At 41.6% G+C, this 72,089-nt stretch overlaps 3 protein-coding genes across 5 annotated transcripts; 2 read left to right on the top strand and 1 right to left on the bottom strand.

Annotated features, from left to right (window-relative positions):
• Positions 1-7,391: 7,391 nt before the first annotated feature.
• On the top strand, positions 7,392-10,437 carry LOC310993640 (uncharacterized protein). The gene is made up of 4 exons (XM_083982054.1): positions 7,392-7,408; positions 8,003-8,056; positions 8,346-8,845; positions 9,013-10,437. The coding sequence occupies exons 2-4, from the start codon at positions 8,034-8,036 to the stop codon at positions 9,510-9,512; spliced, it is 1,023 nt and encodes a 340-aa protein (XP_083838180.1). The 5' UTR covers positions 7,392-7,408; positions 8,003-8,033; the 3' UTR covers positions 9,513-10,437.
• Positions 10,438-14,101: 3,664 nt separating this feature from the next.
• On the bottom strand, positions 14,102-21,012 carry rnmt (RNA (guanine-7-) methyltransferase). 2 transcript variants are annotated; one of them, XM_083982049.1, is made up of 11 exons: positions 20,970-21,012; positions 19,078-19,301; positions 18,858-18,987; positions 18,497-18,622; positions 17,586-17,701; positions 16,228-16,409; positions 15,908-16,072; positions 15,682-15,799; positions 14,561-14,662; positions 14,434-14,467; positions 14,102-14,305 (listed from the first exon to the last, which is right to left on the bottom strand). In XM_083982049.1, exons 2-11 carry the CDS (start codon positions 19,291-19,293, stop codon positions 14,268-14,270), a joined length of 1,227 nt encoding a protein of 408 aa, XP_083838175.1. In that variant the 5' UTR covers positions 19,294-19,301; positions 20,970-21,012; the 3' UTR covers positions 14,102-14,267. The 2 variants fall into 2 exon arrangements, with proteins under 2 accessions (XP_083838175.1, XP_083838176.1); XM_083982050.1 differs by lacking the exon at positions 20,970-21,012 and adding an exon at positions 20,684-20,701.
• Positions 21,013-41,073: 20,061 nt separating this feature from the next.
• LOC310993634 (uncharacterized protein) lies at positions 41,074-51,782 on the top strand. Of its 2 annotated transcripts, none has more exons than XM_083982045.1 (14): positions 41,074-41,171; positions 42,492-42,550; positions 43,459-43,476; positions 43,723-43,755; positions 44,263-44,298; positions 44,433-44,471; positions 44,590-44,625; positions 44,742-44,789; positions 46,794-46,823; positions 47,643-47,681; positions 47,950-48,876; positions 49,518-49,574; positions 49,740-49,789; positions 50,650-51,782. In XM_083982045.1, the coding sequence occupies exons 1-13, from the start codon at positions 41,161-41,163 to the stop codon at positions 49,748-49,750; spliced, it is 1,344 nt and encodes a 447-aa protein (XP_083838171.1). In that variant the 5' UTR covers positions 41,074-41,160; the 3' UTR covers positions 49,751-49,789; positions 50,650-51,782. The 2 variants fall into 2 exon arrangements, with proteins under 2 accessions (XP_083838171.1, XP_083838172.1); XM_083982046.1 differs by having other exon boundaries at positions 41,153-41,171; positions 43,727-43,755.
• The last annotated feature ends 20,307 nt before the right edge of the window (positions 51,783-72,089 follow it).

Genomic DNA, 72,089 nt, shown 5'->3' with positions numbered 1-72,089 from the left:
ATGTGCAAACGTCAAACGTGCATAGATGAGTACATAATGTGTGCGTGCAGGCGCTCATGCTCACGCTTCATGCCACCCCACCATGAGTCAGTGCCCCCCTTGGGCCACCCCTATCAAAAATGTCTGGACAGCCCCTGCTCTACCACGTCGCTGCCCATGTGCAGCAAGTACAAAATGAGCCTGGTGACGCCCAGTAATCTGACACCATACCCACTACGTTGCGCAATGCTCTGTCTACTGAACTCTCCAGAGTTCACTGGAGTATTAGGCTATACTTGTAGCTGCATTGCTCTCATCCATTTAAAACAATGGTGAAGTTTGTTCACCCAGAGTTGTACCCTAATAAATATGAAGTGATAAGAAGGAAAGACCACACTACACATGAAGCACTGATCACGGGTGTAACAGACTAGAGCTGCTCCATTATTTTTGAACAACATTGATATTAGTGCAAAAACACTCATGTTTGTCCTGATTAAATACTATTGACTGATAACACAAAAATACTGTGTCCCTGTTCTCAGAAGTTTTAGTTTCATGAATATTGCATACGTAGTTTTATTCCATACATATAGATTTGGCAGATTAAGTTACGAAGAATGTAGCCCTACATTATAAAATCACTTACCTTTTCTGTTGTCGAATCTCTGGTTCAGTTGAGAAGTGTGGACTGAACTCCTCTCAAATCGCCTCCTTAAATGCAGATCTGAGAGAGCCCCTCCTCCCAGCACTCATCTCATAGTCTCCTCCTCCTGTTTCCTTTCCCTTTGTTCCATTATAGATGAAATCTAATCTATTCTTGTTTTCACAGACTCATAGTTCACATTTTGTGTCATCCATTTTGAGATTGTTTCAGACACACACTATTGCAGTTATTACAGTTAATTCTGACAAAGAAAAAATAGCTTTCACCAGCTGGAAACTCTCATACTTTCACTTTCACAATTGATAGTTGGAAGTCCCCTGTTTTCCCAGAAACCACATGATCACTGCCCCCACCCCTTTAGCCCAAGCCCTCTTGCCGACCACTATAAATATCTATAGAGACATAAGGGTGAGTGTAAGCTTGTACAGTATCAGCACTGACAGGACAGTTGAGGCTCCATAAAAAGGTTAATTGTGCAAACTATCTAGGACATCTGCAGTTCATCTAATTGTGAGCATGAGGTCAGTGTAGTACAGTTCTTTGAAGTTATTTTATATTACAGTCAATTAGCATCACGGACGCGGCAGAAAAGGCGTCGAGATGGCTGTGGATCAAGCGGGGAGATCCGTGGGCTACACATGCTACTTAGACACAAGCTGGGGCTTGATCAACCCCGGCTGGGTCGCCTGGGCGAGGGTGTATGATGTTGCGAGACCCGAAACACCCAGTGAACCCAGGTTACATCACTGATGATGTGTCTAAGTTGCACCGAATGTGTATATTAGAACTAGTTGAGCTGGCCAAGCCAGTGACCTCCGGGAATAGGCCGGATGACAACCATGAAAAGTATGGTGACTGCTGGAGAGACAGCCGACAACTGGAAAGACAGTAACCGGGGCAGCGAGGGCCAGCAACCCGAACTGCAGCTCCCGCAAGGGCGCACCCACAAACAAGCTACGGAAAACCCTACTGAACTATACCCCCAGGGGTGCCCGAGAGGGGGGGAGGATGAGCACCCCAACAGGACGGACAAACAGGTATCGACCCATGCTAACGAAAAAACGACGATGAGTGCAGTCTGTTCATGTGGCAAAGTCTGCAAGAACCGGCATGGCCTGAAGATCCACCAGGCCAAAATGAAATGTTTGACGGGAAAGCAGGTGGTGCAACGCACAGGTCTAGTACCTGGTGAGACGCAGGAGGAGCAAGGCCGGGAGTCAACCCACAGTGCCCAGGCCCTCCACGCTCCACAAGCCCCATCCTATGTCAAGCATTCAGAACATCGCCGGGTCATGTGGCCTGCTGCCAACAAGGAGAGGGAGTGGCTCCAGTTTGATGAAGATTTGGATCAAGTTCTTGAAGCTACAGCAAGGGGAGATGCAGACCAGAAGTTGCGGGCAATGTCCGCGTTGATCATCAGCATTGGAGCTGAAAGGTTTGGCATAAAGGAACAACAGCAAACCAGAGGTCTAGGGGAGCCAAACAGACGGGAGGTGAAGATTAGCCAGCTTCGGAAGGAGCTTAGACTGCTTGGGCGGCAGTTTAAGCAGGCAAGGGAAGATGAGAAGGCCGGGCTGGCAGAGCTCCGCAACATCCTGAGGAAAAAACTCACCACCCTCCGTTGAGCCGAGTGGCATAGGAGGAGGGGTAGGGAGAGAGCCAGGAAGCGTGCGGCCTTCATCTCGAATCCCTTTGGCTTCACCAAGAAGATCCTCGGGCAGAAAAGAAGTGGCCACCTTGCCTGTACTGAAGACGAGGTTAACAAGTACCTCAGTGCCACCTACAGTGATAGTGCAAGAGAGGAAGAGCTTGGGCCATGCAGGACCTTGATAACTCCGCCAGAACCCACCTCTGCATTTAACACCAAGGAGCCAACTTTGAAAGAAGTTGAGGAGGTTGTCAAAGCGGCGAGAACCAGCTCAGCACCAGGACCCAGCGGAGTGCCATATGTTGTCTACAAGAGATGCCCCAAACTCTTGAAGCGACTATGGACGATCCTCAAAGTCATCTGGAGGAGGGGGAAGGTGGCACAGCAGTGGCGACATGCAGAAGGAGTCTGGATTCCGAAGGAGGAGAACTCGAGTACCATGGAGCAGTTCAGGGTCATCTCACTCCTCAGTGTTGAGGGCAAGATATTCTTTAGTATAGTTGCCCGGCGCATGACGGAGTTCCTTCTGAGTAACAACTACATTGACACCTCTGTGCAGAAAGGGGGAGTCCCAAAGGTTCCAGGATGCATCGAGCATACGGGAGTCGTCACCCAGCTGATCCGGGAGGCACGTGCAGGCAAAGGAGACCTGGCAGTCCTCTGGCTAGATCTAGCCAATGCCTACGGATCCATTCCACACAAGCTGGTGGAAACCTCGCTTGACCGACACCACGTTCCAGGAAAGATCAAGGACCTAATTCTGAACTATTACAGCTGTTTCAGTTTGAGAGTCACTGCCGGAACATCAACATCTACATTTCATCGGCTAGAGAAGGGCATTATCACTGGATGTACCATCTCCGTGATATTGTTTGCCTTGGCCATGAATATGTTGGTGAAGTCAGCAGAGGTGGAGTGCAGAGGCCCACTCACCAACTCAGGTGTGCGGCAGCCCCCCATCAGAGCATTTATGGATGACCTGACGGTGACTACAACATCAGTCCCGGGCTGTAGATGGATCCTCCAAGGCCTTGAGCGACTCATCAACTGGGCCCGGATGGACTTCAAGCCAGCCAAGTCCAGGTCCCTGGTGGTGAAGAAGGGGAAGGTTTCAGATCAGTTTCGCTTCTCACTAGGAGGCATCCAGATTCCATCTGTGGGTGAAAAGCCAGTGAAGAGCCTGGGCAAGATCTACGACGGCACCTTGAAGGACACCGGAGCGCTCCAAGCAACATCTGAGGAGTTGGGGACCTGGCTGACAGCAGTGGATAAGTCAGGCCTACCAGGCAAGTTTAAAGCTTGGATTTACCAACACGGCATCCTGCCACGTCTCCTCTGGCCGCTACTGGTCTATGATGTGCCAATGACCACCACCGAGTGCTTCGAGAGGAAGGTCAGCTGTTTCCTGCGCAGGTGGCTGGGCCTACCGCGAAGCCTCAGCAGCATCGCCTTGTACGGGAGGAACAACAAGCTAAAACTGCCATTTAGCAGTCTGACGGAGGAGTTTATGGTTACTCGAGCAAGAGAGGTGCTGCTGTACAGGGACTCCAGTGACATCAAAGTCTCCTCGGCTGGCATAGAAGTAAGAACAGGCAGGAAATGGAAGGCCCACGAGGCAGTCGACCAAGCTGAGTCCCGGTTGCGACACAGCGAGCTGGTGGGGACAGTGGCATCCGGACGGGCAGGCCTCGGGAGCAACCCAAGACCACGCTATAACAAGGCCCAGGGAAAGGAAAGACGCCAGCTGATCCAGGAGGCAGTCCGAGCAGGGGTGGAGGAAGCCCGCTGCAGTAGGACAGTGGGGATGCGGCAGCAGGGGGCGTGGACCCGATGGGACGGGGTAGCTGAACGGAAGATATCGTGGACAGAGCTATGGAGAGCTGAGCCACACCGGATTAAGTTCCTTGTTCGGTCGGTGTACGATGTCCTCCCGAGCCCATCCAACCTCTTCCGCTGGGGCTTGGCTGAGACTCCACTGTGTCCTCTCTGCCAGAAAGGTGGATCGCTGGAGCACATCCTGAGCTGTTGCTCCAGGGCGCTGGGAGATGGGCGCTACCGCTGGCGACATGACCAAGTGCTGCGGGTCATCGCAGAGGTCATCAGCACAGGGATCTCCACCAGCAAACACCAACAACCAGCAAAGCAGTCCATCACCTTTGTTAGGGCTGGGGAGAAGCCACAGCAGTGCCGGAGTCAAACAGGGGGGCTGCTGGCAACAGCTCGGGACTGGCAGCTGAAAGTCGACCTAGGGAAACAGCTGAAATTCCCGGAGAACATCGCAGTGACCACACTTAGGCCAGACATGGTCCTGGTGTCAGCAACAACAAGGCAAGTGGTCCTGCTGGAATTGACTGTTCCCTGGGAAGACCGGATGGAAGAGGCCTTTGAGAGGAAGAGAGCCAAGTACGAGGAGCTGGCAGGAGAATGTCGAAGCAGGGGATGGAGGACCCGGTGCAACCCCATCGAGGTCGGATGCAGAGGATTCGCCGGCCAGTCTCTCATCAGGGCACTCAAGATGTTGGGAGTGAAGGGACTGCAAATAAGGAAAGCCATCAAGAACATCACGGACGCGGCAGAAAAGGCGTCGAGATGGCTGTGGATCAAGCGGGGAGATCCGTGGGCTACACATGCTACTTAGACACAAGCTGGGGCTTGATCAACCCCGGCTGGGTCGCCTGGGCGAGGGTGTATGATGTTGCGAGACCCGAAACACCCAGTGAACCCAGGTTACATCACTGATGATGTGTCTAAGTTGCACCGAATGTGTATATTAGAACTAGCATCCAAGACATATTGTTTTGTTGTTGTTGTTGTTGTTGCGGGGAAGCGGCCCTAGGAAGCCCCAAGAAAAAGAAAACAGGGTACAGGAGCTGAATATCAAATATAACTTTAGTAACTGCAGAGGTGTCGGCATGTCAAGCAATAACTATTCACACAGATTTTTGTAATTATAATTGAAAACATTGAAATGATGAACAATCCAGAACACAGTGCATGGAGTGCTGCTTGGGTGTAGCAAAAAGGGTTTCCCTCAGGTGCTCTTCAGTCAGGGAGATCCAGGAAAAGCTTACAAAGAGAGAACTCATTGAAATTATGTATTTGACCTGTGACATGCACTTTCCAGGCTTTGTAATGGAAATCCTTAATACAAATCAGACCAAGAGACACATTCCCTTAGTGTTTATTCTTCAGCAGGTCATCCTCCAACATTGTTCTGTCAACTTTTCTCCTGTATAAGATGATCAAAATATTTGTTTTCATTTTGCAGAGATCAAGCATCCAGCTGTAACGGTACGTATTAGACTTTACTGTACTGAAATTTCACACTGTGTCACACGTACTAAATTAAACCATGTCTGCAGTAAATCACAGAGAATTTGATTTTGCACTTTCATTTCATCATGATCATTTCTCATTCCTTTTAATGACACATATTAAACCTCAGGTCGACTTTCAGACACTTTACACATCATAGAGGAAACATTTGGAAGCAAATAAACTGCTTTTTCTCCCTCGTTAGTCCTGGTGTCTGTGTTCTGAGGATCAGTGTTAAAGTCCAAGTGATAGGCTAAACCTAGACGCATCTAAGTCATAAAAAACATGAGTGAAGTCCAATGAGGTAAAGATTACAGAAGGTGACAAAACACCTTGAGTTTCCTTGTTGGGTACAACATGTTCGTCAACTTAGCATATGTGGCTGCAAAGGTGACATGTGTCCTACTGACCCCCTGAGAGACAGGTTTAATCAGCAGCTTCTCTGAAAGACTAGATCCAAAATCCACCGTCTTCACTCCAAGTTTGAAGTCCTTCCATCAGGCCGTAGATTCAGAGTTCACCAAGTGCTACAGGACAGAAAACTCTGACATCACACAACTGTTACCTAAGGTTTTTGATGTTTTTTAACAGTGTTTGGTTTTTGGTTTTTTTTAACTGATGTAGGCCCTATTTGGTGAATTAAGCATCACACTAATTTAACAGTGGACTCTCCTCAGATTTTTCTGTTAAGTAGTAAGCTTTCACCTTTTCCTGACCTCTACATCACAGGGGTTAAATGCTGTCATTCCGACATCTCACCATTTAGACATCCCACCACTTCGACATACCGCTATTCCGACACGTGAACGTCCCACCATTCCGACAAGGCTTTAATATAAGGAAATATGCGTTACTCAACAGGTGACTCCCTTCTTTAAGACGTGCTGATAGAGGAATACACACATGGTTGTGCGTAATTACACAGCAGAGCGCAGACAGGGACTAGTCTGCCTGTCTAGCCTCTACCGGGTCTTTTTTAGTAAACTTAACCAACTCCTTTATTCATTGCCCAAGCCCAACCAGTGCAAAATCTTTTTGGGGAAAAAAATATGCTATCAAAGGAATTGTAAAAAAGAAAAAAACACCGTCATTCCGACCATAGAAATCAAAAATTGTCTGAATGACGGGACGTTTGATAGAAAATAAAGTGTTGCCATTTAGACAATTAGAGGCCAATGTCGGACTGGTGAATGGCGGTTGCCCCCCCATCACAGGTCTGCAGGGCAACATGTGGAGTTGAGGCGTCTGGCCCAGGCTCTGATTTAACCACTGAAGAGTGGACTCTCTTCCTTCATCACTGTCTCAGAGATCCTCCTCAGTATTGAAGCAGACATGGTTCCTCCTGACTGCCAGACCTTTGATGATATCAGACAACAGATTGAGAACATGAAGCAGCAGATGGAAGAGTCAGAGGGTTTAGCCAAAACAGAGCTTCAACAGGTGGATAGGGCAACTGAGACTCTCACTGCAGAGCAGAGTCAGTTAGCAAAGCAGAAAAAAACAGAAAACTGAGGAGTTAAAGAACTTGAATACAGAGCTGTCGTCCCTCCAGTCCACTCTAAGCAGTTACAAAGAAGCTCTAGAGACAGAGGATAAAATTAGACGAACAGTCACTCAGCTGGGGTGACTGTTGATATTTCACCACTGACAGTTGAAAAAAACATTTCCCCAGAAATCACATGATCACTGCCCCCACCCCTTTAGCCCAACCCCTCCTGCACCACTGTAAATATAAGAGCCTGGTGTAAGCTTGTACAGTATCTATCAACACTGACAGGACAGCTGAGGCTCCATAAAAGGTAATTGTGCAAACTATCTAGGACATCTGCAGTCTATGTTATTGTGAGCATGAAGTCAGTGAGTGCAGTACAGTTCTTTGAAATCATTTTATATTACAGTCAATTAGCATCCAAGACATATGTTGTGTAGATGTTGTTGTTGTTGTTGTTGTTGTTGTTTGCACGGGCAAGTTACTGTAAGAAAATATCATTTTCAATCTGCCTTTAAGTGTCACACTTGTGTCGCACACACACACACACACACACACACATAGAAAAGCAACAAACGGGGTGAAGTGGGGAAGCAGCCCTGTATAGGAGGGAGGCCCCAACAAAGAGAAAACTGGGTACAGGAGCTGGATATCAAATATTACACAGAGGTCTCTGCATCACACAGATTTCTGTAATTATACTTGGAAACGTTAATATATGTATTTGACCTGTAACCTGCACTTTCCAGGCTTTGTGATGATGTCTTCGTCTGGAAATCCTTAATACAAATCAGACAGACAAACACATTCCCTTCAGTCTTTAGTGTTTATTCTTCAGCAGGTCATCCTCCAACACCGTTCTGTCAACTTTTCGCCTGTATAAGTATTTGTTTTCATTTTGCAGAGATCAAGCATCCAGCTGTAACTTTGAGATCATGGATAGTGTTGTTTATTATGGGTACGTATTAGACTTTACTGTACTGAAATTTCACACTGTCACATGTACTATATTAAACCATGCCATTGCCTGCTGTATGTCACAGAGAGTTTGGTTACACAATTCATTTTATCATGATTATTTCTCATTTCTGTTAATTAGACCTATTGAATTGAACTGGAATTTTAAGTGAATCTGGCTAATTAATCTGTTTGGTGAATTTACCATTACATTAAAATTTCGCGGTAGCCTCTCCTCAGCTCTTTCTGTTATGTAACTAAGCTTTAACCCTTTCCTGTCTACATCACAGGTCTGCAGGGCAGCAAGTGGAGCTGAGGAGTCTGTCCGAGACTCTGATTGTACCACTGAAGAGTGGACTCTCTTCCTTCATAACGGTGTCAGAGCTCCTTCTCAGTATTAAAGCAGACATGATCCTTCCTGAATCCCAGACCTTTGATGATATCAGGCGACAGATCATGAACATGAAGCAGCAGATGGAAGAGTCAGAGCGCTTGGCCAAAACAAAGCTTGAACAAGTGGATAGGGCAACTGAGACTCTCACTGTAGAGCAGAGTCAGTTAGCACAGCAGAAAAGTCAGAAGACTGAAGAGTTGAATAATTTGAATATACAGCTGTCATCACTCCAGTCCACTCTAAACAGTTACAACCAAGCTTTAGAGGCAGCCAGGAGAAACCTGCAATCAGCAGAAAACACCCTGAGTGACATGACAGCAAAGAGGGATGAAGCACAGAGGGTACGAGATGCAGGGATTGGGATCATGTTCATCCCAATTATTGGTACAATTGCTGGTAAGTGAATACACCACGTTATTAGTTATTTTTAACATAATAAAATGATCACTGTATGTATCCCACTGAATTGAAAAAGGGGACTGTATAGTTAGGCTGTAGCCTATAGTTTTCTGTCACAATATTTGTCAGAAATGTGTTTAATCATTAATCTCCTTTAATTTCAGGAGCAGTTATGGTTGGTGTTGGTCAAATAGACCTTAACCAGTACTCTGATGCTGTGGACTCAGCTCGTCGAGAAGTAGGAAACTCTGAATCCTCAGTGAACTCATATTATAACGAAGTGCAGCGCTACAATTCCTTGATCAGTCAAGCTCGTCGTGACATCTCAGCAGCTGACAATAAGATTCGTGAGACAGAAGCCAAACTTCGTGACATGTCTGAGAAGCGTAGGGTTGTTGCTGATATTCAGGATAAAATGAGACAAGCGGTCACTCAGCTGGGGCTGCTGAGCGGGGTGGGGAGCGTGGCCGAGCTGCAGACCCGACGTCTCATCCTGCTGGGGCCTGTGGTGAAGCTGATGGAGGAGATGACAACAAAACTGGTTCAGATCAGTGGGAATGAGCTGCTGTACAGGGAAGGTATACCGAGCCTGGTGGAGAACATGAAGAGAAACCAAAGAAAACTCAAAGAACTTGCTGACAGTGCCGATCATGATGAATTTTGATTACAAATCTCTCCATCTTTGCTTTGACATAGTTTGCTGTTTGTGCATCTATTAAGATGTTGACCTGACTTAAGATACCATGTAGCCTACTTTATTATTCAAGATAACATTTTATATTAACACTGATATTTGACAGTCATGTCATAGGTATTGTCAAAGCAGGTTGAGGTTCCCGGGCTCAGCCTTCAGAGGGAATTTTTTTTGATAAAGTGTCCTGTGATTTTTGCTATTTTATGATATTATGATCTAGATGACTAGTGTTAAAGACAAGGAAAGATGGTCATATGGGATTTGCAATTGTATCTAATGGTAAGATCAGGATGAGAAAGTGATGTGCTTGATAACACAGATACTTGCTGTAACTTGTTGAAGAGGGAAGCAGGAATGCCTCTCCTACTTCCCTATTCAACAAGTTACAGCAAGTATTTCATCAGTTCAGATTTCACCATATCTCTCAATACAGCAGAGAACACATCACTTTCTCATCCTCTTACCATTAGATACAAAGGTTAAGATATGAGGAACCTGTGACGTGTCCGCGAGACAGGCTGAGGCAGGTCGAGGAGAAAAGGCCACAAGGTCAGTAAAAGTGGCAGAGATTTGAGTGGGGGAAGTACCGTTGAAGAATGATGGAGAAAGAAGGAGTGTGTGTCAGGACCGGGCGCAAGAACAAAGGTGGTCAGACCCTACTCCTGCGAGGACCCCGAGAACTGGTGCAGTTGTAGAACTTAGCCATTCAACTTGGAGAAAAAAAGGGAAAGACTTGCACTCAGTGATTTGGTCTTGGGTGGTCCCCACACTCTCTGCCATCAGGGTTGGCCTAGCCTGGTGAAGAACCGCCTACTAGAGTCAGAGTTAGCTCATTCCTCAATCCTCAGCCTGAACCATCCGGCAGCCTATTCATCAGAGGCAGGGTTGATTCATAGGGAGAAATTGATTTGATAATTGTGTTGTGTGTGTGCTCTGATGCCGCTTTGTCTCTGAATTTCTGCAATAAAAATTCAACCTAAAAGACAAGAGAAATGTTATCCTCATCTTTGAGTCTGAGGGTTTAGTTCAATTATTACTGGGATGCTGTCCATGATGTAAAAAGCTAAGCATTAGCGCACACAACATCTTTAAGGCTCTTAAGGGTTATTCTAGTTTTGTGTCCACTTGAGAATAGGTAAACAGGTCCCTAGGGTTGTTTTTCCAAACCCTTAAATTGAACCTAGCCAATAACAAGATCAACAAGTGTAGCATCCCCGGCTAAATGATGGTCGGACTCTCAAACTGATGGTTCACAATGTTTTATTCCTTGGACCGTATTCAATGTAAACACACCGTAAGAGCTATGAAAAGAAGAAAACAAAATACAGTTACCTTTACTCTTACTTGAAATTACCTTTAACTGCCTTTATCTTAAACAATCATGTAAGTTGACTCTCTTTTTATCTAATAAACTTATTGTAGACTCACAGGTTTTACTCCATGAATTTAAATATATATATATATTTTAACTGCTACGATTGATGTTACAGTCATGAGGGAAAATTCACATTTTAACTGAAAGACAACCTCCCATAGAGTGCAATATAAAACAATATTTGACATGAAATTAGCATTTTTAACCGTTCGTTTTTAACCCAATAAACAGTTTTTAACCTTAGCAGACCTTATATAAAACAGACAAAATACGTCCTGTTGCATTACCAAAACAACCTACGAGTTAGCTTATAGCTTCATCTCACTTCAATACAGACCGACACGGCAGCTTGCCGATGCTAATAGTAGCTACCGCTAACCACAATACGCTTTATGCATGAAAATATCAACGGCAACCAAAACTCGAGCCGGACATAAATATAGCATGAAATGGTAACAAAACAAACCTTGTGCCCCTTATTAGCCAGGTGCTAGGGCGTTTCATGTGGGTTAGGCACACTTTGCTTGCTTTTAGCATTGAAGACACTCCTTTTGCCTTGCAGACCAGACACACTTTTCCTTCTGCCGGTAAACTCCGAAGCACCGGATGTGTACGAGGTCTCGGCGAGACGCTTTCAAAATAAAAGCACTGAATATCCGTCTGCTTAATATATAAAAAATAAAAGCCTGGCTTTAAAGAATGTTACTAAGTAAACATAAAAACACATTTATAAAAATACTATGCTCATATTAAAGCAATACTTACCGATCTGGCATTTCACTCAGCACAGCACAAACATTTGAAAATCAACAGCTCCACCTCCCTCACAAGTCCCACCCACCTCTCCCTCCAGCCGCATCTCCACGAGCCCCCTCCCTCCCTGCTGCATGCGTTGGCATGGCAACGGTAAACAGAACAGGAACGCGAGTGAAACGGGAACAACACAAACAAACACAACACCGGAGTTTTAAACCGTATAAACGGACTCAGTGATGATGACTGATGAGTTTTATAATAAACTGTTGTTAGCCTACTGCTACTGGAGACGCAGGGGAAGTGATTGTTACAGATTACAGTTCTCAACGAGCCGGGCTGGCGGCCGGACCAGCGCCACCTGATGCGCTGGTTCAGGCCGAAAATAAATCCAGACCGAGCCGAGTCGAGCCGCGCCGGTCCGGAGTTCCACCGGGTCCGGACCGCTGAGAACTCACAGAGCTAACAGTAGCCTAGCCCCCTAGCCGTTAGCACTGGATGCTTTACATGTGACTTCCTGTGTTTACGTATCACTCGGGGCTGATCACTATCAACGTTACAATATCAGACATGAAACTCCACGACCAGCTGCGGCTGCAGTTATTGGTCTTTTAAAAAACTATTTATTTCCAAAAACCTTCTTTCTTGTGTGTGTTGTGACTCTAGCCTCCTCTCCTCTCTGTGTCCTGCTACTGCTCTGTCAATAAGCGTTCTTCCTGGTCGGGAGGGGGGAGAGGAGGAGAGGGGTGCACAAAGTGATTACATATTAATAGGTTCGGTCGCTCGTCAAATCTTATTAATCGGACCGAATAATATTATTGGTCAGACTTTTCTCAGAATTATATGAGAATGAAAAAATGATGAGTTTTTAACACTGTTGGGTTTCTCTTACATTTTAATGTATCATCAGATTATTAATAGCATTTTAACTTAGACAAAGAAATGTGCAAAAGTTCCAGAAAGGTAAGTATTGCTTTAAAGGTCATTTACAACAAGAGGAAAGCTGCCGTTAACGGGCGTGTCAGGTGACTATTCCTGGGTGGGTGGGCTACTCTGCCAGGGGTGGTGGGTTAGGGAAGCGGGATAGACATAAGTTTGTTTTTGCTCTCCTGTAAAATTTGGAAAATGTCACTTATGCCCCTCGTGCTCTAAGGGGTAAGTTCTTTTACGCCCCTTGTGCTCCAAACCCCTCGCAGTGTGGCCTGTTCTCTTTAAGGGACAAAGCCTTGTAGTTCCAACATCCGACCACTAGATGGAGACGCGATTCGTTTTCGTCTCAAGAAATCCTTCAACAATCTAAACCATACATGACCTAATAACGTGTTTGGTTGTTTTCTGTTTGTTTTTTTGGCATGGTATACTAATATCTAATTCCCACTCACTGTTGGTCTGAGGAGATGAGGGGTTGGGGGGGTGGGATTGTTTGTTAATTTGTTTTTTTCAGTTTTTTTTTGGTTTTGTTTTTAATTTGCCGGTTTGTTAATTTTGGTTGTTTGTTTTTCTTTTATTGTTACATATTTATGTTGTGCATTCTATGTACACAAAAAAAATGAAATTATGTTTATGGTGTGTAATTGTCAAAGCTGAATGACATCACATGTGTAGCCATTCTGTAATATTATGTTCACAGTAATAATAACACAGGCCAAAAAACCGTGTAAAGCTCACTTAGGAGAGCAGGCACCCGATAGGTAGTCCTTGCTGCAACGGCAACGGGTTCGATCCCACCTGGCAGTCCTTTGCTGTGCGTCATATCCCTTTTGTCCTGTCAAATTAAAAGGAATACTTACACACCTTCCTCTGGTTCAACTACTTACTGGGGTTGTAGTAAAACCCCTTAGAAAACCACATATCTTAGCTCTAGTATGTGTTGGTTGACACACACACAACCTGACACATCTTTTATGTTTTCATTTACCTTAACAAACAGGAGCCTCTCCCTTGAAGAAGTCCTTACACTATCATTTCATCATTTCATTTGAAATATGTCAGGAACAGTCCCACCTAATGACTTGGAACCGAGGCTGGATTGGACTAAAGGTGCAAAATAAAATTTAAGGTAAGGGTACACTTTGAAAATCCACTCTTGACCTTTAATGTACTTCCTGATGACTTTAACACATGACATGACAAAGTCTGTTTGATTTTGTATCCAAGGGAAACTCTGCAGCATAGAAAATCCACACTAAGGGGCGCACTATAGCTCAGTGGGTTGAGCAGAGGCCACGTATGCAGAGACGAGACTACAGTCCTTGCTGCAGCCAGCCCCAGTTCGAATTCCAAATCTTTGCTGCATGTCATCTGCCTCCCCATTTCCTGTCTCTCTCAACTATCCTACCGATTAACATGCAAAAAGCTCAAAAATATACTTTAAAAAAAGAGGAAAGAAAATCCTCTCTATTTGTTCTGACAAAGACAAAGATACGAAGAATCGGCTTTAAATTTAGTTTTAATTCATTTCAACAAAACTAAACAGTTCATACTTTATCAAAAGCTGATTTAAAAAGAAAACAGGTAAACACTGTATGCACACACAAGATGGGGAACAGGTGAGCTGATGAGGAGCAGGTGAGTCAGACAATAAGACGTTTTAGGGATCACGACATCTTCTGGAAGACAAACACCAGATAGATACCTGGACAGAACAGAAAGGGCAGGTGTAAGTTTGGGGTAATTATCATCACTTTAGTCAAGGATTGTTTTATTTATTTACTGATTCACCAAGCACATTGTTAAGCAGTTGAAGTTAATGATGAAACTTACTGGTAGCTTCCCACTCCGATCTGCTTAGAGTGCCCTGCACAAAAACAAACAAGTGGTGCTGTTAGATAAAACTGGACCAAACCAGACAGAACCAGACTGAAGTCTTATATACTGTCCGCTCACTCACCAGTGGTTGTCTGACTCCGGCTTTGCTGCTGTGCTCTTTAGCGTGGCCGTACTCTCCTCTGCTGTCCGTAACCTGTCGACCTCCGTCCTCACTGGGAAACGGCTGAAAATAACAACTCGGCTTGTTACCGACATGTTCAGTGCACAGGAACATCGGCTTTTGGATGTTTAATTTACTCAAAATGTAACTCTAAAATCTGTTACTGAACCTCAACTCCAAGTATGAGGAACACAAAAAGCCACAACAGAGCCTCGGTTCAATGGTCCGACAGGTAAAGAATGAAAACAAAATCAGTTTTAATCCAGTGAAGCTAGAGAGATTCATGTGTGAAAGACAGCCTAAGCGGAAGCAGGAAGTAACGGTCGCCATGGGACCTCAATTCGGAAAAAATCTCCATGTAAGTGAACGGGAGTCAAACTTTTATTTCGTGATCCGATTGAATTGTGCCTTGAGAAAAAAATGACCTTAACCTGTTTAAAACATTGCGTTTCATGCCGAGAAATCAGCAGTTTGTTGTAAAACTATTTGTAAAATAAAAATCTGAAGAATCCGTAACCAGAAAGACTACAAGTCGCGTAGGTGACGTCACACACCAAATGCCGCCCTTTCCCGTGTCAGTTGGTGACGTATTTTTTGTGGGACACCAGATCTGTAGTCCGTAGAGCGGTCTTCCCACAAAATACATTCTGCCGTTGCCGTTTTACGACAAACTGCTGATATTTTGGCTTGAAATGCGACATTTGAAGTAGGTTAAGGTCATATTTTTTTCTCATGACACAATTTAATCGGATCACGTAATAAAATTTTGACTCCCATTCACTTACATACACATTCCAAATTGAGGTCCCATGGCGAGCTTCACTTCCGCTTCGGCTCTCTATAGTTATGAACCTTCATCTCTGAAACAAAAAATAGAACAGAGTATTATATAGTCTATAAGATGAGACTGAAAGAAAACCTGCCACAGAACAGAAAAGCCAAAGCTTTACTCACCAAACCCATGTTCTGTAACAGACCGCAGAGTCAATATTTATAACTGATCGTTGACTGATAACTAATAATTGTACCTCCTCAGACTATGTTTATCATTGAACACCGATTGATAATACATTGACAGTCACCTCCAGAGCCATCATCTTCATCATGAGGCTGCGATGATGATCCTTCTTCAGTTTCTCCTCAGAGAACTCAGAGAATCTCTGCTTCAGCACCAGACGCATGTTGTAACGTTTCGCCATGCTGTCGCAGACACAGAAAAAGTAGAGCCACAGTAGAGTCAGTGAAAGATGTCAAATATTAGGAATTTATAGAAGTGAAATATTTTCTGCACTAAAAATCTAATCTTACTGTTCAAAAAGAGGAAAGTAGACGAGGAACTCTGGAACGTCGACCACTTCCTCAAGGCTGAAGTGATACTGACACCCAAACAGAGGATAGGAACCTTTGGACTGAAAGGAAACTTTGAAAACCTCGTTACCAAACGACAGAGAGTCCGACGCCTCCAAACGTTTCCTGTAAAGAACGATAAAAAAAAGACAGCAGAGGTGTTATTGTGACAAAACACCACGAATCTGCTGTGAGGTCAAAGCATGGATTAGAGAACATCATATAAATGTGTTGCGTCTTTTATTTATAGATCTTAAAACATTCAACTTTTGTTTTCTTACACGAGTTCGAAGGCGTCTGGTGTCGTTCCAATGAAGTAACCTCCGGGTTTCAGACGCTCGCAGGCGTTTTTCAGCATCATGTTCGCCTTCTGTTCACTCTCAAATGAGTAATGATAAACAAACTGACAACTGCAGATGTCAAACTTCAGCTCAGGCTGATCCAGCTTCTCTGACAGAGCCTCCTGCACACACACATCACAGCATACAGTTACAGGTACATCTCTGCAAGTGACGCAAAAGAAAACTTCTGATAATCCAGACAAGTCAAAGCAAGGCAATTTTATTTGGATAGCCAATTTTTACAAACAGTTTGTCTCAATCCGTGTATCATTCGTTCTTTCCCTTTTCAATGGGCAATCAAAATTTTAAAAATTCAAATGCGACTGATTATTTTTTTTTTTTTTTTTTTTTTCATCCAACACAAAAAAACAGAAGCCCTTTCCTGCACGTCATTCCCCCTCTCTCTGCCTCCCCAGTTCCTGTCTCTCGCAACCATTCTATCTAATAAAGGCATGAAAAGCCAAAAAACTTAACTGTAATACTGTAATACTTACAAAAATAAATACAAAATGGAAAAACTAAAATTTGATTTTAATAATTAAGAGACCTTGAGAAGTTTGTATTTGGTTATAAAAGCGTCTCATTTTTATGTGGATGAATCTACGTTACCACTTGTTAATGGGTCCATTTTCAATATCTTTTTGTCTTTATAGTTATTTTGATATTATTATTTAGTGGTTGACTCGCCCAGCATTTCCTGCTTTCGGTTTCGCAGACGCTGCCCAGCGGGTCATGGGAATAACGCCGGCAAATCGCCGTTTATGGTTGGAACTACGACGGTATCTGATCGTCTTCAAACCTCCAAATTCGTTCTTGATCAATGAAAACATTCTTGGCAAATGTTTCCACTTTCGTCCGTCTTGCGCCGGTCCAAGAATTTCACCGTGCGCGCGGAGGCTCATGGGAAATGTAGTGTGAAAACATTTCGCTTTCCGAAACTCCTCATTCTCCCTTTAATTGTTCGGGTTTACGTGACCCGGAGGTTTGGTAACGAGCGTTAGCAAAGATACATTTGCTTGTTAGCCGCCACGATGGGTCCGAACCACGATCCATTAATCAGCTATATCATTGTGTATTATTTAGTATTGTTTAGAGGAACCAAACGTGTGACTCTGAAGAAGGAAGATATGACAACTGAAAAGATCAGCAGGATTTTCCAGGTAAATATTTTCATTGAGTCACTGATGTTGTGCACAGACAAGGAAAACAGTTTACAACATGGATTATGGGAAAACATATTCAGGCATTGTTGTTCTACTCTGGTTTGTGGAAACTGATCTGCGTGTTGTAAATCTTACCTTGGAGCAGTCTGCTGTGATGAACTGAGCGCTGAAGATCTTCTCGTTTGCGTGACTTTTCCTCCTCATCTCTTCGTAACGACTCTGACACTGCTCCACAGATACCGCTGCTATGTCTGAAACAAACACGTCACTGACTGTTAATCGTATGTACAACAAGACCCCGTTAGCTGGTAATTATCAACGTTACATTTTATTAGGCTCTCTACAGAGATATGATTAGTTTGTTCCAGTGTCAGGGATTCATTATTTCATTTTTATTTGTTCCAAGCGTGGACATTTTCAATTCATACATTACTGACATAAAGATGATAGATTATGGTTGAGCTGTGAGTAGTAGCCTCTAAATGCTCCTGCAGGTAAATCCACACTGTCTGAGCCACTGCCCCCCCCAAAAAACACACATCTACCCCTTTCCCACTGGCCAAAAAACCAGTTTAAACCCGCTAACAATCGGCTTTTGGTGGCAGTGGGAAAGGCGCACCAACCCGGGTTAAAATCAGCTCCAATCGGCTTGCAGTGGGAACGCCAAACCCGCTAATTTACGTGATGACGTAATTTACGGACGTCCGTCATACGGCCGCGGCAGAGTTGCTGTCCTCCGCGGTCCTGGTGCTCCGCAGGTCAGCCAGCAGGTCAGCCAGCAGGTCAGCCAGCAGGTCTGCCTCGGCCGACAGACCTCACACTCTGCGGCCGACAGCTGTGGCATGACGGTGAATCTTGCACCGCGGATGAGAGCAGGGCAACTGGTTTATGCTCTGTCTGATCTCCCAGCGGGGGGTCAATGGGTCAATGGGAAAGGGGCCAAATGCCGATTGTTAGCGGGTCGACCCGCTAATTTTAGTGGGAAAACGGCTATAGACACACACTCTCCTGATCAGAGGAACAGACAATAATAACCAGTTGATTACCTGCACAGACCAGGTGATCGATCCCGCCTCGCCTCCACTTCAGCAGGTCTCCTCCTTTCCCACAGCCAAGGTCCAACACAGATATTTCCCGAGTCCCTGCATCTCGCACCTTCTCCAGGATCTCACCTGTCAATCAACAATCAAATAAACAGCCGATCAACTTACTTCCTTTTTTTTTTTATGTATCTTTAATTAACCAGGAAGTCCCATGGGCTTTTCAATGTGTACGTCAATCCATAACTTCCTTGACGGTGAACTGAATTCTCTGAGCCGAGGAAGATGTGTTGATTGATAATATCTGGTGCTGCACAGTGTGGACGGATGAACTGATTGACAGTTCTGATTATTATTTATCAGTTACCTATCAAGACGCTCTTCAGCCAGTTGTTGAAGTTCCTCATGAAGAAGATTCGACTCCGGCTTCGAGCGGCCAGACCGACTTCCTGCAGGCTGTTGTAGTGACTGGCCACCTTCACACTGTGATCCAACACCTGACGGATCAATAACACACACCATTAGTAATCACTGCCAATTGCCAAAAAATCAATAGTAAGTCAGAGTATAGGTTGATCAGTCGGTACCTGTCTCTTGGTGGGTGAGGTCTCCTCCTCCTCCTGCTCTTCCTCATGTCTTCTCTTCATCCCTGCCTTCTTTCCGTCTCCTCCTCCTCCTCCTCCTTCTCCTCCTCCTCCTCCTCCTCCTCCTCCTCCTGCACTCACTCCGTCCTCCTCCTCTCTGTCACTCTGTCGCTCTCTTCCCTCTTTCACCGTTTCTGGCCTGAGGGACTGAAGTTCCATCGTTCAGTCTGGAAACACAAAATCACAAGGCGCATCGGAGGAGGAGTCTTGGGATTAGTGGTCGATCGATTAATGGGCCATTTGATTAATGACATTTTTATTTATACCGGCAATCGTTAAAATGCTGTCCACAAATCAACAGGCAACAGGGTTAATGTGATCAATTCAAGCTCAACATAGTGAACTTTAGTTGAAGTTGAAGTCACTCTTAAAGCAGAAGTGAGTGATCCGGTCGTTTTCGCTAATGCTGCGTTCCAGGCAGGCTTTTGAAATCGTAAATTACAGCTTCAAGTCACAACTTACGACTTTGTAGCGTTCCAGGCAACCCACTTGTGTTTTTCCGACCTGTTTTACCGGTGAAAGTCACTATAACGGCCACTCGTAACTTCCGACCGGTGAACTCGTACCAGATCGAACTGGTACCACTTCACGGTCGGAAAAATACGAGTTTCCTTGAACGCACCATAACAGTCCTCGTCGCTACGTCACCACATTCACGGCGTTCCTTGGCTGCACACACAGCCCTGCATGCCGTTCTCTCTCCTCATTGGATAAAAACTGTAGGATACGATAAATGTTTTCTCTTCGGCTCAGAGCAGAGCAGAGGGACTGAGAGACCCGTGTTTCAGTCCAAACACTCTATGTAAGTGATTGCTGTCGGAAGATATAACTATTTAAGACTTATATTAACACAAATATATCACTCACTTCTGCTTTAATAGCAACTAAAAACAAAGAGATGCTGCAACCTTTGCAAAATATTATGATAATATTGTTCACTTCCTTTTTATTATTTACACAAGCCTACAACATTTTTTGTTCTCTCAAGTGCACTGAAGCTTTATTTATCTCTCATTTCTACGTTTTTTAGTTGTAAATATAACTACGCACATGTTTTATCTAAAATGAATGCACTGTAAACAGACAGACAGAGTTAACCGATGTAATGTAACATGATAGGTTACGTTTTATATAACTGAAAACTGAAAAATCCATATTGGACGATCATTACCCAGGAGTCTCCATGAACTATACATGTGAAACATTTTTCAACATCTGCATTAACCCTTGAAAAACTGGTCTGTCTGTCTTCGCCTGTTACAGCAATTCACAATCACTGTTGTCCTATCGATTTGACCCAATACAACACTTCAATTACTTTTACTGCTGCAGAAAATATGTATGTTCACCAAAGTCTTCATCTGTGTTAAAGATAAGTTTTCTATCTACAAGAAAATTCAGTTTCTTGTGGCCTTCACATTGACAAGCAGAACCGATTATTGACTCTGAAGTTAAGATGATGAAGATCCGTCTCATTACTGTCACGCTGAGCTCAACAGGAAGTTCACACCTGAGTGTAACAGGATCAGACACATGTAACTAGTCCTACCGGTCTGTTGCTGGCTTTTTTTTCCCTTTCAATCCTTCAGTTAATTAAAACCTTCACTGAGCTGCTCCGATGTTTCCGCTGCAAACTGTTGTTAGCTGTTAGCATGCTAACACCGAGCATGACCACAGTTACACAAAACACCGGTGTTTTCTCCACGGACGAGACTAACCACGGCCGGACGGAAACACGGGCCGGGTTTAAACCGGTCCGCTGACGACAGACGAACAGTGAAACTCTCTACAAACGCTCACATTTGTGTCAAAGCCGAAGAAAACAACCAACTTACGAGTTCTCCAGACAGGGCGCGTGCGCTCTGAATAGCTTCCGGCGGTGCATACGTCATATTTCTGCGTCACATCAGAGACGCAGCGATTTAAACAAATCCTGGGATTTGATCTGATTAGTATGATAATTGCTACTACACAACATAATTTTCATGAACTGTTCGACTAATATTATTGATAATTGTATGAATCACTGTATTCATTAGTAATTTATCATCTGATATATATATATATATATATAAGGCCATGATATAATTTAATCAGATTTAGATTATCTTTTCTCTAATGGGGGTTGGTTAGTTCAGACCATTGTCCAAATAATTTTGTGTTATGTTTGTGTTTTTTGTATATTTTTACTATCCTAATACAATTTTATTATTTTAGTAGAGGATTTTGTGAATCATTTAATACAACTATGTAAGTGTCCTCCATTAATAGCCTAGTGATTTTACCTTACTACTGTAAAGTTAATTTATTCCAGTAGCCTTATCTTCTGATGAAAATGTATTTTATGTGTTTACACTGTTATATTTGTTTGTTTTGTTTTGTTTTGTTTTGTTTTTACAGCGTCATAGTAGTAGTAGCCATACACAGTGTAGTGACAGTAAAGATCCAGCGAGCGGTGCTGTAAATCTGCCAATACCCTTAACCCTAACCCAACATCAGGATTTTCAAATTGCCCTGTCAAAAAGAGTGATCAATAAAACCTCGAACTTTGTGTTTTATTGTTTCTCTGTCTCAGCAAAGTCTACCTGACAAATTTAAGTTTGTCTTTGATACCAGTTGATTAACATAACATTTAATCATATTAAATTATAATATTTTTTTTTTTAATTGAAAACTATATTACTGTTAAATGTTTCAGGGATCAGTTGATTGAGAAGTTCCATGTCTGACCACAGCAGCATTGCTGACAGGTCAAGATTGACAGTGTACTGCAGTACACATTTAAACAGCTTTTAACAGCAGCAGATTTTAAAGAAAATGTGGGAGCAACCATAGCAGGTTTTTCCATGTTGAAAGGTGTTTAGGTTATCTGTATCATATATATATATTTACATGAGTTAGTTGTAATCTGCAATCAGACAGGTAATAAGAATCAAAAAAGACCTCGTACAATCTTAAGTTTTTAACTAAACAATTAATTAAAACCAAGAGAATCAACCTCACTATAAAATTAAACTGATGAAGTTTCCTGCTCACCTGGAGTCATCTCACTTAAACTGAAGCTTCATCAGCATTCAGGCGGTTAAACTGAAACTGTGTCACCCTCAGACTAAATGTGTCTGATCCTTGTGACCATATGAGTGTTCGGTTGATGTTGGTGTTTTGGACTGGGGGTTGATTCATCCTGGATGAGTTGATGCCGACAGACACAGTGTGCTCCAGTTTCATATCAACCGACCCTGGATCAGTTTCATACAATGATCCTGTCTGGTATGTCTGTAATTCATCCTGCTGATGGAGATCTGAGAGATAAAACTTATTACTTTGCTGGCAGACACTCCGGCTCAACACTGTCCGGTCCAGCCAGAACTTTACCGGCTAGACTTAAAGATCAATTCACCTCACAGGAATCCAGACCACTGATAGCAGTCTGAGTTATTCACTTTAATGAAAAGGAAACATCTCAGGGGCCACGTCCTCAGAAGGTCATCTGTCTGCTCGGGTGACACATCAGGTACAGTAAACATCCAGCTCAACCTTGAAGTCGTTTTACCTTTAACCTCCTGATTCAGGGGAAAACAACAGATCAGTGGAGACAGATGAGGAAAAAATGCACTGTTAAGGGATTATTATTATTATATTATTATTATTATTATTATTATAAAGATTATTACTGAATCATCAATATAATTAATAAGTAGATAGCCTACTAGCACTTTACTGTGACACACAATAGAGAGAAGGCAACAGGTGGAGTCGGATGAAACGTCCACAGGAACAGGTGACAGCGTTAGATTTTAATTCTGATTTCTAACTCCATTCCCCGAAGATGAGATGATGAATGACATATTCGTTCACTTTTCTTTTCTACTGTGTCTACGTTCTGTATTTACTGTGTGATTGTATCTACTTTAACATTAACTGTGTCTTCTTCCTGTGTCTAATGCTCCAACTTCCTGTGTTGACTATCCACTGTCCCTCCTCCCTGTTTGTCTTTTGTATGTACTCTCTGTAGCTATCTACTGGACTGTAGCCTACCTTCTTCCTGCGTCTGCACTGTATCTATTCTCCATGTCTACTCTATCTCCTGCATCATCTGTATCTATCTGTATCTATCTATACAGTGTCTATTGTATCTGTGTCTACTTTATCTGCTTCCCATCTCTATTGATTCTACTTCCTGTCTCTACTCTAGCCTATCTTCTGTGTCTTTGGTATCTACCTCATGTCTACTGTATCTACTTCCTGTATCTACTGTACCTCTCTTCTGCATCTTTTCTATCTACTACTTCCTGTGTCTATTGTATCTACCTCCTACTGTACCCACCTCTTGTTTCTACTGTATCTACTTCCTATCTCTACTGTAGGGTAGACCGAGTACGTTTGAGACACTTTTTGATTTTCAATTTTTGAATAGATATTGCAAAAAAACGATACACTGAAAATAAGTGATTTTTCATATGCTGTTTAATTTGTTTGTATACTAAGTTATTATTGAAGAATATAATTTATTATTTGTTTATTTTTTCCACAATCAGGTCATAAACATGAGGTGCATTTTTACCATGGTCCCGTCTCAACCATACCCCATACGTGTACAGTTGAGACGGTACCTTGGTACAGTTGAGACACCATTGAAAACCATTGATGATGACTGAACATCAATTGTAAATGCAATAAACTTTTTTTTAAATGACAATTTGACAAGATATTTCAAAATGAATGTATTCCTCTTCATCAAAATTAAAAACAATGGAATATTCTTGTATTATTAATATAAATATTATTACATCACATAAAATTATAATGTTAATAGTATATATTAATATAACACTGTTCAGGTATCACAAATATTAGTTTTTTTTCCCATTTTCTTTGTGTTTTTGGTCTTATTATGACTTATAACATGTTATCGTAGCCTACAATGCACAACTTAAAGGGATAGTTCACCCTAGAATGATATTTCGCTCATTATCTACTCACCCTCATGTTGACTAAGGGCTGGAAGAATTATCAGAGTCCACCGTCCCTTCTCTTAGTTACAGGGGGTCTCGGCGTAGCAGTGAATTTCAATGCAACGGTTGCAAAGGGACACCGGAGCTCTTCGTAAAAAAACACACACAAAAAAACATCCAAATACCTCCATGATGCTCGTATGTAATGTCCGTCTTGTGCTGAAGCCCCAAATTGCGTAATTGTCCCGAAAAAAAAATTAAATAAGTCTATATTTTAAGCTTGTTTGTAGCGGAAGCTTCTCGTCTTCTTCTTCTTCTCCTCTTCCTGGTCCGTCCAAATATCGCGTGATTCGCAGTAACCGCACTGACGCCGGCGCAAATCACGCGATATTTGGACGGACCAGGAAGAGGAGAAGAAGAAGAAGACGAGAAGCTTCCGCTACAAACAAGCTTAAAATATAGACTTATTTAATTTTTTTCGGGACAATTACGCAATTTGGGGCTTCAGCACAAGACGGACATTACATACGAGCATCATGGAGGTATTTGGATGTTTTTTTGTGTGTGTTTTTTTACGAAGAGCTCTGGTGTCCCTTTGCAACCGTTGCATTGAAATTCACTGCTACGCCGAGACCCCCTGTAACTAAGAGAAGGGACGGTGGACTCTGATAATTCTTCCAGCCCTTAGTCAACATGAGGGTGAGTAGATAATGAGCGAAATAACATTCTAGGGTGAACTATCCCTTTAACAGTGATGTGATGTAATAGAACTCTATCAGGGTACAGTTGAGACGTTGTGTCCCAACTGTACCTCGCTGACCACTTTGTGTATTTCTCTAGATTGTGCAGTGACCTAACATGCTACGATAGCATGAAATACGTATGTGAGTTTTTAGGGCACAAAATAACGTTTGCAATGATGTAAGTTATGTTTGATGGTCACAAAAGGATAATAAGCTATTCGTTGTGGAAGGGACATGGTAAAGTGAAATTCTTACCCTAGTAAAAAGACTTTTGCTGATATCTTTGGACTGGAGATGCTAAAACTATTCAAATTTCCCACAACCAAAGAGGATGCTAATATGCATTTGCTGAGTAAAAATGGTGGCTCAGCCTTGCAGCGCTGGCAAGATATTAAGGGTGTTTCAACTGTACACATGTCTCAACCATACTCGCTCCACCCTATCTATCTTCTGTGTCTTTTCTAGCTACGTCCGTTATCTACTGTATCTACCTTAACTATACTAAATCTACCTCCTGTGTCTACTGTATCTACTCCCTGTATCTGCTGTATCTATCTTCTGCGTCTTTTCTATCTACGTCTGTTATCTACTGTATCTAACTATACCCTGTATCTACTAAATCTACCTCCTGTTTCTACAGCACCTATCTCCTGTGTCTACTACTTCCTGCATCTTTTCTATCTACTTCCCATGTCTACTGTATCTACTTCCTGTGTCTACTTTATCAACATACTGTCTCTACTGTATCTATCTTCTGCGTCTTTTCTATCTACGTCCGTTATCTACTGTATCTACCTTAACTATCCCCTGTATCTACTAAATCTACCTTCTGTGTCTACTGTATCTACTTACTATCTCTACTGTTACTGTACCTACCTCTTATGTCTACTGTATCTACTTCCTGTGTCTACTATATGTACTTCCTGTTTCTACTGTATCAACATACTGTCTCTACTGTATCTATCTTCTGCGTCTTTTCTATCTACGTCTGTTATCTACTGTATCTACCTTAACTATCCCCTGTATCTACTGTACCCACCTCCTGTGTCTACTGTATCTACTTCCTGTCTCTACTGTACCTACCTTCTGCATCTTTTCTATCTACTTCCGGTGTCTACTGTATCTACTTTATGTAGCCTACCTCCTGTGTCTATTGTATTTTTCTTCTGTGTCCACTGTAGGCTACTACTGTATCTACTTCCTGTGTCTATTGTGCTACTGTAGGCTATCTACTTCTGTCAACACCAACCAGAATTACATTACATGTATAAAACCTGTTTTAAGATTAAATGTTTACGTATTCAAAGATGTAGGCTACTGTTGCTTTACAGTCGACCTCAGTTTCAGGTCCGTCCTTCCTCCTGTGGGACAGCCTCGGACAAACAGTGGATGGAGAGATGGATGGATGAAAAGGTGGATGGACTGATCAATGGATGGAAGCTTTATAAACATGTAAATCTGACCTTACAGTGTTTCAAAGCTGCAGCGTGGGCTGAATGAAGCAGCGCTGCTTTAAAAAGCTTCTTCAGCCGTTCAGTCCACTCTCCGTTTACACAGAAAGACGTTTGCAGACAGAAGAGGCTTTGATACTCAAATACCACACAGCCCCCCCAACCCTCCACTGTCCCCCACCACCATTATCACTGTGTCTGTGTGTGTGTGGGTATGTACGGAGGTGGAGGTGGTGGTGGGGATCTCCGGGGACAGAAGCCATTCTACCTGCTTTCATTAAAACAGCACACACACACACACACACAACACACTCAGAGTACCATACACTTTTTGTACCTACTGTTAGTTAGTACAACCGCCTGTGTGTGTGTGTGTGTGTGTGTGTGTGTCGATATAATTACTTCTTCTTTGATACTACTGACACTGTTCTTCGGTTAATAGAAAACAATCATATACCAAGAGGGTTATTAAGTTGTAGGCCACCATAGCAACAGTTCACACACATCGTTTTTTATTGACATATTGGGGGTTTGGAAAATATCTAATAAGTTTAGAGAAAAATCTGATCATAAACAACCAATCTTGTTCATGAACTGAACAGAAATGGATGACCCCACTTCACTTATTTGGAGTGACAAGACAAACCAATTGGTAAAACGTGACAGGCTCCACCCACTGGTCCTCACCATGGTGTGGACAGATGGATCATGAGAACTGCTTATTAACAGGTGAAGCCAAAACATTGTGATTTATTCATTTGGATACCTGACGGTTCTCTAATCGGACGCTCCCATAGATTTTACTCATCAGCTAAATATATAGTCTTCAACAGCGATGACATCTCTTACTGTATGTTTGACTGTTGATTTTAAACAAGGACTTTACACACATACCGAGTGATGAATTTAAAAACAGATGTTGCAACCCAGTCCTGGTCTGGTCCTGATAGTGGTCCTGGTCTATAGTGGTTCACGTTTGTAGGGTCTCAGGTCTGTAGTGGATCTGGTTCCAGGTAAAGCGTCATTGTTCCGCTCTGATTGTTCTCCAACTTCTATCAGGTGGATCTGAGTCTGGTGAAACATGACCTGCTGCTAATGTTCAGACTCAATGTGTGTGTTTGTTAAAAGGGGATTCCCTGAACTGTGCGGACGTCAGGAAACTCCACAAACATTAAAGGAGTGTGTGTGTGCTGAATTCTCTGTTGTTGTGAGGACCACTCTTGAGTTTTACACTTAGGTGTACAATTAAAATCATTGAGGTAAGTAAGAGAGCATTTGATAATGAGACAGCATCCATGTGAAGAGCTTTCATCAACTTAGATCCAGATGAAGACAAGGTGGTAGGAAAAGGTCCCTTGGAATCACTGGTACTGATGGTACCTTTGGACAAATGGTACTGGACATCATGGAGTTTATGATGGTGATGAAAACTGGTGATCGACTGCACATGAGAACATGTGAAAGACAGATGATGCAAGGTTGAATTGTTGGAACACTGGGATTGATGTAAATGATTGCAGATTGGCCCATTGCCATAATCCCTATAGTCATAACAGTAGGTTTGTTACCTTTAATTGTCGGTGCAAGCTATTTTTAGAACGGCAGAGCAGAGCCGCGAGCTGCTCAGAGCTATGCAACGGAGGTTAATGGGATTTCTTGGTTTCCCTCATCAAATTGATCAAATACACAATCCAACAACTCCAAAAAGCTGTCGTGGACATTCACCACGCTATGATATAATAATGGAAAGTCACGAGACAGAGTTGTTTTCGAGGTAAATGCAGAGACTGCTTGTTGAAAAACTGCCCCTGACAGGAACATGTATCAGGTGTTTTGCATGAATTTGCCTCTAAAACAACATCTCATAGCGTGGTGAATGTGCAGGTCACAACTTGTCCACCAGAGCATTTTCAAGTTTTTGGATTGTGTATTTGATGAGGAAACCAAGATTTGATGAGGAAACCAAGAAATCCCATGAGCCTCCGTAGCGTAGCTCTGAGCAGCTCACGGCTCTGCTCCGCTGATCTAAAAATAGCTTGCACCGACAATTAAAGGTAACGATCCTACTCCTATAACTATAGGGATTATGGCAATGGGCCAGTGTGCCAAAATGTTGAACTATCCCTTTAAGCACAATGACATCCTGATCACACATTAGTTCACTAGTCAAAATCAAGAGATTTCAGCTAAATGCTTCTATAAAACTAAAACATCTGTATCAAGTAAAAACATTTCTATATATGAACACATTTTTATACAATGAAGACTTCACATTTGTATAATGTGGATAAATTTGTATGAAATAGAGAAAATTCTATGAATAAGAGCAGTCTATAATATTTATGAAATAAGACATTTCCATCACGTCAACATATTTCTGTGATATCAAGAAAAACCTATTTAATTTACCTATTTAGTCAGAAACTGTTCTATAAGATGAAGACATTTCTACAGAGTGAAGACATTTCTATGAAATTAATATCTATAGTGTGGGGAAACTTCTACAAAGTGAAGCCTTTTGTATTGGCCCACAAATATTTCTTTGAAATGAGGACATTTCTGTGACATTAAGGTGTTTCTATGATGTCAAGACATGTCTGTAGGTCAAAGAGATTTCTGCTGAAGCCTGTCTCAATGTTTGGGGTCCTCGCAAATACAGAACTTCTAACTTGTGTGGGAGTCTTCTTCAATCCCTCTTTGAGATCATTAACAAAGAAATCTGAAACTTACACACACGCACACACACACGCACACACACCCTCTCTCTGGTCCGTCCTCTGTGCAGGTGACATTTGGGCAGATATATAAACAGCCGCCAGAAACTCTGAGCAGAAGATTCCTGCGGTGCGACGCTGAAGTACTGACGCACTCACCTGTCTGCCTCCCTGACCAATCACCTGCTCTGATTGATAATCTGTCTACCTGTCGCAGTGATCAGGGACCTGTCTGACCTCACATCATCATGTTCACCAGGTACGTCCATCTCCTCTGCTTATTTCTAACTATGATGGTATTAAAGTAGCATACAGACCAAACCTGTGGTCCTGCAATGCAATGCACCACAGATGTGCTGAGAGAGAAAAAACTGAAGCAGAAAAAGAAAGTGAGCAAATGTCTGTGTTTTTATGTGATTTAATCTGGTTTCAGTGGTTTAGTCATTTTGATCATGTGTTTTTTCATGACTTTGTATGTTCACTGTGTTAACGTGTGCAGGTTCATTGTGTGAATGAGGATGTGTTAAGTGTGTGCATATGGTTGGCTCTGAGCCTGTAAATAGAAGTTTTCCTTGATCTTTCCTGTTGCGCCACCTTCTGGACAAAACTTGGCACTTCGAGCTCTCGACTAGTTGAAGCTATGTTCAGTGTGTTGGAGGTACGGTAGCCTTGTGAGGACAGAAAGGCTCTCAGACTGAAGATTGTGTTTGTCTTGCAGGAATGTCGTTCTTGTGTTCTCTCTGTTCGTCCTGCTGGTGGAAGGAGACCTTGATTCAAATGGTCAGATCTAAAATCATCTTGTATATTTCTGCTCTAAAACCTGATTATGTTATCACAGGCACCATGATTAAACCTGTCTATGTTTGATTAAACTCTTTTGTGTTTGCAGATGCTGGAATACAAGCCACATCAACAGGTAAGCTTTGGTTCGTGATATATTGGTTCTGTCGATCCACCCACCTGTCTCTCTCTCTCTCTCACCTGTGCCACCTGTCCCATCTGTTTGTCCGTCAGATAAAGATTCAACATCTGATGAGGCTCCAACAGGTCAGTCACAGATTCAGATGTGAATATTCTTAATAACATGAACCACAAAATCATCATCTTCATTCAGACTTTCAAATAGTTTCTGTTGAGTCATTGTTGGTGCTCCTTAAATGATGATAGGAGTACATTTTAAGCTTGAATTTAGACAGAACTTCCAATTCTCGTTTCAATGCTATGTAGATGACACTGAAGTGTATCTGTAGTTTCCATTAAGTGATTGTTTCTTTGTATTTTCTGACATCCATCAACTAAAACCTTCAAAGACTGAACTCCTTCTCTTCATCCCTGCCAATCAGTCTCATCATAAATCACCTGTTCATCTCTTACTCCACCCAAGGTTATGACAAAGCTGGGTGTCATGTTTGATGACACATGTTTCATGCGACTTCTCATTAAATAACATCAGTAAAATCTGGTCTGACATGACTCATTACACCACCAGGCTACATGTAAAACCCCTACAGACAGTCCAGACTGCAGCAGCCTGTCTGGTCCACCCACGTAATATTAATGTCAATGATACTGCCTTCTGGGCCTGCTCCCATCTACTTGAACTCGATCACACAGCCTCATTCTCCTTCTTAACCACTGTGTTCCTCCAAGTGAATATCATCTGGTAGCCTATCACCATCCCTGCATAGGAGACAATCTCAGTCCAGACCGTTATGGTCTGTAGCTCCTCAATAACAGAGCAGGCTGCCAGGTTCAAGTCCAACCCATGGCCTCTCTCCCCTACAGTACTTTCCCCTACCTTCAACACTGCAGCACTCACCAAACCTTCAAAGACTGTGAAATAAACCAATTAGTGATGCGCCAGATGAAGACTAAAATGTGTGAACTGCAGAAGCACACTGGAGACAAACAAAATGTCATAATACAGTCAATTATCTATTCTACACCATCTCCGATCTTGACTCCGAACAAGTGTGATAGTGGTCTAGCTGTTGTTCTAAGTTGTTGTTGTTGTTTCAGAGAGTATGAACGCTGTCTCTCCTGATCAGCCTGGTAAGACTGCGTCAATCACAGTATTGTCTCTTGTTCTTGCTACACGGTTCAGTAAAGTGACACCAGTGTCCTCTGTTTTCAGATGAACCCCACTATCATGGTGGACAAGCTTCAGGTACAGTAGGAGGAACCCCACCGCCACCTGAACATGGCATTTATCTGTTATGTGCAGTTTCCTGATTCACCACAGCATCTATTGTCATGTTCACTTGCTCACCTATTAACCCACTGACATGTTCACCTGTTCACCTGCAGACACCAGCAGCTCCAGTTCAGAGACCCCCGATGGTAAAAAATCTATTTACGTACATCAATGACCTGTAGATTCATTGATTCAATGATTCACTGATTGATTGATTGATTAATTCATTTATTTATTCTTTCATTCATTCTCATCTATTCATTTTTTGTAGCTTCAGCTGCCAATCAAGAAACAGCACCTAGTACGTACTACGTGTTTTATTTCACCTTAGAGGATCTGATTGATTGATTGATTGATTGATTGATTGATTGATTGATTGATTGATTGATTGATTGATTGATTGATTGATTGATTGATTGGTTGGTTGGTTGGTTGGTTGGTTGGTTGGTTGGTTGGTTGGTTGGTTGATTGATTGATTGATTGATTGATTGATTGATTGATTGATTGATTGATTGATTGATTGATTGATTGATTGATTGATTGATTGATTGATTGATTGATTGATTGCAGAACCTGCTGCATCTGCTGCCAACAGTGTGGAGGAGGAAGATGGTGAGACAACAAATAGCCTGTCATATAAATAAAGTGCATATTGTTTTGTTTAAAAAAAAAAAAAAGATCTGAATGACAACATATAATATTAAAAATTGGAACCAAAACAAAGTCAAAGTCAATACAGTTGAAAAGTAACTAAATAACAGAGGTGTAGTTTAACTGATGCAAGAATTTATTTGCAGGACTGGATGGTTCATAATGTTTTAAAAGTGTTTCACAGTGAAGAGTAGTGCCAGTATTTTTATAATGCACAGTGTTTTAGACCTAAGAGCATTATCAGTGCAGGGTATTTTACAGTTCAGATTAGTGTTACAGTGCAGAGTATTTTTTACAGTGTAGAACTATCTATAGCAAAGAGCATTTTCAGTTCTGTTTATTTTACAGGGCACAATGTTTTACAGTGTACCGAGTATTTTACAGTGCAGAAAGTTTTACGTAGCTAAAGTATCTTTACAGTGTGATGTCAAAGTTTTTGTTATTTTGTATCAAATCGTCCTGCAGAGGATGAGAGCTCTGACTCTGGAGAAGGAGGAAAGAAGAAGTTCAGCTCTCGCTCAGCCAAACCTCCGAGCCCCGTCCAGTCTCAACAAATCCCCCCTCGCATCCAGCAGAGCCCCGTCCTTCCCCCAATAATCCCCGCCCATGTTGTTGAAATCCCCGCCCTCCTACCTCAACCGATCATCCCTCAGCCGAAAGCTCTGGTGAGAAGCCGGACATCCAAGAGACGATCCAGGACCAACCGCCGGCAGATATAAGACGACACACACATAATAACACACCCACTCACAGTAAAACAAGCCCACACACACTGTAACATACAGACTTTAAACACATTAACACACACAGCGATACACACACACACACACACACACACACACACACACACACACACACGGTAACACACAAACATATCTAGGTATAAGATCATGTAATCTAAGTGAACACATTTACCCATAAAAAAAAAACAGGAACAAGTGAACACACATGTGAAAACACACACAACAGGTTCATGTTCATTCTCACTCTGAAAAATGAAAACAAATTCAACCCTGCAGACACGCCAAGCCATCTGATTGGTTACCTGATTGGTTATCTGATTGGTTGTCTGATTGTTGAGACACTTACACCGGTGACAGAAGAAAATCAACCACATGTTCAGGAGATTAATTTTAATTTGTGATTCATCTCTGAATGTTTGTGGTTGAAACACGGTTTTCAGATTTCTCCATTTCCAGTTTCTCCTCAGTTTGTCATCAGGGTCTTCCCTGCATGATTTCGGCCCCTGGGCTCTTTCAGACCTCAGAGTATTAAATCTGTTAATCTGTTTCATGTGTTTTTACTTTCCTTCATTTGCCAGTTTGTTCCTTTTGTTGTATTTTAATAAAGTTAAACTGAAAAGAAAATCACACTGTTAAATCTGAAGAACTTTATTAACAGTGATTCATCTCAGGTTTTGCACCTTTGAACCAACCAGAACACACCTGACAGGCTGTAAATACATTATGACAAACTTAATCATAAAACATAACAGGAGCCTCTGAGGACATTTGATTATTGATCAGTCAGGCCCAGCATTATAACAAGAATAACAATTATGATTATTATTTTACCAATAAATAGGACTTTATCAGAGGATGCTGTTTAGCCGGCTGGTAATGTGTAGGGCCACTGGAGCCCAGCAGAGGGTGCTAATGCTACACATAACAAACCAGTCAAACGGGAAATGAATGACAGTAAAAGAGTCAAACACGAAAAACAGTAATTCATTTTGCTTAAAGATAACTTAAAGAATCAATTCTGAACATATTGTTATGTGTGATATTGGGGAAATGGTGTTAACCATTTTTATTGTAATTGTGTAATTAAAAAGTAAAAACAACAGAAGAGCCATTCATCATATCACAGACCTGATTCTTGCTGTGGAATTGATTCCTCCTCATCCACTAAGCATCAGCTGTGTTTTAGTGCCAAGGCTCTGCTGCAAGTTGTTATCCTGTCTGTTTCTTATCATCAATATTCATCTTCCGTACCAAATTTTGATCATTCAATCATCCTAAAGTTTTGAGAGGCAAAGGCAAATTATATATCAAAACGTGTGGCTTTTTGTGTGACAAATGATGACATTTCCAATTATTGAGAGGGGGTGAAAGAACAGAAAAAATATTTCACTTCTTTAAACATCCACTGCTTCGGCATGCTTTCACCTAGAGACTCCATTTAAACTTCAAAATGTAGACAAAAGTCTAGTCTATGAATGTGGTTTTCCACATTTTAATTGGTTTTATTGTTTTTGACCAATTACTGTTTAACTATCGTGACAATTGTTGGAGAAATTATTTTGAAATTATAATGAGTGTGTATAGAACGCAATGTTGAGGCTGAAGTGGGTGATGTCATGGGATAGAGTGTAGTAGAGTGTTTGATTTTTTCTCTTTACACAATGCCCCCGACCACAAATTACACTCCATACACATCATTTTTACCACATACAACTTATTGTCCTCCACACAACGTGCTCCAATAAGCAGAGACACCCATAGAATTCGAACTATGAACCTCTGAGTGAGACCAGTCCCGTCCAGCTGCCCATTAACTCCAATACAAAAGCCAATCGCCAGAGAAACGCAGAAGCGCCTCGTTCTTTTAGCTCACCAGGGTTTCCACAATATTAACTCTAGAAACACCAAAAACATGTCAACGTCTTCGGGAAGGCCTCTGGACGCTCATGGTCTGCATCTAGTTCTGATAGGAGCTACCATTTAGTCACAATAAGCCCAAATATAATACCCTCCACCTAAGATCTGTCTGTCGTCACGTTAACCCCTCCAGTTACTGTGGCAACCTCTGAGTCTCAGACCAGAGCCACAGCTGAGACCAATTCATGAATTAGGGACTCCTCTCATATATCTGCAGTTTATCAACTATTTCATTGATATTTCTGACCCAGTCAGTGCGTCTACATGACACTTGAGAAAACCAAATTATTGTCTTAATCCGACTGGATAATAACTGGACAACTGAAGTGCGTGTAAACGCGTTAGTCCGACTAATATCGGAGTTCTCCAACACGATTAAGACACCCAGATAATGCGATTGGAATTCGATTTTCTCTGGCATGTAAATGCTTTAATCGGACTGAAACTGGACAACACATGTGCGTATGCTCCACAACAGTAGAGACGTCACAAAGTGGAGCAGAGAAGCCGCCCGAACCTAGCCTCGTAAACCAGCCTCTCGCGGAAATGCATTTCATTTCACGGGAGAGTCTGGCCTCATCCCCCCTGCAAGCGTTTGGGGTGGGCGGGAGTAGTAGCAAAGACGGTTTAATATCTTTGGTAGTAGCGTTGACAGACAACCCCTTTCAGCCAATCAGCAAGTTGGTGTAGTGACGGGGCTTTGCACCAGTCGGTCCCTGATTGGCCAACGTGCTGTGTCAATCACAGCGGCGGCGCTGATTGGCTCGGCCTTCTGAGGGTTTCAGGCCAAACGCTTACAGCGGCAATGATGCCAAACTCTCCATCGGAATGAAATGAAATGCATTTCCGCGAGAGGCTGGTTTATGAGGCTAGTTCGAACCTGGCCAAGTAAAGAAAAAAAAACGACGTCAGACTCAGCGCCGATTCAGTGCATTTAGTGCAACCAGCGAGAGGTTGTGTTTTATTAAAAAAAAAAGAGAGAGAGAGAGAGAGAGAAAGGAAGCCCGTGGACCATCACTTGTATCCTATTCTCAGTCCGAACCCGGCCCAGCGCGTCTGGTATAGTTGAAAATGTATTAAGCTTATTAAGTTGTTTATATTTAGTTTTTTCTCAGTGACAGAAAAGTCAAAAGGACAGGTGGCCGTATGAACCCAGGAGGCGGACACTGTCAGTTATTCAATTTTCCCTGTTGCATGTACAGTACAGAAGTCCAGTTAGACGCCAAAATCGAATTTTGAGCATCGCTCTATTAAGCTGTGCATGTAAACGAACTGATTCACACACACACACACACACATGAACGGTGGTGCTAGCCTGCAGTCATTTTATAATTATAAGTTAAACACCCAAACACACCCCATGACAGGCAGCAATAATGTCCTCCTCTCACAGTGAATGAGGACATCTATACTGTATTGTTCCTGTGTGTTGGTGTGTAGGATCTGACCTATGACTAAGTAAAACTTGTTTACCTGTCTGTAAGGAGATAGATGGGTTACTCTCAAAATTTCTGCAAGTAAATGTTCTAGTTCATTTGCATGACTTTATTATGTTATAGTTTTTCCCTACTTTTCTTTCTCCCTTTGTTTGCCTCAGTGGTAGTGGAGAAGAAGACCTGATGATAAGACCTGATATTTCATTGCACAGGCTGTTTCTGTGTGCACATGCTGACTCGTGCGATATTGAGTAGCCCAACCTGTGTTTTTTTTACATGATGTCATAAACTGGTGTCTTGTTAATTAAGTTTATCTGAACTTTAATTGAACATACAGAAAAAGTTCGGCGTTAGGCTGAGACTGTATTTGTCTTTGGAAACAGCTGCTGTTGTTGTTAAACTAATTAATCAAACTGCAGTGAATACACACACCTCATTAGAGGCTGTTAGCATGCTAACACACACGCACCCAGTAACACTGGCAGATTTACTTCAGTCTTTTTGTTCTGTGTTTTCTGTCCTCAGTCGACCTTCCAGCTCATTCTGTTAAAACTGATCTGGGTTCAGGGTTTCACTTTGTTTCTCCGTGTTTTCATTTTCCAGACGGGCGGTGAATCAGTCTCATCAACAGTCAGTCAGTATCACTGTTTCATCAACAACAGTCAGAAAGGTCAACATCAAAGTCTCAGGCTACATTTACACGGAAACCGTCTGAACAGAAAAGTTGCGTTCTCACTTTTTATCTTGCGTTTAGATTTTTAGAGCATTTTTGGGGTGGAAATCTGCGTGCATATGGTGATGCAAAAGTCTGTGGAATTCAATGTTGTATGCACGCCAGGCACCTAGGTGGCAGTGTGCCACACAACACCACCAAGTCTGCACGCCTGTGTACAAGGTTGTTGCTAGATGGCGTACATGTGCTGCAGGAAGTGACGTCCTAGAAAACATGCAATCTTTACTTATCTGTGCCTAAACCCAACCAATGGCTTCACTTACTTTTTGCTTTTTTTCCCCTTTTTTACACCTGGACATGTCAGTTTTACTAAACTTAACCAGTCGGGAGTCCTCGACAAGATTTGGTAAGATTCTACGTCACCTCCTCGGGTCATAGCAATGGGAGCAGACTTTTGTATTTTCACCCTTTTACATGGGGACGCAACAGCGGAGCGTTTTTAAGATTTCCACTCTGGAGGGTGGTTTCACTTTGTTCTGTTTTCAAGCCCCCAAAACGCTGTCGCCGTCTAAACAAAAGGCACATCCGATTAAATATTTTGCCGTGAACAGGGCCTAAGTCCGTCAACATCACAGCCTCATCAACAGTCAGTCAGTATCACTGTGTCTTCAACAGTCAGAAGTGGCTGTAAACCAGTCAGCAACCTCTGTCAGTAATGTCCTTATACTGACTGTAAAACCTGTTATTAGTCTTATTTATTATTTTTTAATTCTATTTATTTTTCCTTGTGTTGTTTGTTTTCACTCAGATATTCTGTTTGTTTGTTTGGTGTTATTCCTTCTCACCAAGATCAGTGTGGAGCCATCTTGTTTTCAGCTTCCGTCCGTGGACACAATGCCTTTACTGAAATTCTTCAAATTTGGAGCAAATGTCCACTCCTACCAAAGATTAAAACTCAAGGTCACAGTGACTCAACACATATTTTAGGTGAGTTTGGCGGAAGCAAACACACAAAATTCAGAGATTCTAGTTATACAAGTTTTGTTTTAATTTGCATCGTGTTTTTATTTAACAATCACAGCAGAACAACAGCGATGAAAACTGGACCGAGTCAGAGCTCAGCAGGAAGCAGGTTACTGAAAACAACACAACCAAACACAACAGAGAAAAAAAAAGGTTTCCCGTTCAGTGAGTTCACAGGCTTTCCCAGAAACTGTCACTGCAAAGGAAATACAGCACAGTGGACACACACATTAACACAACACACACACACGCCTCACTGATGACATCACAGTTTATTTAAAGGGATACTTCACCCAAAATTGGTAATTCACCAATTTTCTACTCACTGTCATGCCAAGGAAGGGTTTGGAGAACTTTCAGAGTCATCAAAACGCTTCAGGAGTTCCAGGGGGGGTCCGACTGGCAACGGATTTTCATATAATGGCGGCGGATAGAGTTCACTTTTGAATCGTCCAAAACACACACTATGAAATATCCAAATACCTCCATACTGCTCGTCAGTACTGACCCAAGTGTCCTGAAGCTGCAACATGAAAAAGTTGTCGGAAGAAATTAATGTGATCTCTGTTTTTAGTCTTGTTGTAGCAGTAGCTAGTAGCGACTGCGCCAGATTTGCTGCAAGATGTTCTTCCGTGCTTACATCATACATCCAATGGTTTACAACGACAAACGAACTGATGTTTCATAGTGTGTGTTTTGGACAATTCAAAAGTGAACTCTATCTGCCGCCATTATATGATAATCCGTTGCCAGCCGGACCCCCCGTGGGACTCCAAAAGCCTTTTGATGACTCTGAAAGTTCTCCAAACCCTTCCTTGGCATGGCGCTGAGTAGAAAATTGGTGAATTATTGATTTTAGGTGAAGATCCCTTTAAGGGTCCGGCTTTCCACAACCACTTGTGCAAAAAAACCTTCACAGCCCATGTTACACCTCCTCACTCCTCAGCAACACAACAAGTCTGAAGTGGATCCGACATATTGATAATATTCATAACATGATAGATGTCTTTTTTTTTTTTTAACTGAAAATGAAACAAAGAAACAGGATGGAATCACAAACATTTTAAATCACAGATTCAAACAAACTGATGAGGAGTAATACATAGATATTGATTATCATGTTTGTTTGTTTTCAGTTTGACAACATTTCATGAACCACATCTCACACATTCATATGTGTAGCCTACACACAGTATAAACACTGTTGCCCATAAAGTTGTTTGTTTTGTTTTCAGACACATTCCTCTTTTTATTACTATTATAAAGGTGAATTGTGGTTTAATTTTCACAGTAATATGTTTGGATTGATCAATGGAGTTTTGAGATAGATATTATCTGTTTAAAATAAATCATATTGTCACAATCATGTCATTAGAAGAGGTTTAAAAAAATTACAACTTTATGGGCAACTGTGTATATTCCCTCTGGTATGTGGCAGATGTTTGCCATGATGGCTTCCTACCGGACGGATCCAGTCTGACTGGACATCGGGGTTTTTAGGGTCCTGTCTGTGACATCATGCTGGTCCTCCATGTTGAACCCTGCAGCCGTTTGGTTCCCATCAGCTCCTTCTGCTGATTTTAACGTGAATGTGGTCGGTCCGGTTCACAGCTCATCCAATTAGGTCTGAATGTTCAGAATGTTTCCCACTCAGGTTATTCACAGATTAACCAACACACATTACTTTTTTTTTTCTTAAAAAGAGGTTTAATGAAAGTCACATAAGGACTCATGTGCATTATTTTATATTAGCCTATTACTGTAAATCATTAAGCATAACGTTTTCAGGTCTGGATCTGTCTGGAAAAGATTTGTCAAAAATCCTTTTCATCCACTTTGTTCTGCTTTAAAAACAATAAAATTCTGAATTCTATGAATAAATGGATCTTGTTTTGTCTGGTACAGGCAGAAAAACTTGATTTTGTTACAGTAAATACTAGAGAAGAACTGTGTGCAGAGTGCACATGAACCTCCGCTCTGTTACTGTGCAGGTTTACAGTCATTAAGATTTGCATGACAAAAGCTAAACAACAAGTATCCCTGTCACAATGTGCTGCCAACACACAACGTCAGTCACAGTGTACCATACGTGTTTCAGCGTTATATACACCTCGAATGTATTGTCGGTGAGCATTTCGTTCTCAAATGTCAAACATGTTGAGTCTTGGATAGACAAATGGAGAGGACACAGGAGCCCGTGGAAATTAGGAGGAAGAAGACAAAGTATAAGTATTCATATGACAAATAAATGGATCTTGGTCATTTCAACACAAGTCGTTCTGTCTGGAATTTGAGGGTGTGTGTGTGTGTGTGTGTGTGTGTGTGTGTGTGTGTGTGTGTGTGTGTGTCATCAGTAGAAAATTAGGTAACCTGTGTATTCTTAACATCATGAACACACGTTCTATAATGCTCGAACACACTCCTCCACATCAGCTCTTTGTGTTTCTGGGACTGGTCGTCCAACCAGTTCTTCAGACCATTCATTGTACAGACACACACGAACACACACACACACACATGCACGCGCTTACAAGTAAACACATACAGATTTTTAAACATTTCCTGTTAGGAAAGGTGTGTGTGGTTAACTTACAGTGAGACTTGCCAATTTCCCTCATGGTTACAATAAAAAATGTTGAGAAGCTTCTCTTCTGAAACACGCCTGCTGTGAACCTGATATAAATCTGAAACTACATCTGTTTTAAATCTGATATACAGTAACTCTGGAATAAAACCTGCTATTAAACTGGTTTTGATTTACTTTAAATCTGGAACAAATCTAGTATGAATCCGCCCGAAATAAACCCTAGTATAAATCTGGCATGATTAAAGAGTAATCATCAATATTGTTAAGATTTTCATTTATTAAATTCAATGTGTTTTGTCTTTAATATAAATCCAGTGTAAACCATTTCTTCTCCATTATCTGACCTGAGATCTGCTGTGGATGAAACACAGCAGTTATAAATGTGCAGTGACTGTCCGTGACACATGCAGTTTCTCACACACACATGTGATAATGGTGATGATGATGATGATGATGATGTTACTGCTCAGTTGACGTCTTTACTTTTAAGATTATTAAAATCAAATCTAGGTCTTTATCTTCACATGATGTTGTATATTGACTTTAATCTCATTTTAACTGGATAGGTTTTCCCATTTTTAGTCTAAACCCAGATTTTACATTTAAATCTGGTTTCAGTCTGGATTGAACTGAATGAAGTAAACAAACAGAGTGGATTTAATAGCAGCTGCTGGTTCTGGTCGTTTTTACCTTTATCTGAAATTGATTGAATCAGTCGAAGTGATCAAACAGCGTTTAAGTGAGTGTGGACAGACAGTATGGTGATGGGAGGGGGAGGGGGAGGAGGAGGAGGAGGAGGTGGTGGAGGAGGAGCTGAGTATAAAACCTGCTGCTCTCATCAGTCGAGTTCAGAAACTCAACAAACTCGTCAATTTCATTCCATTAAGTTGAGTTGGGTTTTCTTTTTTGCTGCTGCTGAATAACAACAACAACGACATCATGCTCCCACGGTGAGTTCAAGGTCCATGATTCACTTCAGGATTTTATTTCTAATGATTGAGAGGTAAATAAAATTTAAAAAAAAAACATTTAATCTACGTCACAGCTGCAGGTCGACGTCTCTGTCACATTTTCACTGTTGCTATAATCAGCTAAATATCTGAGCCTTGAACTTTCTGCAGCACAAACACCTGATGACCTAAAGTTTTTTTTTAACATGTGATTCAGAATCAGACTTTATGTTGAAACTAATTCTAACAACAATGAAACTAAATGTTTTCAACAATCTCGTGCTGGTGTCGAGGCCTGACAACAGTATAGGTGTTTATTTGCTGACCGGTGTGTGTGTGTGTGTGTGTGTGTGTGTGTGTGTGTGTGTGTGTGTGTGTGTGTGTGTGTGTGTGTGTGTGTGTGTGTGTGTGTGTGTGTGTGTGTGTGTGTGTGTGTGTGTGTGTGTGTCTGCTGTGGGCCGGTCCCGCAGAAGGACTCAGGATAAAGCAGCAACTCTTCTCTGGGTTTCCACCCGACACTCGACTCTCATTATGAACCTTAAAGCTTTTCAGTCTCCTGTGAGGACCCGAGACGCTTTTGCTCTCGCAGCTCCTTTCTCTCTCTCTCTCTCTCTCTCTCTCTCTCTCTATACGTTGGAAAAGAACAGACGCTTTGTTTTGTTTCTTTTTTCTTTTTTCTTCCTGTGGAGGAAGCACAAAGAAAGAAAGTCATTTAACCCCTTCAGGCTAAAGACTGGTTTCACCCACATGCCACTCAGCACACACCTGACATTCATCACTTTACCTTTGTCGTGTTATGCTTTAGCCCATGTTCCCCGCATTGTCGGCTTTATTTGACAGCAATCTTTTAATCTTTATTCTTCTTTTGTTTTGTTTTTTAGATAATTTACATCCATTATTTTTATTATTTACCTTCTTCACTGGTTCTTTTCATTTATATTCTTCACTCTTCCATCAGTTTTTGTTATTTGTGTTCATAATTTAATATTTTTGAGATTTCTGTTGTCCAAGACAGAAAGCTTTGACTTTTTTTTTTACTTTTTTTTTTTTTTAATGTTGACTTTTATTTAATATTTTGTAGTCAGTTTGGTCCTTCTCTCTTCCTGTACGCAGCATGCAAAACTAAATGCAAAGAAGCTACAGTCAAATCAACCTATTTGCTTCAAATTTAAAACTAATGCAAGTTTCTGTTTCTGTGTGTGTGTGTGTGTGTGTGTGTGTGTGTGTGTGTGTGTGTGTGTGTGTGTGTGTGTGTGTGTGTGTGTGTGTGTGTGTGTGTGTGTGTGTGTGTGTGTGTGTGTGTGTGTGTGTGTGTTACAGGTGTGCAGTGTTGCTGCTTGCTGCACTTGTTGCTGTTTCCCGGGCGGCTCCGGTACCAGGTAAGCAGTGACGTCACAGGTGATCAATAACAGGAGAACCTGTGTAGCAGCACGCCGACCAATCACCTCGTCCCACATGAACACGCACCGGGTGAACTGATTGGTCGCCAGCTCATGGCCCCTCCCATTTTAAGATGGCTGCTTGTTGTCCTGAATGGAAACTGTGCAAATAAATTGATCTTGATTTGTTTGTGAGAAATTTTGGATTTATAGTTATTTGTCATTTCTTCATTAATATTTAACAGTAACAATAATTCATATTTATTGAGTCTGTGTCCAGGTTATAAAAAAGAAATCTGACCAGGCTGTAAAATATCTTTATTAGTCTGTTACTACTGATTATTGTTGTTAATCATAAGATGATGTAATCCCCTATAAAGAATAACTGAATCATTTTTGTGACATGAATACACAATCAATCGATTAGATAAAACTATAAGGAGACATCTAACCCTAACCCTATATTTACAGTTTTGTCTTTAAATTTCAATGACTGCTGGATTGATGCTAAAATCAAAGACTGTGTCTAACTATAATGGCTTAATAAATTATTACTTTTTAATTACTAATAATACATCAATGACTAAATTAACATAACAAAGAAATTATGTAGAGATGACACATCGTCTATCTGTTTCTGTTTCTCTGATTCTCTCTCTTTCAATCTTTCTCTTTCTGACTGCCTGTCTGTCTCTCTCTCTCTCTTTATTCCTCTGACTCTCTCTTTCTCTTTCAATCTCTCTCTTTCTGTCTCTCTCTTTGTTTCTCTGACTCTTTCTCTTTCTCTCTTTCTGACTGTCTGTCGTGTTTGTCTTGTCTGTCCGTCTCTTACCAAATCTCTTTCTTTGTTTCTCTGACTCTCTCTATATATCTCACTTGTCTCTAATCTTGTGTTTTTTGTGTTGCAGGTGGAAATACAGATGCTGGTAAATATCAACCATTTACAGTTTTAAAGTTTACAGTAAAAACTTTTTTTTAAAGTCCTTTAAAGTTGCAGTAGCCAATCAGAGTGCAGCAGATTTGTTAGGTCAGACTAGCAGTGACAGCATCCTCTAGAGGACGCACAGGTCATTACAGCCACAGTTCACTGTTGATTGTTGAGACAAAGTGTTTGTTTCTTTAAAAAATTGCTTTAAAAACTAAAAAAAACATGTGTGTTTGTTTCGATTCAGACAGAAGTGCAGCATTGCTGGCCCACCTTAATGGTAAGACACACACACACACACACACACACACATAATAATAATAATAATAATAATAATAATAATAATAATAATAATAATAATAATAATAATAATAATAATAATAATAATAATACATAGCTCATGTTGTTGTAGTTCTTGTGTAATTATTATCATTATTTATTTTCATATAGTTTTTTTTTTTTTAATGCCTATATATATATAGGGAGAAGGAGAGAATGAGAGACAAATCAGGAGAGAGCGACTGGACACTGGAGAATCTTATTATTATCATTATTAGCATCATTATTGTTAGTATTCAGCAGCTGCTTTGGCTCAAATTGCTGTGAGCTGGAATGAATGAATGGGAACTGTGTAGGTGGCCCAATAGCTGCATGAAAAACGAGTCCAGATGGTGGCGCTGTGGTTGAGATTGTGTGTTACATTTAGTTCAAACTGAGGGACAAATCAGTGAAAGATAAAAACGAGTGTGGAGCTGCTGTTACATCTCCTCTGTTGTATCTGTTGTAGGAGGAACAACAGATGCACCTGTGACTGTGCAGCCAGGTAACAACAACACCACGCACACTAGACACACACGGCATACACACATTAAAGGCACAACACACACTATATAATGTAGTATAAATATAGTGTGTGTTGTGCCATTATTAAATGTACATATCTGTTTGCCTCCATAGACACTCCTGCCAGCTCCGACTCCGTTGAACAGACTGAAGGTAACTCACCTGCGTGTTTCATTTCATGTTTCTTGACCTGTCTGTCCCTTACCTGTCTAATGTCCTGCCTGCTGTGATCTGACCTTCACCTGTCTGTTTCCCCGCCTGTGCGTTTCAGCTCCCCCAGAGTCAGAGGAGACGACTGATTCACCAGGTCAGTGTTTCACATCTGTTTAATTACGATACAGTTTAAATGTCTCATTTCCTTGTTTTCATGTTTTATTTCACACTTGTAGTTTCTTACAGTTGTTTTTTGTGTGTAAACTTCAGACAGTGATGGAGAAGACTCCATGTTGGAGGAACCAGACAGCGCTGATGGTGAGAACAACATTTTCAGTCTTTGGTATCCAGATCGGAGGCAGGTTACTGAGCAGAACGATTAAGGATAAGGCCAGAAAGAGGCAAAACCACCACAAAAAGACACAGAACCACCACAAAGAGACTCTTTCAGCATCTGTCCTGTCAATATTACTACTGACCATGTGCCATGATGTGTGTGAAACATCGACATGTATTTCTTAATCTCTGCTGATAACACCAGCATCAACTCTGCAGATGAGGTTGAACGTAAACTCTCCGTTTCCTTCTTCCTTCTTCTATTTGTCGTTTTACATTGATTACATCAGAGCCTCTGTTATCTGAGCCTTAATCAAACAGCAGAGTGAGACTGAGAGGAAATAAACTCACACTAAACCCCAGAAAGAATGAGGAACATACATCCTTCGCAAACAGACAAGGAAATGTTTTTCCAGATCCCTGCTGGACTGAAGGTGTTTCGTTCACAGATCGACAACCTGATATGTTATTGTCTTTTACTTCCCTGTGGGCAGTTGCTACAATTTCTGTAGGAATAACTACAGTAAAGTTCAGTCTACAGTTTGCACATTAACAATAGGTGAGAAGAGGAAGAAGAAAATACAACGTGACTGCTGAGTTTTTATGCTGTCAAACGTCTTTTCCTGAATGTATTTGTACAAAATGTCATCAGCTGAACTTCTTGATTCAAAAACATTATTTTTTTAGAAGAAAGAACATTTTAATTTACATGATTGAGAGGCTGGTGTGGCTGTTATTTATACTGCATGAACCTCTGCATCATTATTAAAGCAGAAGTAAGCGATCCAGTCGTTTTGGCTAACTTCTTGTCAGCCGATGGAGTTAGCAGTCCCCGCCCTCGTCCCTACGTCACCACATTCACGCACATCCCTTGGCTGCACACACAGAGAGGACCGGCCCTTTATGCCGTTCTATCTCCTCATTGGATAAAGGTTGTAGGATACAAGGAAAGTTTTCTCCTCAGCTTACAGCAGACCAGAGTGACTGACAGACCCGTGTTTCAGACCAAACACTCTGTATAAGTGATTGCCGTCGAAAGATATAACTATTTAAGACTTATATTAACACAAACATTACGCTTACTTCTGCTTTAATATACTGCATGACTCTGCAGAAATAAACACAAAGGAGTCTGATCGGCACATAGCAATATCACAAAAGTTGAATCATTAAGTATTGATCTCACACTAATGAATCCCAAACACAGAAAAAGAACACACCAACTGTAGTACTATCTATACTACAATTATTATTACAGATACTACAGCTTCAACTACTCTAAGTACTGTAATCATATTTTCTATTCTACCAACACTATTGACCTGTGCTTCTACACAATACAACACTAACACTTCAAGTTATACGGTGTTGAATTGTATTTCAAGTAGGGGTGGGCAAAAATATCGATATGGCAATATATCGCGATACGTTATACCGCGATACGATATCGATATTCAATATTTAAATATCGATTTTTTTTTTTCAAAAAAAAAATTCAATTTTTTTTTTTTTTTTTTCAATTTTTTTTCAAATAATAAATCATGTTTCAGACCTAAATCCAATTGAAATATGTTGTTGTAACTAGCACTTGTATAAAATGGCATGGATAATTTGAATTACATTGTTTTGACTCAGTTTGTCCCATGAATTATCACTATCGTCTGATGTACATATAACTCGGATTTTAAGATGCATAATGCCTTTTACATTTTTCAATGAACTATGTAGAATATCGTAGAATATCGCAATATATCGTGATATATCGCAAAAATTTGGATATCGCAATATCGTATCGTATCGTGACTCAAGTATCGTGATGCGTATCGTATCGTGAAGTCCTTGGCAATATCCAGCCCTAATTTCAAGTATCACGTCGTTTCATGCCTACATTTGTAAACAGTGTGTATGTGTACGTGATATTATGACAGTATAATACTGTCACTATGTGGCATCGTCACATCACATCCTTATGATTTGTCTCCACAGTTGATGTCGACTCTGCTGAACCAACAGAAGGTAATTCATTTTCCATTCACCTGTCTGTCTGCCTTCAATTTAACGTTGATGGTGTCCATGTTTCTTTCTTCTGAACTTAAAGGGATAGTTCAACATTTTGGCAAATTGGCCCATTGCCATAATCCCTATAGTCTTAGCAGTAGGTTTGTTACCTTTAATTGTCGTTGCAAGCTATTTTTAGAACGGCGGAGCAGAGCCGCGAGCTGCTCAGAGCTACGCTACGGAGGCTAATGGGATTTCTTGGTTTCCCTCATCAAACTCCTCAAATACATAATCCAGAAACTCCAACACGCTCTCGTGGACAAGTTGTGACCTGCACATTAACCGCGCTATGAGATAATGACAGAACGTTATGAGACAGAGTTGTTTTTGAGGTAAATTCATGCAAAACCGCTGATGTGCGTTCCTGTCGGGGGCAGTTTTTCAGCAAGCAGTCTCTGTATTTGCCTCGAAAACAACTCCATCTCATAACGTTCTGTTATTATCTCATAGCGTGGTGAATGTGCAGGTCACAACTTGTCCACCAGAGCGTTTTGGAGTTGTTGGATTGTGTATTTGATGAGTTTGATGAGGGAAACCAAGAAATCCCATTAGCCTCCGTAGCGTAGCTCTGAGCAGCTCACGGCTCTGCTCCGCCGTTCTAAAAATAGCTTGCACCGACAATGAAAGATAACAAACCCACTGCTATGACTATAGGGATTATGGCAATGGGACAATTTGCCAAAATGTTGAACTATCCCTTTAAAACAAACAGCAGCGTGAGACTGAGAGGAAACTCACTCATTGTTCTGTAATCATGTGTCTGCTTCTCTGTTTCAGATCCCTCGTTGGAGTCAGTTGAGACACCTGGCCCTGACGGTCAGTGCCGTAATGGGTTTAACCTGATTTGTTTGAAATTAAAGACATATAGAATACTTATATCTCTCTGAGGACAGTCAGTCCACATGATCATACCCCTCCCTGAAGTGAACCGAACCGAGACCAAGTGTTTCTGGTCAAACACACATGTCACTCTTTGGTACAAGACTGATTCAAACCTTAGACCTACCTGGATAAAGACTGACTAGACGGATGCAACATGATAACAGATAATAACCGATACCTGTGCGATATCTTTAATCCTCAGATACTGACAGCGCCGAAACTGTTGAGGATAGCGATGCCTCCGATGACAAGTCAAGCACTGAAACTGAGGAGGACGTTGACCTAAACTCTGAATCTGAGATGAACGATAGTGATGTGGTCGAGGATGAGGATGATGCGAAAGAAGAGGATAGTCCTGAAGATGACAAGACCTCAGAAGAACAGGGGGATAGTGAGATGACTGATGACAGCAAGGCTACAGAGGAGGAGAAGTCAGCAGAGGAGGAGGAGGATGATAAAGTGGTAGGGGAGGAGGCAGATGAAACAGAAGAGACTGATGTGTCAGAGGAGGAGAAGTCAGCAGAGGAGGAGGAGGATGATAAAGTGGTAGGGGAGGAGGCAGATGAAACAGAAGAGACTGACGTGTCAGAGGAGGAGAAGTCAGCAGAGGAGGAGGAGGATGATAAAGCGGTAGGGGAGGAGGCAGATGAAACAGAAGAGACTGATGTGTCAGAGGAGGAGAAGTCAGCAGAGGAGGAGGAGGAGGATGATAAAGCGGTAGGGGAGGAGGCAGATGAAACAGAAGAGACTGATGTGTCAGAGAAGGAGGAGTCAGAAGAGGGAGACAGCGACGAAGTGACTGATGACAGTGCCCTTGAGGACAATGACGACAGCGACGTCCTGAGTGAGGCTGACGCTGACAATGGTGACACAGACAGCAACGATACCACTGACGATGTTGATTCAGACAGCAACGCAGACAGTGATGACGTTGACGCAGACAGCAACGCAGACAGTGACGACGTTGACGCAGACAGCAACGCAGACAGTGCTGGTGAGTCTGACGAGTCTCAGAGCAATGAATCTGAGGTCGGGGAGGGGGAGGAGGAGGAAGAAGAGGAGGAGGATGGAATTAGTGAAGATGATTCTGCAAACTCTGAGGACTCGGAGACTTCAGACTCCACCGAAGGTAAACTGTGACTGACAATACACAAAAGATGTCAGACTTCATAAGCTTTTTGTTTTCATTAAAGGGGACATATTATGCAAAACTCACTTACCCGGAGTGCCTCCTCACCCCTTAATCGTCAGTTTTGACAATTACGTCAATATTTTGTAAACTGCCATAGTAAGAAAATGTGTCTCTTAACAAGCCGTTTTAATTTCACCCGGCTTGTGATGTAATAAGCCGGGTGAAATTAAAACGGCTTGTTAAGAGACACATTTTCAGATGTGAATATTCAACCCCTCGCTCCCATGGTTACCTCAGCTACCAGAGCGAAGGTTCTACACCGACCGTTTAGAGCAGGGCTGTGAAACTGGTGTGTAGAGAACCAGCTGTGCTCAATCTTTTGGTTTTTCTGACCAAAGCATGTTACTAACATTACTTTTAGACATCAAGGTACCATGTCAAGAAGCAGAAATTAGCATAATATGTCCCCTTTAAGGATTCAGGGATCCTTTAAAATTCAAGAGAACTACTCTTGAACAGGTAGTGCTAAGGGTCGACACAATTTCAGAGGTCATTCTGTCAGTTTGAAGAATCCAAACACAATGAAACCTTTGTATAAACAACAAAACTGAGGATTTTGTTGTTGTTTCTTGCTGCAGAAACAACTACTGATCAATCCGACCAAGTTGATGACTCCAACCCAGCCACCACAGAGGGTAAAGGTCACACACTAATTTGACATTGCACTCTCTCACAGTCACAACTGAAGCTTCCAGAGACAAATTCTGTATCATGCTGTTGTAGAGGGGCCGTCCTTTAGGGGGTTATTTCCTCTTTTATGAACCAAAATAACTTTTTTAATCTTTGTTTTCTCCCTGCAGCTATGGTTTAGCCACCCAGCCTCTGACCTGTGGAAGCTCAACAACTCCAGGTATCACCACACACTGTCATGACTGATGGAGACAAACCTTTAAACTCAAATGCATAGTTTCATTGTCTGTTTCTATGCAGATGATACTGTTACATATGCCTCAGGCTCTGACTCATCTTCAGTCTGTCTGTGGTGTTTTCCAGTGATCAGTTCCTAATTATAGACTTGTTTTACACGCAGAGATGACAACAGAGTAGGGGTGGGCGATATGATATTGATATTGATATTAGATGATATTAGATCGTGAAGGATTACAGCATGTAGTTACAGTGAAATATGGGCAGTGGCGCGCTTTCTTACCTGCCTAAAACAGTGTTTCACTATCTCTCATCTGTGCCAGTCAGCCAGTCAGCCCCTCCACCTGCAGTCTCTCTCGCGTGCGGGCGCACCGCACGTACGTACATACACACAGACAGACATGGACAACCTGATTAATCCAGGTGTGTCTGACCATTGTGACTACTCAGACACACCTGGATTAATCAGTTTGTCCAATTTTGTAAGACAGGAAATTAAGGAACTGCCTTAAATTCAGGAAGTAGTGGAGCTGTGCATAGAGCCCATTAAAATCTGTTCAGAAAGGCTCTTTGACCTAAATTGTCTGTTTTTCAATTTTCGATTTAAGATCGTGATAAAATCGAGATCGTTATTTTATTTTCAAAAAATCGTGATATGATATTTTTGCCATATCGCCCACCCCTACAACAGAGTACAGCCACTACTGTTTGGCCCCGTTCAGACCTGTTCAGGCTCTGATCCCTCTGCAGGAGGGGCTGTTAGAAGGACAGGTCAGGGACGTGATCATGACGGATACTGAGCTCAGTTTGCGAGTCACGGGTTTCTGTGTTTTTTCCTGTTAGAGCCAAGCCCACCACACAGTGGAATACAGTCGCCATGACAACAACAACAACAACAGCAACAACAACAACAACAACAACAACAACAACAACAACAACAACAAGCTTACTGCAACTAAACTTCAGCTGTCCACCCTCTGTTGTCTTTATTCCTCAGCTCATTCCTTATTGCTTGTCTATGTTTTCCAGTCTCTGGCTGCTTTAGTGATGAAAATGAATGATAAATCTTTCTTCCACCAATCAACTGTCTGCCTCTCTGATACTGTGCTTTAACCTGTCTCACTCTCTGCCTGTCTGTTTGTCTTCAGTCTAATGCAGAAACACTAAAAAGCTGCTGATCTCAGATCTGCTCTGTGTGCACATACAGTCCATCGTTTACTTTACAAACATTAATTACTGTTTTTAAAACAAAGATGTCAGAGACAAATGATTGTCTGTACACAGAGGAATTGCTAATAAAGTTTGAACTTTCAGAAACTCAGAGTTCAGAAACAGAGTCTTTATTGTAAATCTGTAAAGGTTACACTGTTGTTGCAGATATTAATGTGCAGTGCTGTAAAATATTGTTTCATCTTTGAGATCAGAACTGTGCAGAGGGAGCATGTCTGGTTCTTCTACAGGACATCTGCAGAACGCCTCACGGTGAAGGTTGAGATCATTGGTACACAAACTGTCTTATATGTGTGCAAATGTATTTGTCCCAACTTCTATGAAGACATACTGTACATTATTCCAGGTATTCTACTATATTGCCTTTGTTCATTATTTTTTATCCAGTCGGTTTCCACAGGAGGGATTAGCGCAGAGTTAGCTCAGAGTTGACTGGAAGAAGTTAGGAGGAACCATTCGAAAGATAATAGCAAACACAGAGATCACAGCTGTATTCTAGTCTTTTAGAGGACAATTATTACACATTTATAAACGGAATATACAGCACAATAAACCAGTTGTTACACACTTATAAGTTAATAACCAGTATTAAAAAATAGTTATTACATATCTAGAAACTGATTATACAAATCTTTAAATGTTTGTAGGTAGCGAAGTTCTATATACTTTATACGTTTTTGTGTTGTATTATTATAATCAGTCAAATTTGTAATATAGCAGTTGTTAATTTATGGGTTTTTTTAATGCATTTTTCCATATTTGTGCTGCATAGTGTATTGAACAGTGTGTGATTATTCATAAGGGCATTGGACTTACAATAAAACATGTTTAAATAAAATAAATCAAATTCATAGTCTGTGTATGAAATCTTTGAGTCTGTCTGTAATAACAGTATGAATAGATTTACTGTATGTGGTCAGATAGCAGTGAGATTTCCTGAGTTGTGTTACCTGAAATAACACGATTATGTCACTATTACACCTGATGAAGGCGGGGAAGTTCAAAAGAAAGAGAAGAGAAAAGAAAAAGAAGCATCAGAAGGTTCGGATTATCTTATTTTTACTTTATGTGGGTGGGGCTAAATGGTGTGGCCTTACCGAGCAGCAATTAGTCTTAATGACACCACCATCATTTTCTAGAAGCCGTGTAGAACTGGACAAACCAGATTCCTCCAAGTCTAAGTTTTCCAGTCAAGTGTATAGCTCACCCACATTCCTCTGTTCCAGCAATGTTAATAACAATGTGTTCACACCCTGCTTAACAAAATATTCACAACAATGTTGACAGTATTATTCACAACAGCTTCCGAGCAATGTTCAAAATGGTTTCACATTCGGTTCACAATAGTATCAAAACAATATTCACAAAGCTGTTCCCAACAATGTTTAAAGCAATGTTCAAATAGTTTCAGTGTTCACAATAGTTTTCACAGTGACGTACATAACAGTGTCCAAGGCATTGTTCACAACAGTGTTTAACCCCTTTCACAACAATATTCACAACAGTGATCACAAGCGTTTACAACAGTGTTCACAAGCGTTTACAACAGTGGTCACAAGCATTTACAACAGTGTTCACAGGCGTTTACAACTGTGTTTCCAACAGTGTTTACAAGCGTTTACAACAGTGTTCACAAGCGTTTACAACAGTGTTCACAAGCGTTTGCAACAGTGTTCACAAGCATTTACAACAGTGTTCACAAGCGTTTACAACAGTGTTCACAGGCGTTTACAACAGTGATCACAAGCGTTTACAACAGTGTTCACAAGTGTTTACTTTACAACAGTGTTCACAACAGTGTTCACAAGTGTTTCCAACAGTGTTCACAAGCGTTTACAACTGTGTTCACAACAGTGTTCACAAGCGTTTGCAACAGTGTTCACAAGCGTTTACAACAGTGTTCACAAGCGTTTACAACAGTGTTCACAGGCGTTTACAACAGTGATCACAAGCGTTTACAACAGTGTTCACAAGTGTTTACTTTACAACTGTGTTCACAACAGTGTTCACAAGTGTTTCCAACAGTGTTCACAACAGTGTTCACAAGTGTTTCCAACAGTGTTCACAAGCGTTTACAACTCTGTTCACAAGCGTTTACAACTCTGTTCACAGGCGTTTACAACTGTGTTCACAACAGTGTTCACAAGTGTTCACAAGTGTTTACAACAGTGTTCACAACAATGCTCACAAATGTTCACAACAATGTGCACAAATAACACATAATGGTTAATACCGTGTCCACAACAATGCTCAGTGCATCTGCTTTCTGTTATTCATCATGTTGACCAGTATTTTCACACCTGTACTGGTGATTCATTCACGTGGACGACTGTCAGGCCTGTGGTTGTGGATGGGTCAGATCACCTGAGGCTGATTACAGGTGTGCTGAGGGGGCAGGGGGTCAGATTACCTGGTGCCACAGGTTGGTGGTGTGGAAGACTGAGCCCAAAGATGGAGCAGATGAAGTTTCTCTGAAATGATGAATGAAAACTGACCTGCAGGTCCTCAGAGGTTAACTGACTCACACACTCACACACACACTGACTAACAAAGAAGAAACAGAGACATTGGAGGTGGGGGGATATTTCCTGCCAGATAAATGGTGTGTGTTTCAAAAAGACGCCTTATTGGTTAATGGGGTCGTGACTGAGGCCAATAGCAAGGGGCGAGTCAGTCGAGCTTGACATACAACTGTGTGTGTGTGTGCGTGTGTGTGTGCGATCATGTGAGTTTCGTCAAAATCTGTGAGAAGATATTTACCTTCACCTTACATGCTCACACCTTTGTGGATCGTATTCAGACCGTGTTGATCAGGCGTCTTACACAACTGTGGCCCTGAGACACTCAGAAGTGTCCCCTGAATCTGTTCATAATCTACACTGGGGTTTGTTTCCTTTTTCATGAATATTCATTAGTAGTATTTACTTTATGTCTGTGGAGCTTTTCCTCTGTGTTTTCTGAGTCTCACTGGGTTCCTGTTACCGGACTGTCCCACAGATCTCGGTTACAAGTCGGACATCAGGATCAAAAGGTCTCGGTGGGCTCCAGTCATTCAGAACCAAGCTGGACCAAACTATACCTTAAAGTGCCCTTAATTCCTCTTCTGGACTTGATCCCAGAGTCCAGCTTGGCTCCAACTTGGTTCTGATTTCAGGATGTCCTGCTGCAGATGGATGCAGACTCATGTTCTGCCCTGATTCCCACAGAAAATAGGAACTCACTTCAAAATAAAAGCGCAGAAGGTCACCGGGTGTTCTTGCATGTCACACTATAAGGGCAATCTGACGTATGAAATCTGTCATGAGCAATCTGTATACACAATCTAATGTAACCAATCTGTTATTCTCAATCTGTATACACAATCTATAAAAATTCAAACTCTGAGCAAACTCTGAGGATGTGTGTGTGTGTGTGTGTGTGTGTGTGTGTGTGTGTGTGTGTGTGTGTGTGTGTGTGTGTGTGTGTGTGTGTGTGTGTGTGTGTGTGTGTGTGTGTGTGTGTGTGTGTGTGTGTGTGTGTACACTTACATGTACAGGGCTTACAACTTTAAGACTAGTAAATGGTCTTATAATAATAACAATAATAACAATAATAATAAGTGTGATTTATCTTTGTGTATTATGTCAATAACAGTTTAATAAACATTTAAAGTTGGCTTCATATCATCTCATACAGGTGCTATGCTTATTGTAATTGTGCATGATTTTTTTTTTTTTAAACGATTTTTATGTTTGTGCTGTTTGTGTTTGGTCCAGGTACAGTAAAGATGGTGTTTTTGCCCTGCGAGTATTTAACCTCCATCTAACAGGCAGTGGGACCGGACAATGAACCAGATTTTTTTTAGTTTGTCCACAAGGGGGAGTTGTTTAGGTTTTGTTATGACATTAGAATACAATAGTTCTTAATAAGTCACTGGATATTCCCCTGTAATAATATATGTCAAGATGTGAGGAGAGCAGAAGGACCAGGAGGAGGAAGAGGAGGAGGTTCTGGATGTATTACAGAGGAATGCTGGCAGCTCCGGGTCTCTGTAATGAAGCCTCGTCTCTATATGTGTCCTCTCTCTGACACAGTGTGAAGGTTCACTGCAGGGGTGAAACAGACTTTTCTTTCTCGCCATGAAACTTGAATCAGCCTCAGGTTCGTTTCAGTCTCTGACTTTTCTCTGCAGCAGATTCATCTGAGCCATGAGGCGGGTTGTCCTCGCCATTGACGATGTCCTGCTTTTGACTGTAACTGGTGCCATGTGAATCTGTGGGCGATAAAACATACATTCAGTCGTTGTAATTGGTATGTTGTCTATTGATATCAGCGTGTTGGAAACCATGACTTCATATTAATTCATATTTCACAAGCTGCATATGTGATGGTAATGTTTTTCAACATACAGTGGGGAAAATAAGTATTTGATCCAGCGCTGATTTTGTAAGTTTGCTCACCCACAAAGGAATGGACGGCCTATACCTTTATGGTAAGTTTATTTTAACAGAGAGAGACAGAATATCCATAAAATTTAAAAAATAATATTATCATATAAAGGTTATAAATTAATTAAAAAAGTGAAATAAGAGGGAATCAAATACTTATTTTCCTCACTGTAAAATAACATTTTCTTAGTAGCCTGGACGCATTTATCAAGTTGTAGATCTCACATTTCTACTCGCTGAGACACACTGGGCAGTGCAATGTGACGCATAACAGTGACCACAGGTAGCAGATGTTATACACAGCTACATCACAGGTGTTACAGTTTACTCATAACAACTATTACAGTAACACTTGCTGCTAATGATACAATGACACCAGTACCAGTTTAGGGTACACGGGCTGTTACTGTAAAGGTTGAGATTTGAAAGAAATAATGTAAGAAACCAATCTGAGTGGGTTTTAGCAGGAAGTGAACAGTGAGACCTGGGTGGTCTATAGTAACTCTACAGGTCTCTCCTGGATTCTTGTTTTGAACTGAAAAGTCTCATGTTTCTGTTGAACAATACGAGTCTGTTTTAACCAAGAAGTTAATTACATCTGAAACCTGATGAGGAGGAGAGGAGAGGAGAGGAGAAGAGAGGAGATGAGAGGAGAGGAGAGGAGAGGAGAGGAGAGGAGAGGAGAGGAGAGGAGAGGAGAGGAGAGGAGAGGAGAGGAGAGGAGAGGAGGAGGAGGAGGAGGAGTTACAACAGCTTTTGAGAGCTGGTCTGTGTAGATACAGTCGTGTCTATAGGCTGATGATGTCACTGAGCCAGTGCTCCAGCTGATGATGTCACCTGGGATGATGTCAGTGAGCCAGTGCACCATCAGTCGATGTGTTGAAGGTGAAGTCAGGACGACCACTGCAGAAGGTGACAGATCTTCAGGACGTCACAGGAGCTAAGTGATGTTGTGGATAGAGACAAGAGATAAAAAGTAATAATAGTAATAATAGTAATAATAGTAATAATTCAGCCAATTTTGTGTTGGTTCAGTATATTTTGAATATTTGATTTTCATCATCATCATCAAACATCACTCAGCTGCAGTGATGTCGTCCTCCAGACTGCTGACTCAGCTCTGACACTGACAACAGGTGGAGTCCCTGGACGGGGGTCACCTGTCCAGATAAACCCTGCCCCTCCCCCAGTGCATGATGGGATACACCTGTGAGGATACATGCTGCAGAGGAGGACATATGATGGGAGTAACACTAACACAACAACTACTACCTGGACACAGTAGTTAGTGGTAGTATTTCTTTTGTTTTTGGTTTAGGAATAGATGCAGTAGTAGTATTAAAATGCGCAGTAGTGTTTGTATTAATGTTTGTAGTACTCCCAGTAGTAGTATGAGCAGCCCCTCCCCTCCCTCAGTTTGTATAAATATGACTGTTTGAGGGAGGAGCGGCAACTCTTCAGCTGCTTCTCTTTAGTTTAACAGGGGAACTGAGACAGCAGCATGCTGCCACCGTGAGTACTACTACCACTACTACTATGTATACAATACTAATACTACTATTACTACCACATATACTGCTTAACTGCTTTTTATACATTCACTGCTACTATATTTGTATTACTATTGCTGGTTATCCTGTTGTATATTTATGTTTCTGGATCTAATGATATTAATACCCTATTCTGATGGAGTAATATAACAGTACTGTAATACTCTGTGCTGCCAGTAATATAACAGTATTGTAATACAACACAGCTGTAGTAATACAACACTATTGTCATGTGGTCTAAGTACATCAGTAGTCCTACACTGGTACTGTGGTGATATATATAACAAAATATGATTTAAATCTGTTATTGTTGTAACTTTGTGTTTCACTCTGGATGCAGATTTTGATTGACAGGCTGTTTGTCCAATCAGTGTTCAGCTTCGTTTCCATGCATTACTGTTGTCAGCTGAAGCCTCTTATTTGAGCACTGGAGATACAATGTTTTTAATCTTCTGTTGGCTGATCAAAATTAAGTTGCATTGGTAATATTGGATGGTAGGCTATTGACAAAAAATTGTGCCCCCTGCAATTGATTGACTATCTGGCATTGATGAGTAGGCTACTGATTATTGTGAAAAGATTAATTCATGTTGACTCTAACATCGGTAGTAATGGCCGCCGTGCACTGACTATTGTACACTGACATAAATCTGTCAGTGGTCGTTATTGATCAGTGTAGCTCAGTACTGATTACTGCTGTCATCTCTGCCATAACAGAAACCTGTTGATAGTGTGGATGGTCGTGTTTCTGGCAACAACTGTTTCTACAGCTCCTGTGGAGGGTAAAAATACTCACATATAAATCATTATATAGCTTAGACTTTATGTCACAGACATGTTAATTACATATGAGAGTAAATATACTTTTACATTTTGTTAATTAATTTCAGTTTACTTTTTCATGCTTTCCAGAGAAGGAGCAGGAGGAGGTGGAGGTGGAGGTGGAGGCCACAGAGGAGGGGGAGGGGGAGCTGTCAGAGGAGGATGAGGGTAGGCCCATGCGTGTGTGAGAAACAGTCTTTTATTTTGAAAAGGCAGTTTCCTGTTAGTTTCTATAAATGCAAGTATAAATCTGAAAGAGTGTTTCTAGTATTGACAAATAAAACCGAGTAGGTGAAAACTGGTTTTCAAATTGACAAATGCGGTCCATTGATCGAATGATGAAACTGATTTTTAAAAGAACACAAACTGAACTTGACTTGATTCTGTTGATAGTGAATTGATTCAGCTCCACTCAATCTGACTCATCTCAACCTTAAAGGACTCGACTTGTGCCAAACCTGACAACGAACGACTACATTCTGTATTGGGCAGTTTAGTTTGGAGAGATTGGGGTTTCTGATGATGTCAACATCTGTCAGAGGAATGATCCTCCAACTAATTTGTTGGGCATTATAAACAAGAATGTCAAAAAGTTAATTTGATTAGTTAATGGGTCTGTGGTGCCCCATTAGTCATACACGCCATGTTGAAACCATTTATTGATCAAGCGAATAGTCATTAGCTCTGATTTCTCCTAACACCGCTATGCAGATGACACCCAACTATATTTGTCGCTCCCACCAGACAAGCCCACAGTCTCTGCACAGATCTCGAACTATCTCTTCAAATACTAATCAGTCTCTCCATCATGACATCAATATCAAAACTGCCTCTTTATGTCATCCTCAAACCAAGGCCACAAGAAACCTGGGTTTCATATTTGATAAGTAGCTATTCTTCTCATCGGAAAAGCATCAGAAAGATCAGATTGTGCCTGACTCCAAACACCAGGCCCTGGTTCCCTTGTTCTCTTGATGCACAGTGACGCCCTTGCAGGTGGTTGAAAATGCCAAAAATGCCTTCAGTGGGACTTCTGGGACTTCTCCCATCTGCTTGAACTCAGTCATTCAGCGTAATGCTCCTTCTAAGTCACTCTGTTTCTCCATGGGACGTCATCTGGCGTCAACATGCATGCAAGAAGGATTCAGTCCAGACTGTTTTGGTCTGTGTTCCCTGATGACGGAACAACCTACAGCTTTGGTGATTGGCGTTTGAGTCACGATCAGACTACAAACAATGGTGGACAGCATGGACGCTATATGTTTTCATTTATACTCAAAAGGAAGCATTTCATACATGTGCAGTAGAGCATTGTCTACTACTTGTAGAAAACTTGTCATGCAAGGAATAGAAGAGCTGCTTTGTCTAAAATATTCTATTGGACACCTTTCAACCTTTCTTCAAACACGTCCTTGTTTGTTTTCAAGCTCATGCACAGCTGGAATCTCGTAGGGTCATAGTAACAAACCAGTGCACCCTTCATTGGTAAAATGTTACTCCACATGCACCGTAGATTGCCCCTATGGATGTGGAAAGTAAAATGATGGCATAAAACTCAAGTAGCCTATTGTTTGTTAAAGTTTAACCCAGCCAAGTTGTTGATGTCTGAATGAACACTGTTGTTCCAACTGTAAATAGTCCTCCCATTGTCAACAGTCTACAATTTAACCAGCAATGTCCCATCCCAAAAACTAAATTGTTCTCATTAGCTTTTATACAGACTTTTTCTAATACTTCATACGGAGCATGGGGAGTGTTTTGAAATGTGAAATGGTGTCCATGAGTCAACCAGTCAGGGCTATTACAAAATGTAAAAATTCATTAATCTAAATCAATCCCATAAATCGAAACTTGCAAGAAACAGTCAAATAAAACACCAACTAATGTATTTACAACGGTAAACATGGTCCAATTAGAGTATCTGCCCCTGTACAGCGGCTGCTGCAAGTTGTAGTTTCAAAGCCTTTGTAAGGTTCTCACATGGTGGTCATGTGTTTGGTGTATTTCAGCCTTGAGGGAGTTATTTTAACCCTGGTTTAAATAGGCTACTGATACAATTGAACCTTATTTAATTAACAAAATCCATAAAAACATGATTCTACTCTCCCATGCTAGTTAGCTTTAGCGTAGCTTTGTTTTTATCCACTCTGATAAATGTTGCTGCTGCTTCATCCTGTTAAATGGAAAAACTGAAACTGAATCAACAACATTATAATTTTACATTATTGTAGCTACAGTATATTATTGTTGTAATGTGACATAGCTACACATTAACACATAAACATGTAGCATAGCTACAGCAACAGACGAAGCAGTGCTGATGGAGCAATATGACTGTATGTGATACTGGGATATATGGGAACAGAGGAAGAGGAAGAAAGAGAAATAATGGAAAATGGAAAACAAAAACAAAGAAGTCAGAAAAGTGTGACTGATGAGTTTAATCTGGGATCCGTGATCATTAAACACTGTTGTTAAAAAACCTCTTAATTAGAGAAATAAATGTTGGATGTTTTCTCTTTCCAGATGATGATGACTCCAAGAGTCAGGATAAGATTGAGGGTGAGAGGATAAAACACACTGTGACCTTTAACCTTACATCATAAACCTGCATAAACACAAAAACATGAACAGCTGAGAGACTGTAAATGACTGAGGTGATGACCGATCAGTGTCGCTGACATCTGATGATAACTCGTCAACAAATGCCCTGTTTGTTTGTAACAACAACAGAAGATTCATCATCACATGTTAGCGACACTGATGGAAACAGAAGCTTCATTCATCCTGAACACTTGGTACCTGTCCTCCTCCTCCTCTTCCTCCTCCTCCTCCTCCTCTTCCCTCGGCCCCTCTACCTCCACTCCTCTTACAGGCATTCCCGGTGTGCACCAGACCACTGCGGCGGCGGCCGGAGGTTCAGGTGAGTTGATCCTGATCAGGTTTGTCCATCCTGAACAGTGTATTTGTTCCTGTTTTTTGGTCTCAGGTTTAATCCAGATTAACTGGCTGGTATTAAAAAACCAGGATTAACCCGATCCAGTCAGATTCACATGATGCTGCAGGTTTCAGGTTACTGCAGGAGGTCGGGATTGGTGCCACAGCACCACCTGCTGAAACCAAAGACAAATTCACCTTCGCCAGTCAAGCTCTTCATGTCCTCATGTCGTCCATGTATCATCACACAAATAGACCAATAATGATAATAAGGTTCATGAGTATTTCCTTCTCTAAAGTCACATAAACATACAGAGGATTTAAACTCTAAATGTGCTGAGGGCAGAAAACGTCAGTGCTGAAACAACATTATCCTGCAGACCTTCCAGCTGAGATCTGTCCCACACAGAACCTCAGCCAAAATTTACTAATTTACTGCAGAAACAGTCTGCAGGATGTTCTTGTTTAATGTTGTGGAGACAGTGTGCAGTTCTTCCCCTGTAACTAAATCTGTCCATTTTCAGTTCCCAGCAGTCAGACAGCAGGACAAGGAGGACGTGATGGAGCAGCAGGAGGTTCTGCAGGTAAACAAGACAGAGAAGAGGAAGTCTGATAACATGCTTTATTAAAAACAGATTCAGGTCATGTATGATCCATCAATCAATAACTAGCCCCATTGATGATAATCTATTAATCAGTATGTTCAATTGTCAGAACTTTTACATTATCATCATCAATATTGAAGAAATGAGAAATCAGTCACTGCATTTTTATCTTATCAGTGAACAACAACCACAGATGATCAATCACGTCTCAACCCACATGTAATCACTAACCAGTGTGTTTGAACTCATCATTCGCCATTCATATATATATATATATATATATATATATATATATATATATATAATGATATAACTAATCAATCAGGCAGTTAGTATGTTAGCATGTATCTCATGCCATTAATGAGCCATTTGTTCTGATTAATCAGTCATCACAATGCAAATATAATCATCAATCAATAAGAACATGTTTTAGCTAATCTTGTGACTAACTAAAAAGTATTCACTATACTAATAGATCATCATCATTCATCAATCGATCAATTTTAATAAATCAAACAAAACTAGCTTCGAGCTAAATCCGGCACACTTACAAGACGCCACGGCGTTAAATTGTTCATTAATGTGCACTGTCCTCGACAAATAAACAATAAATGTAAATGAAATGAATTAATCAATCAAAGATACAAACAAACAACATGTTTTAACTTTTATATATTTTGTTCCTGTTTGTTTCTGAATTAAAGAAACGTTCTCCTGTTTACAGAACAACAGACAGTTCTCTTTCTGGTTTTCTCCCAGGTTCTGCAGGTGCCTCGAGTTTTGCAGGTTCTGCAGGATCTGCAGGTTCCTTTGGTTCTGCAGGTTCCTTTGGTTCTGCAGGATTTGTAGGATCTGCAGGTTCCTTTGGTTCTGCAGGTTCCTTTGGTTCTGCAGGATTTGTAGGATCTGCAGGTTCTGCAGGTTCTGTAGGATCTGCAGGTTCTGTAGGATCTGCAGGTCCTGGAGGTTCTGCAGGTCCTGGAGGTTCTGGAGGTCCTGGAGGTCCTGCAGGTCCTGGAGGTTCTGCAGCAGCAGAACTCTCTGGTACCTCTGCTGGTCAGACTGAAGCTGCAGGTAAAACCTAAACTATTTTGATTTCAACCCAGGCATTAATAACATGTCATGAGCAGGGCCGTTGCTAGGAATTCTGGGCCCCCTGAAAGAATACTAAAGTGGGCCCCTGCCCCCTGACTTTTCCACTTTTTTTCTTAGACTACGTATGTATTATCATTTTTTATTTAGCCTACTTTGTTTTGACGCTAATGCAGCTTTACTATGAGTATTAGTCAGGGTCTTATGCAGAATAATTTCATACAAAGATTAGACTACTGGGTTTTTTTGTGGGCCCTAATGGGCGCTGGGCCCCTAGAATTATCATCACCTTTCTCCCCTATACGGCCCTGGTCATGAGTGCTTGTGATGCCCGGTGATAATGAATAAATCAATAATCATTGAAGGGTGTCGTTGATTGTCGTTTTAATTTATCAACCAACAAATAAATTTGTCAACTATGAAATGTTTGTGTCTGAAGGTGCAGACAGAGGTGACTCAGAGTCCAATGGTAAGTATCTGTAAAGTCAATCACAATAATAATACAATACATGCTGATCAATAACTTAGTGACAGGTTGCCAAAGAACATAAACACATGATGTGTGTCCCAGGTAATGGACAGAAGCTGCTGAATGGAGGAGGAGGAGGAGGAGGAGGAGGAGGAGGAGGAGGAGGAGGAGGAGGAGGAGGCGGAGGAGGCGGAGGAGCAGGAGGAGGAGGAGCAGGAGCAGGAGGAGGAGGAGAGAGTCATATAGGTGAGCTGTAGGGGGCGGGGCTACAGAGAGAGACTGACAGGTGAGACGGGAAGAACTGAACCTAAATGTTTTTATAAAGTAAAGAAAAATCACACGTCCATTTCTCTCTCTCTCCTTCAGATGTGTTTGGGTCATTTGGGGGCGGAGTTTCTCACCTGGATTATACAGGTGAGTGTCCAGGTGAGGTCTGTCTGCCGTCCTGTCTTCTTCTTCATTTCTTCTGGTAGTTGATCATAAAAATGACTCAATAATCAGTCGTCAGGTTGTTTACATCGTCGTCTCCTCGTCGTGCTTCTTCTTCTCCTCCTCCTCCTCCAGGAATCATCGACCCGTCCAGTCACGACTTCCTGCTCGGCCTTATGGGTAAGTTTAAAATTATACATTTTCCTTTAAGCCATCATCAGCGCAGAGAGGAGTTGGCAAACAACAAGTGTGTGTGTATTAGTCAAGCTGATGTGAAAAAAGGAAAAAAAAAAAAAAAAAACCTGACACCAACAAAGGGACAGCTGAAGACAATTCTACTTCAAAATAAAAGCCTCTTTGACCACAATTCAAAAATTGTTTTAAACTAGACGACAACACTTTTAAACATGTTTCTGATGTGACCTGTACTTTCATGTGTGTGTCTAATCAGTCCAGATGTTCATATCAGTAACTCAGGCCTGATCTGATCTGATCTGATCTGATCTGATCTGATCCAGCTGTTTAAATACATCTGCCACCAAATACAGAGGTTAAATGACTTCATACAGGACAGGATATGTTTTTTTTTAAATTGATTGACACCCCTGTCCTCCAATCAGACATCAACATGAGCTCTGATGTCACCTGACACCTGGCTAGATGCTCATTGGTCAAGATTTAAGATAAGATAAGATAAGATAAGATAAGATAAGATAAGATAAGATAGTTTAGTTTAGTTTAGTTTATTATTCGGATCCCCATTAGCTGCAGCAAAGCTACAGCTATTCTTCCTGGTGTCCAACAGTATCAAATATACAGTCAAAAATACAAAAACAGAAACATTATAAAAATTAAAAACAAAGAAAACAAAAAAGAAGTGAGCAATAGGCCTCACCTAACAACAAAAACAGATTGAAAGTGAAAAAAAGTTTATCCATTTTTTGTTAGTAATTAATCACATACTAATCCATATTGCATCCATATCTACATATTATATATGTATACATTATTCCACAATCAACTTACACTTCATATCATATTGCATATATTCTTCATTCTACAGCATATAGATTAAAGCAGAAGTAAGCAATATTTTTGTGTTAATATAAGTCTTAAATAGTTATATCTTCCGACAGCAATCACTTACATAGAGTGTTTGGTCTGAATCACGGGTCTGTCAGTCCCTCTGCTCTGCTCTGAGCCGAGGAGAAAACTTTTCTCGTATCCTACAAGTTTTATCCAATGAGGAGAGAGAACGGCATGAAGGGCTGTGTGTGCAGCCAAGGGATGCGCGTGAATGTGGTGACGTAGGGACGAGGACCAATAGATCCATGACGAGGACGGGGGCTGCTAAAGAAGTTATGGTGCGTTCAAGGAAACTCATAACTCGTGTTTTTTCGACCTGTGAAGTCGTACCAGTTCGATCTGGTTCGAGTTCATGGGTCGGAAAAACACGAGTGGCCGTTATAGTGACTTTCACAGGCAACAGGTCGGAGAAACGTGAGTTGCGGGTTGCCTGGAACGCTACAAAGTCATAAGTCGTGACTTGAAGCTGTAATTTACGGTTTCAAAAGCCTGCCTGGAACGTAGCATTAGCCAAAACGACTGGATCGCTTACTTCTGCTTTAATTCTGCAGCATATACATTATAATAACACATATATACTTAGGCTACATATCTATAAAAATATATAACATATTATACATATAAATATACCATGTTTTCCTATTTTGCTAAATACTTTTTTATTAATATTTTGAATTGCTTTACATTAATATTTTGAATTGCTTTAGAGATAAGATAAGATAAGATAAGATAAGATAAGATAAGATAAGATAAGATAAGATAAAAAATTGTTTTCATGTACAGGTGTGAACAGTGCAGCTGTGATCAGAACATGTGTCATTTTGATTTTGTCTTTTATTCTGACAGGTCATATGACTCCGCCCACTCAGCTGGACTCCACAGGTGTGTGGTTTTGTCTTCTTCTTCTTCTTCTTCAGGTCTCTTTCACTCCGATTTCTGTGAGTCATCATCACTCAACTGATCGATCTGTTTCTGTCTGTGTCAGTGATCAGTTCAGGTGTGACAGCAGCAGATCAGCACAGCGGCTCCAGTCTGGACTCACCTGCAGGTAGCTACAGACCCCAGACCAACTCCCACCCCCCAACAGGTGTTTGTTTCTCTAAGACTCACCTGTACAACTTAACCTGTTATGGTGTCATCCTGTTGAAGAGCATGTTCATCATCATCATCATCAATTTGACGTCAGCATCGGTCAATCGGGACTAGACCACACCGCTCTGAGCTCAGGACCGGACCAATCACTGCCCAGCTCTGTCTCTGGCCCCGCCCACTCCGCCACCCTGGAAGGTTGGTGTAAAAACATAAATAAATAAATAAAAAAGGCTTTTATTATGAAAAATAAAAAAAGGGAGAAAGATTTTTATTTTTTTTATTCTGATACCTGGTTGTTTTTGTCAGCTGCAGCAGCTTCATCATCTTCATCACACAGTGAAGGTCACAGAGAACAAACAGGTAAACTCACCTGCACAGGTACACACACACACAGTTATTGTAGTTTTAAATTTTCATTAGTTTTTATTTTTATTTTGTTTTTCAGTTTGCAACAAGTGATTAAAGTTTTTATTTTTGAGGAATTGACTAGTTTTTATTTAGTTTTTGTTTCGTCTTTGTTTCGTGAGAGCCCTGAAGATGAATTTCCAAATTTTTCCCATCAGTCCTCACCACGTTACGTTCACTCTTATCTACCTGTGGGTCGCACTCAAAGTCGTCTCATATTGAGCTGTGGCGTTTTCTTCCTGTAACTTTAACCATCTCTAAGAAAACTACAACTAAGCTGATGTTATCTGACATTCAGTTTAGTTTGAGTTACTTTTCCATTGTTCGTTGTAGTTTTTATTTAGTTCTCTGAATTTTTAAAATTTTTTATTTTAGTTCACAAAATTATTTTTTCACTGCTAATTTTTAGTCTTAGTCAGAGCTGGCCCAAGGGATAAGCGAACTAAGCACCTGCTTGGGGCCCCGTGACCATTGGGGGGGCCCCCAAAGGGCAAGTAACTTTTTTAAGTTGTAGTGCGTAACTTCTGTCGACCCTTGGAGAAACTCTGCGTAATTACAAAAAACTTTAACTGTTGTTACATTTCAAATTGTTGTTGCACTTTGCTGTTGCAAAGCCAAAAAATTTAAAGAGCAGATGATGTGTTTACAGTAAATGCATTGTCTGTTGGTTTAACTTCATTTTGTTACTTTTAGTCGACCTTTAGGTGACATTCAGTATCCCAGTACTATATCAATTTAAATACTGAATGTAAATCAACCGCAGGCTGCACTTTTAGCTGAATTTTGTGCCATTTCAGAATAAAAACCATAGATGGGTAAAAACCTGCCAGGATATAATGATTCGTAATGACAGATTAGAAAAATGAAATACTATTATTGGCAGTAATAGAGGGCACCAAAATAAAGATTTTGCTTAGGGCCCCATGGAGGCTTGGGCCGGCCCTGGTCTTAGTTTTAGTTAACTATAATAACCCTGACACACATGGTTTGTTTTGTATTTTCCTGACAGATGGAGGCGACTCACCTGATACCAACGGTAGGAGCCTCATGGATGTTCAACTAATGTTGTGGGACTTTAAAGCAGAAGTAAGCGATCCGGTCGTTTTGGCTAATGCTGCGTTCCAGGCAGGCTTTTGAAACCGTAAATTACAGCTTCAAGTCACGACTCATGACTTTGTAGCGTTCCAGGCAACCCACTCGTGTTTTTCCGACCTGTTTTACCTGTGAAAGTCACTATAACGGCCACTCGTAACTTCCGACCGGTGAACTCGTACCAGATCGAACTGGTACGACTTCACAGGTCGGAAAAACATGAGTTACGGGCTGCCTTGAACGCACCATAACGTCTTGTCAGCCGATGGAGTTAGCAGCCCCCGCCCTCGTCATGGATCTATTGGTCCTCGTCCCTACGTCACCACATTCAGGCGCATCCCATGGCTGCACACACAGAGAGGACCGCCCCTTTATGCCGTTCTCTCTCCTCATTGGATAAAAACTTGTAGGATACGAGAAAAGTTTTCTCCTCGGCTCAGAGCAGAGCAGAGTGACTGACAGACCCGTGTTTCGGTCCAAACACTCTATGTAAGTGATTGCTGTCGGAAGATATAACTATTTAAGACTTATATTAACACAAAAATATTGCTTACTTCTGCTTTAATGACTATACTTGAATGTGCTGTGAGTCACGGACAGTTTGTGTTTTTCAGGAAACGGCCGACAGACTCATCTCACAGATACAAACGGAGGTAAATTCTTCTTCTTCTTCTTCTTCTTCTTCTTCTTCTTCTTCTTCTTCTTCTTCTTCTTCTTCTTCTTCTTCTTCTTCTTCTTCTTCTTCAGGTCAAATCTGTAGCTCTGTCTTTTGTCTCTGCAGCGACCGACCGGCCGGTTCCAGTCAGTGACCACCAGACGGATCTCACCGGTACGATACAGATTATTGATCTATTGACTGATTAGATTTTAGTCAGAGTTAATCTTGTCTGATTAAAGGGATAGTTCACCCAAAATTCAAATTTCACTCATTATCTACTCACCCTCATGTGGACTAAGGGCTGGGAGAAGTTTCAGAGTCCTCCGTGGCTTCTCTGAGTTACAGCGGGGCTCCGTGCAGCACTGCATGTCCATATGACGGTTGCGAACGGGGCTCACTTTTCCTCGTCCAAAAAGACACACCAAAAAAAAATACCTCCATAGTGCTCGTCTGTAATGTCCCTCTTGTATTGAAGCCCCAACATGAGAAATTGTTCTGAAAAAAGTTAAATAAGTCTATATTTTAAGCTTGTTTGTAGCGGAAGCTCCCAGTGTTGCTCTGCCGGAATCTCGCACGATTTGCGGAGCCGTGAACTGGGTGTCAATGCAAATCGCGCGAGATTTGGACGGACCAGGAAGAGCAAAAATTAGAATTTTGGGTGAACTATCCCTTTAACTGACTCACTGATTAGTGATGTAATTAGTGGTAACGCCCAATGATGATGATGTCAGCAGGTAGCGTGCAGACGGTGACCAGTCACGTCGACCTCACAGGTGAGAGGAACTGATTGCTTCAATTGATCAATATCCCAATTCACAACATTGACCACTGACAGGAACCTGACGCTGTGCTCTGATTGGTTCCAGCGACAGGCCTTGGACTCGGACATGATGTCACAGGTAGGAGTTACTATAGAGAGCCTAAGCGGAAGCAGGAAGTAACGGTCACCATGGGACCTCAACTCTGAAAAACTCGCCATTCAAATGAACGGGACTGAAAGTTTTATTTAGTGATCCGTTTGAATTGCGCCATGAGAAAAAAATATGTCCTCTACCTGTTTAAAACATCACGTTTCATCCCGAGAAATCAGCAGTTTGTTGTAAAGCTATTGTAGAATAAAATTCGGAAGAATCTGTAACCAGAAAGACTACAAGTCGCGTAGGTGACGTCACACACCAAATGCCGCCCTTTCCCGTGTCAGTTGGTGACGTATTTTCTGTGGGACACAGATCTGTAGTCCGTGGAGCGGTCTTTACACAAAATACATTCTTCTGTTGCCGTTTTATGATAAACGGCTGATTTCTCGGTATGAAACGTGATGTTTTAAACAGGTAGAGGACATATTTTTTTCTCATGGCGCAATTCAATCGGATCACGAAATAAAACTTTCACTCCCGTTCATTTGTATGGCGAGTTTTTCAGAGTTGAGGTCCCATGGTGACCGTTACATCCTGCTTCCGCTTAGGCTCTCTATGACAACCGATGGTATGAGTTAGTTTGACCTGTGAGCTGTTCATTCACCTTGGGGACTCACTTCCTGTCATGTGACTTGGTTGCAGAGTCGTCCCCCCTCGTCCACCACACAGAGTCGGTAGACGTCTTCACAAACACAATGAACTCAGGTAGGAGGACGCCCGACTGTTCACCTGTCGGACACACACCTGCCTCTTTACTGTGTGAGACACAGATTCCTGTTTACCTCTGTGACACACACCTGTTTTGCTTTTCTTTTTTTTTTTGTTGCTTTAAAAAGTTTCAGGTGTGTACTCCTCCCACACGGACATGGTGACCATGGCAACTGACTCCACAGGGACAGACACAGGTGAGCTCCACCCTCCCCCACATGCCCACAACATGTGTGTGATGCTGCAGAAAGGTTAAAGGGATAGGTCAACATTTTGGTTAAATTCTCCTATCGCCATAATCCCTATAGTCGTATAGCAGTAGGTTCATCACCTTTAATTATCGGTGCATGTTGTTTTGAGATCAGCGGGGCAGAGACGTGAGCTGCTCAGTGAACACAATGGAGGTGAACGGTACAGGTCCCCTGTCCCTCATCAAACTCATCAAATACACAATCCAAAAACTCCAAAACGCTCTGGTGGAGAAGCTGTGACCTGCACATTCACCACACTATGAGATAATAATGTAACATTCGTTGTTTTCGAGTTGAATGCGTAACCGGAACCACATCCCAAACACGGCTGCGCAAGTAGTTCAGAGTATTTGCTTCATGTGTTGTAATGTTACGTAATTAATTATAATTTATTATTTCGTGGCGTGGTGAATGTGAAGGTCACAGCTTCTCCACCGGAGCGTTTTGGAGTTGTTGGATTGTGTATTTGATGAGTTTGATGAGGGACAGGGGACCTGTACCGTTCACCTCCATTGTGTTCACTGAGCAGCTCACGTCTCTGCCCCGCTGATCTCAAAACAACATGCACCGATAATTAAAGATAATGAACCTACTGCTATGACTATAGGGATTATGGCGAAGGGAGAATTTGCCAAAATGTTGAACTATCCCTTTAAAGGTCAGACATGTTCATCATGTTGTTGTGTGTTTGTAGCGGCAACGGATGCAACACGAAGTCCAACCAGCTCCAGTAAGTTCCTTTATTGAAACAGAAGAAGTTCAGGTTGAGTGTAACAGGTCTTTTTCTACTGTTGAAGTATATGGTAGTGTGTGTATGTGTGTGTGTGTCAGTGTGTAAATATACTATATAAATATGTGTGTGTGTGTGTGTGTGTGTGTGTGTGTGTGTGTGTGTGTGTGTGTGTGTGTGTGTGTGTGTGTGTGTGTGTGTGTGTGTGTGTGTGTGTGTGTGTGTGTGTGTTTGTTTCAGGTCTTCCAGCTGTGATGGATCACACACAGGCGGCTGGTAAGTTTTACAGATGTTTAATGTGGAGAAACCGAAGTGTAAACTGAACTACAAACCAGTCAGAATGAATTGATCCGTCGTCGGTTTCAGTTCTCAAGTCTTGTGCTTATATCTGATCTGAGACCAGGTGCTGAAGGCTTGTTCTTTCTCTCTTCCTGGCTCTGCTTGTTCTCTGCAGGTCCAGTCACTGAACAGTACAACCCATCTGGTCAGGGTCCTGAAGGTTCGTAACAACACGCTCCCACCTCTGACCTCTGACCTCTGTATGCACTCTCTAAACCTGATCCCCTTTCATTCAGTTTCCGCTGGCACCAGACCACCAGCTCCATTATAGTCCAGGTTCTGGACGGAGCGGGGAATCGTGCACATCATGTGACCACTGGAAATATGATTATTATTTGTTAAAAAGCAGAAATATATTCTTCTGCACAGAGTAGATGGACAGATTAAGCCAGATCAATAAGCAAAACAATATCTGAAGCATCAAAACTATTAATACTTGCTTTAATTTAAGACACATTTTCTGTCTCAGGTGCAGAAAATGTGGAACTGGAGGATACCTGCTGACTTCCACATCAAACCGCGAGTTCGATTCCTGCGCTACAGATTCCAGTGTACTGACCAATCAGCGTGGCCCAGGAAATATGACCCCTCCCGCTAGCTGTAGGCTCCGCCCACTGGGCAGCAGAGGCTCATCCGTGTTTTTGGTTTTTTTTAAATATTTAAAATGTGGAGTTTGTTTATAGACGTTTATTTTGTTTAGAGCGGAATAAAGAATAAAGTTTCAACCGAAACTCGACTTGGTTGGTGATTTTTGTTTTGACTTGATGACATCATACAGGATGTGACATCACTCTCACTGTCAGGATTGTAAAATGTGGTTTTAAACTTCGACAATAAATTTGTTTTTTGTCTATTTTGAACATCCAACTGAGAATTTGTCTTCATTCCAAACTGACAACTGTCAAGTTCCAACTAATCAGTTTTTGATCAATAACATTAAAGGGATAGTTCACCCAAAATTCAAATTTCATTATCTACTCAACCTCATGTCGACTAAGGGCTGGGAGAAGTTTCAGAGTCCTCCGTGGCTTCTCGGAGTTACAGCGGGGCTCCGTGCAGCACTGCATGTCCATATAACGGTTACGAACGGAGCTCACTTTTCTTCGTCCAAAAAGACACACCAAATAACATCCAAATACCTCCATAGTGCTCGTCTGTAATGTCCCTCTTGTATTGAAGCCCCAACATGAGAAATTGTCCCGAAAAAAATTAAATAAGTATAAGAGATTTGCGCCGGCGCCTCACGAGATTTGGACTGACCAGGAAGAGGAGCTTCCGCTGCAAACAAGCTTAAAATATAGACTTATTTAAATTTTTTCAGAACAATTTCTCATGTTGGGGCTTCAATACAAGAGGGACATTACAGGCGAGCACTATGGAGGTATTTGGATGTTTTTTGGTGTGTCTTTTTGGACGAAGAAAAGTGGGGTCCGTTCGTAACCGT

Source organism: Trachurus trachurus (genome assembly GCF_905171665.1).
Source record: "Trachurus trachurus genome assembly, chromosome: 11".
NCBI lineage: Eukaryota > Metazoa > Chordata > Actinopteri > Carangiformes > Carangidae > Trachurus > Trachurus trachurus.
The sequence above is the reverse complement of the archived record's forward strand: the minus strand, read 5'-3'. Positions and strand labels throughout refer to the sequence as shown.

Bases quoted from the DNA above. Each gene is read 5' to 3' on its own strand.
- LOC310993640 (XM_083982054.1), top strand. From the start codon at position 8,034: ATGGATAGTGTTGTTTATTATGG. The intron at 8,057-8,345 runs GTACGTATTAGA...TCTACATCACAG, and splicing joins GATAGTGTTGTTTATTATGG to GTCTGCAGGGCAGCAAGTGG. The intron at 8,846-9,012 runs GTAAGTGAATAC...CTTTAATTTCAG, and splicing joins AATTATTGGTACAATTGCTG to GAGCAGTTATGGTTGGTGTT.
- rnmt (XM_083982049.1), bottom strand. From the start codon at position 19,293: ATGGAACTTCAGTCCCTCAGGCCAGAAACGGTGAAAGAGGGAAGAGAG. The intron at 18,623-18,857 runs GTAACTGATAAA...GTTGATTGACAG, and splicing joins GCTGAAGAGCGTCTTGATAG to GTGAGATCCTGGAGAAGGTG. The intron at 16,073-16,227 runs GTAAGAAAACAA...CGTTCTTTACAG, and splicing joins CCAGACGCCTTCGAACTCGT to GAAACGTTTGGAGGCGTCGG.
- LOC310993634 (XM_083982045.1), top strand. The intron at 44,299-44,432 runs GTAACAACAACA...TTGCCTCCATAG, and splicing joins ACCTGTGACTGTGCAGCCAG to ACACTCCTGCCAGCTCCGAC. The intron at 44,472-44,589 runs GTAACTCACCTG...TGTGCGTTTCAG, and splicing joins CTCCGTTGAACAGACTGAAG to CTCCCCCAGAGTCAGAGGAG.